This window comes from Rhipicephalus sanguineus, chromosome 10, assembly GCF_013339695.2.
Source record: "Rhipicephalus sanguineus isolate Rsan-2018 chromosome 10, BIME_Rsan_1.4, whole genome shotgun sequence".
In the NCBI taxonomy this organism is placed as follows: Eukaryota; Metazoa; Arthropoda; class Arachnida; order Ixodida; family Ixodidae; genus Rhipicephalus; species Rhipicephalus sanguineus.
Window position 1 is genome coordinate 83,373,751 of NC_051185.1, and position 72,089 is coordinate 83,445,839.

Below are 72,089 nucleotides of genomic sequence, written 5' to 3' on the forward strand. Positions count from 1 at the left end.
CCTTTCTCTAGAGAATAAACAGTTCCACTTCTGCTCTCGACTGGGCTGGTCCCGTATCCTTCGCGGCCCGACAACAACGCAACATAACAGGCGTCACTACCGTCATCGGCACTTTATGACTTGAACAGTCGAAGAGTTATGAACCTCGGCGCGTTATCAAGAGTTATGAACCTCGGCATCAAGTTTGAGGTGGACTATGAAGTGGCATGTACACTGATCAGCAAAGACACTTTTTGCACTACCTGGTGCGAGAATGTGCCACCTCTCCAGCAGGACAACCCGCAGTTGAGAACTTGGCCCAGACATTCTTTTCCACAACTGGGCTGTACCAACGTAGATGGTCAGACCCATGACGGACCTACAACGGTCAGACCCATGAGGTCCCCCTTGCTTGTTCACCCTTATTGGAGTGGTCATTAGCAGTGTTAACCATACACCCAGCTACCCAACAATCTGGCAGATACACAAAAAATACAAAGCAGTTTTCTCTGCAGAAATTGCAGGAAACAATGGACCTCCTGTTACCCTGATGCTGCAGAAGAATGCGACAACGAAATTTCTGGAGGCCTGGTTGGTACCTTTCGGCCTGTTGTGGACAGCTCATTTTGTCGCTTCGAGTTCTCGGAGGGGCCACGCACATAGCAGACAGCCCCCGTGCCTGTGTAACATGCAGAGCGCGCCTGACTGAAACCATGTTACTGTGAACCCCTCCGAAATGGGCCATAAAATGGGGGACACGTGCACCAGTGTAAGAGGTTGTTTTGTGTGTTTGTGCTTGTGGTGCAAGGAGACTAGCCTGGCGAGCTACAAGAAACATGTCGCCAGCGAACCTTTTGAGCTGCGTGGACGTTCCCTTTTCTTGGTGTGTCAGATAAATAAGCTCGCTTTGTTTTAATCACAGACTTTGTTTCACTGTTGGGTGTTTCATGACTATACAGCAATCTAGTCATACAGCCACCACACTCTTGGTGCCAAAAGCCGGGACTTCTCGCCGTGGATTTTATGTTGTTTAACGAAGCGTCAACCGCTCCACACCTTGAATGTCTCGGCAATGATGGAGGTGAATCTACTCCGGTGGGCACAACTATTTAATGAATCTGCTTGAGCGACGGAACGTCTCGTAAAAAAGAGAAAAGTTATACGTGCTCAAATTAGGCAACTCATTAATGACTACAAGAATTGGCCAGGACCACGCGATGAGGATGAAGCGGCAATCCTGCATGCCAGACTTACCGGTTGGCAGAACGAATTGAACATTGTCAACAACAAAATCGAACCCCTGGTAATGGACGAAGATGTGGAGAACGCGTTCCTACAGACGTGCAAGTATCAAGACAGCATCGTAGTTTGCCTCGCTAGGCCTCAGGGGCAAGTGACTGTTCCGAGTCGCCCAGCGAATGCTGAATCAGCGGGCAACGGCAGCGCTTCAAAGACGATGCTGGAGCTCAGGTCAAAGGATGAAGAACCAGAAATTCGAGCTTGCTGATTGGAGCTGATTACTTATGGGATCTGACCACTGGTCAAACAGTAAAACTGGGGAAACGGCTCTGAGCTGTGGAAATGGCTGCAGATGAACCATGCAAGTTATTATTGAGAGAAGCAATAATGACAATCACTACACTCAGGCCGTGATGCTGAGTACTTTGTTGATTGAAAGGACAAGCAAGGCGCTTAGCAAGTTCCAGACGCTAGAACCAACTAGCATTATCGAAGGGAACGAAACAAGAACAAGTCCCGCACTGGAATTCTTTGAAGACATTCGCCATGGTTAAGGGGCGCTATGAAGTCTCGCTGCCCTGGAAAACAGAATTATCTCTCGGCGATGACAGGGAGGTCGCCACGAAAAGGCTAAATCAGCTGATGGACCACCTCAAGAAGTCCTCGGACTTGCTATATGCATAGGACAAAACAATCGGGCAGTATCACATGATGGATATGGCGGAATGGGTCACAGACGAGGTTGACGACAACCACATTCTCTATTATGTGCCGAACTAGGCCGTCATTTGAGAATCCAGGAAACTCGGAGTTGTATTTGATGCCTCATTAAACACAGAAAATTTGAAGATTTGCAACGAAAACCCCGAGACTGGGCCCCATCTGACGGCAGATCTCGTCAGCCTGCTGCTAAACATCCGCAGCTGTCGTGTTGCCATGGTCGCACATATTGAGCAAGCTTTCCTACAAATTGGAGTATGAGAGGGACGCTTTAAGATTAAAGTGGTACTAAGATACCCCTTGGCCTGGGGAAACATTGCCTTACATTAAGACATGGCGCATGAAGCATGTCCTATTGCAAACCACGGTCAGCCCGTTCTTGCTTTTGGCAATGCTACATCATTTCAAGACATGCGACGTTCAGTTTCCTTCAACCGCAGACAATCTGAAATGAAGCCTCTACGTAAAAAAATCTTTCGACTGCTGCAAAGAGCGAAGAAGAGGCTCTCAGGCTGTACACAGAGGCCACCGCTATATTCAGCGCCTGTGGGGTTGCACACGCAATCCATTGTCTTCAACGCGGCGGCACCTCGGCTTCGCGCTACGTTTGTACGCGCAGTGGCGAAGGGGGTTGCGTGGGACAGGGCACGTGCCGACATCACGAAGAGGCGCTGTCCTGGCCCGCGCCGGAGCCCAGGCGCACGCTACAAGCGGCCGCGCCATGCCTATCCGATTCCTGCTGCCCACAAATTGCCCAACACCAGCAACCTGGGAGGTGGGGAGGCAGCACCAAGCCATTCGGACGCCCCCGGATCATCCGAGCCTGTCCTCCAGGGTCCATCACCAGCACCGGGCGCAAATCACAAAATGCGCTCGGTCGCCACCTGGACGTTTCAGGCCGGCACGGAGCCGCCCCCCTCCTACTTCTTGGCGGCACCGTGGAAGAAACAGGAGCGGGCGCAACGCTTGAACCCCGAGAACCGGCTGTTCGCGCCATTCCAGGGGCGAACGATCGCCGACATCGACCGACAAGCAAGGTGAGCCTGCCTCCCACCGACACCTGGGTTCACCTTTTGTGAGTGCGGCGGACTGCTGCTGCATGATGCCCACGGGCGTTCGCTCTTACATAAAAGGTGGGCGGCGGCACAAAAGGACGGCAGAGCGGGAAGCGCCGCCACTACGATGGACGACATTATCCGCCGCCTTCAATCGGAGCCACAATTCGCCAGGTGGGTGGCATCGCTGGCTTCGGGAGCGACGACGCCAGCCCCGGCGGATCCACCATCACCGCCGCCGACCATCCAGCAGCGGTCAAAACCGGCCAACGCCACACCTGAAACGGTGTCGACCGACGGACCAGCGACACCGGTAGTGGACGAGACCGACTGCACGCTCGTTGATCTGGACTTTGACGTGTTAATTTAATTGGCCCCCTCCTCTTAAGCCCCAGGTGATGGCGGTCCTCTTTTTTTTTTGTGGCTAAAGGGTTCAATTAAGGAGGGGGGGATGTGGGGTTGCACACGCAACCCATTGTCTTCAACGCGGCGGCACCTCGGCTTCACGCTACGTTTGAACGCGCAGTGGCGAGGAGGGTTGTTTGGGAGAGGGCACGTGCCGCTCCCGCAGCCCTTCGCGCCCTGCTCCCTGGCCGAAGTCGAGATGCCCCGTTTTCCCTCCTTGCCCTTTTCTGGAGAGACTCCTCTCCAGACCCCGGGAAAGCGCGCCGCTTTCTTGGGGGCCTCTGTGTCTTCGGTTTTGGGCGGTGTGATTGACCACGTCGGACCCAAGCCGTGAGCACCACTGCCGCCATCAACCCCTGCAGCGCTCCGGCCATGGAGTGCGAACCACCGCCCCGGACTGGAGTGCAAAAGCAGCCCCGCGAGGTGAGATGTGCCTTTATCATTCCCTCGACGCGTGCTTGCTATTTGTTAACGTTTGTTTACCCCCCAGTAGTGCGGAACACTCCGCCGCTGAGGTGGTAACTTGATGTGCTATACTCTATTGTTGCAATTGGCATCTGAGGTGAATAAACACCTTCAGTTGAAAGACTTGTCTCTGTCGCCACTGGCCTGAAACCCGCCGCGGTCGCAACTCAACGCGAACCGCGGGATAGGGGGTCACAGCTCTGACTGTTAGGGCTGCTGCGTAGCACTAGTAGCGAGTAACTACACTCCTCTAGTGCGCGGTGCGATCCAAACGAGGGACAGGTTCGCACGCGCGGCTTGTTGTGTTCATGCTTGTGGCCAGGGGCGTAGCCAGAAATTTTTTTCGGGGGGGGGGGGGGGGGGGGGTTCAACCATACTTTATGTATGTTCGTGCGTGCGTTTGTGTGTGTGAGTGTATCTACACACAAGCAAAACTGAAAAATTTCGGGGGGGGGGGGGGGGGGGGTTGAACCCCCCCAACCCCCCCCTTGGCTACGCCCCTGCTTGTGGCAAAAAGTGAACCCCTATACGCCGCATCAATGAAACTCCACAAATGGTCTTCAAAAAGTGAGCAATTACGGCTGCAATTTGAGGATGATGGCGTTGCACCCAAAAATCTTGGATTCTTACCCAGTGTGCTGAATGTTTTGGGCCTGGCCTGGGATTCCATGACAGATGAGCTGACTTTCACCCCGTGTTAGCGCGACTGCCTCAGAAGTAGTCACCAAACGCTCCATGCTCCAAACAACCGCTAGAATCTATGACCCATTGGGATGGCTGTCTCGCTTCCTCATGTGAGCTAAGACCTCATTCCAGGAGCTGGGACTGAGAAATATTCAGCGGGACGACATCCTGCCGGAAGACATCGAAGAGGAGTGGAGTGCATGGAGAGAAGAGTGGCAGAACATTCCTGAAATGCACGTACCACGTTATTACGCAGAAAACTTTAGCAGACAGCAGATGACAAGTTTACACATATCTGCGGGCACCAGCCCAGTAACCTACGGTGCAGTGGCCTACATGGTTATCAAGACAAGCGAGGGATTGACCCCAACAATTGTCATGAGCAAGTCCAGAGCTGCATCCCTCAAAAAATTGACCCTTGCAAGACGAGAGCTCTGATATGCCTACTTTTGTCTCAATTGAACCACTACCTGTTGACATTTCTTCGTAGGCCAATTCAGCTAATTAACAACTTCGAAACAACTTTGTCGATGCAGTGGGGAGTGTGTTGAGCACAGCGTTTTTTTATTGCTTCTGAGTTCTCGGAAGTGCCATGCATCTAGCATACGGTCCCCGTGCCCGTGTCCTTGGAACACTCAAAAGCGTGCCTGACTGAAGCCATATTACTGTGCTCCCCTCCAAACTGAGCCATAAAACGGAGGCATGCGCACCAGTGTCAGCGGTTGTTTATGTGTGTGTGAGTGACTGTGGTGCAAGAAGGATTGCCCGGAGGTCTACAAGAAACATCAGCCACTAGCAAAGCTTTTGAGCTGCACAGACGTTCCTTTTTCTTGGTGAGATGATCGAAGCGGTTTTTGTGCCATCAGTCCTCTAAACACAAAGTAAGCGTTGAGAGCACCGCAAGTTTACGAGCTGTCTCCTGATGGCTGTCGAGATAGCATGTGCGCCAGCACTCGTGACCATGCCCTTATGATCGAAGTTCGCAGTTGCTGCATGAGCGACACAGACACCCCCCCCCCCAACAGTGCCCCTCACCAGGCCACATAGAAAATTTTAGTTATGCACTGGCAGTTATGTGCCCAATGGAAAGCATTCTACTGCAAGAATTTTTCAAATTAGTACATTACAAGCAGAGATATAAAATATTTCGACGCATCACACAACCATGACATGAGTAGGCGAGCTTCGCAGCCTTGCCACTTGCCCTGTCTAGCCTTCGCAAGCCAAACTCCTTTCCTGCATTCTCCGTACCGGAGTCAGAGGATGACGTGACCAGCGCCTCCTCCTCTATTTTTTTAGATGCCCGTCAGATAGGCTGTCACTGCCCCACAAGCCCTCTCCAGTAGCTCTCTCCCATTTGCCTAATTTCGCGCTGGTGGCGCTGCCATCTGACACTGTGCAGTGCTTTATTAGCAGCCGCCGGCACCCGTTCCGGCTGTCTGTGGACGTGTAACGTGGTTTGCCAAGTCACAACTCCCTGTTTACGGTGGCCGCTGTGCACATGGAACACCTGCTTCTCTACCTTGGAGTTTTCAATGAACAGTTCTCATCATGTTGTACTGCTGTGTGCCTATGTGCACATCAAGTGCGAGGAAGATGGACCCCAGTGTTTCATTCCACGAAATCCCAGCTGATCTGAAGCTGCGCCAGCAGTGGATAAGGTGATTTTATGCAAGGATTGGGGGCCTAATTCTATGTCTAATTATTTGCTTGTGTGTAGTAAGTATTTTGTTGCCTCTGATTTCGAAGAAAGCTCAAAGATCCGTCAGCTATAAAAGGAGCTGTGCCCAGTGTGTTCGTGTGCTACCCATCGTACAAACAGCCTGCCCGTAGTAAGGTGTGCAGTGACTCAAGGAGCGACAAATGTGCACAGGAGTTCGACAATGACAACTGCAAGAAAAAACAAAAAATGGCAATTTCGTCTGAGGTGGGTGACCAAACAACAGCCGACAACGCCGTAGAGCCTGACGACACGACTACCGTTGTTGTGGAGCAAACCGTCGAACCACCCTGCAACAACACGTTCCCTGTTGACGATCGCTTGTCAGTGGCTTCTGCGCTGCTTGCACGTAGCACAATCTCTGAAGAACAGCTGGTGTTTAAATCCGTGGCTCGTGATGAACCACTAGCTTTTGCGAAATGAGCCTTTGGAACACAGATGGATGCAGCTCGAATGAGTGTGGGTAATTTTCTGCACCACAGAAAGTGCAGAGAGAAGAAGCGTGTGCTTTGGCTTCAGATCTTAAGACTGAAGCAGACAGTAGATAGATATAAAAAGGAACTGTGCAAACTGAAGGACGACCGCAATGTCAGCACCTTCCATGATGTTGCCAGGGATGCTCAGCAAAACAGTGTGAAGGCTTCAGTTATTATAGACGAGGTGAAGAAAAACACCAGAAAGAGGGCAACACGGGACAAAAAAATTGTCAGGTACTGCATAGTTTTAAGAAACCTTTCAACCAAAGCACATGAACACACTCGTACAGAAGGTCTTCTGCACTTTCCATGCAGAGACACTCTGCAGAAGTCTATTGGCACTTCAACTAGAGAAGTTGGCTTCAGTCTTCTAGTGCAATTGAGGCTGCAGACAGAACTCGAGAGCCTACCTGCAAATCAGTCTAAAGTGTGCAGCCTAATTGTCGATGAAATGCACATAAAGCAGAAGCTTGAATATACGGGGATCAATGCAGAAATCAGGTTCCCAAAGAGCTCCAGCCACACAGGAAAGTGCAAGGAGAAATCCGGCAACACCGTCGTGCATGGCTGTTCCCCCCCTGTCGATTCCGCCCGGCCGCGCTTCGCCGCGCCACTCAGTCTTGGCTCAGCAGCCGTCCGAGATGAAGGTGCCCATTGTTGCTCCCGCCATGTGGGAGACTCGTTCCGTAATTCGCTTTTTAGTCACCAAATAAACTTCACCCGTGCATATTCATTGTCAGTTGACAAGAGGTGTATGGCAACAAGTGCATGTCCGTTCAACACGTACGAAAGTGATGCAGGGAGTTTAGTGCAAGGCGGAAGGACGTCCACAGTGACGAACGGAGTGGAAGACCGTCCATTTCAGAGGCAAGTGTCGGGTTGGCGGCGGAGTTCTACGACATTGGAATACTGAAATTGGAGCACCGTCTACAAAGAATGCATAGAAAAAGATAGCTGTTGAAAACGGAATTCCGAGAAGAGGCAGAAGAGGGCAGAACGTTTGTATATCACATCGGCTACGTCAAAGAGATTGCGATGTAAACTCATCGGCAGCGAAAGGCTGACAGTTGGATTCTTCAGAGGTCATCAAAAAGAAAGGCTGTTCAACAGAGTGTCTGTCAAACTAAAAACGAGAGATCAACGGGAATTTGAGATAGATGTTCTGGAGACAGACATTATTTGTGACCAAATTCTCCCTTCACCACCGAAAATGTGGACCGACCGCCTTGCTGCACTCGGCTACGAAGTTGCCAACTTCAACAACGACGGTGACCCTCACTCTATCGAGCTGCTCATAGGGTCGGATCACTTTTGGCAGCTCACAACTGGCCGCACCACTAGGCTTGAAGGAAAACTGAGGGCTGTTGAAACGGTGGTCGGTTGGACTATTCAGGGGCCTGTGAAGGGGAGTAACAAATCGGCCCAGTGCACACAAACAGTGGCTCTTCGAAAATCTGTCATAGAAAGAACTGCGGCTGACGTACTGACCAAATTCTGGACACTGGAATCTATTGGAGTAAATGACATCGAGAAAACGAAAGAACCAAATCCTACCATGGAATTTTTCGAAGAAACCATCAAGCGAGTGGATGGTCGCTACGAGGTGGCCCTTCCTTGGAAGCCTGTAACATCGCTACACCACAATAAGGAGATCGCCATGAAGCGCCTGCATCACTTGACAAGGCGCCTTCAAAACTATCCAGACTTGTGTCAAGATTACGACTCAGTGATCAGACACTACGATCAACTGGGGATAGCGGAACTCGTCGAAGACAACATCAGTGAAGCCGACACACTCTATTATATGCCACACCAGGCGGTGATACGCGACTCCCACAAGCTTCGAGTGGTTTTCAATGCCTCTTTGCACGGTAACTCAGCAAAGTCGCTCAACGACAATTTGGAGAGTGGATCGAACTTGACAGCAGATTTAGTCTGTTTACTCCTGAACTTTCGCCGACACCGAGTGGCGCTGGTTGCTGGCATCGAACAAGCGTTTTTGCAGGTTGGTGTGAGACCTGCAGACCAAGATGCGTTGCGTTTTTTGTGGTTTCAGGCAACACCTAAACCTGGCGAACCACTCCCACTGATTGCAACTTGGCGCATGACTCGGGTTCCTTTCGAAACGACGGCTAGCCCATTTCTGCTCTCTGCTATGCTTCAACACCACTTGAGGAAATGCGAAGAGCAATACCCTCAAACCGCAAGTCAGCTCAAGAACAGTCTTTACGTAGACGACTTGCTAACGGGAGCTGAAAGCGAAGAAGCAGCATTGAGGCTGTACAACGAGGCAACCGAAATATTTGAAGCTGCGGAAATGAAACTGCACAAACGGTCATCTAACAGCGAAACGCCACGCCAGCAATTCCAGAGAGACTCCCGTGGCGACATACATCTCGGCTATTTGTCGGGAATGCTGAAGGTTTTAAGGCTGACGTGGGATCCATGTGCTGACCGCTTAGCGTTCTCTATATGCACGGATTGCATTCAGGCTGTCGAACACCCCACAAAAAGGTCCATGCTGCAAACAACGGCGCGGATATATGACCCACTGGGGTGGCTGTCTCCCTTTATCGTACGCGCCAAAGTCCTCTTTCAACAGCTGTGGTGCAGAAATATCGACTGGGACGACACTCTACCTGACGACATCGCGGCAGCCTGGAGAGAGTGGCTAGGCGGAATCCTACATCTGCACGATGTTCAAGTACCCCGGTATTACGGGTCACAAACGAACGGAGGGATGACGACCTGCCTTCACATTTTTGCCGATGCAAGTCCAGTGGCATACGGAGTGGTTGCCTACGTCACTCTGAAGGGTGACAACAGGACAAGTTCGACCGTTCTGATGAGCAAATCAAGGGTTGCGCCAGTCAAGGAAATTACTCTGGCGAGATTGGAACTAATGGCATGCCTGCTTGCGGCTCGATTATGTCGCTATATTTTGGATACCCTCGAAGAGCAGCCCCCAAGCATTTGCCTGTGGACGGATTCAACAATCGCGCTCCAATGGATCCTGGGAAATGCCGACCGCTGGCAGCAGTTCGTGCGAAACCGCGTCACTGAAATTCAGCATCTCACGGATGGGTTCACATGGAGACATTGCCCCGGAAAAGAAAACCCAGCGGATCTTCTGACACGCGGAGTACAAGCTGCGCAGTTGGCCGCGAACGAGCTCTGGTGGAACGGAGCGCCATGGATTTGCCAGGGAGAGATGGATTGGCCCCGATTGATTCCAGAGGCGGCATTCAACGAAGCCGAGCTAGAGCAACGAAAGGAAACAAGTGCATTGCCGGCTATGACATCACCACCCGCTGGTTCGGCTATAATCGACCTGAAACAATACGGTAAACTCTCAAAGCTGATCAGAGTAACAGCTTGGATTTTTCGGTTCATCGCAAGAACGAAACGCCAAAGCCGAGAATTGGGATCTCTCACATCGGACGAGCTGAATAGAGCGGAACAATATTGAATACTTCGGGAACAGAGAGAGGGATTTCCAAGAGAAGTTGGGTGTGTCGCCAAGGGAACGCGAATTCCACCTGACTCACCTTTGAGAAATGTTTCGCTGTTGATTGACAGTGATGGAATTTTAAGAGTTCACGGAAGGCTGCAGCGTAGCCAACTCGACTACAACGAGAAGCATCCCGCTGTATTACCTAAGAAGAGCAACCTGGCCGAGCTTCTCGTCTTGCGGTGTCACCGACAGGTGTTGCACGGAGGAATACGGGACACACTGACGCAGCTGAGGGAGCGGTTTTAGGTGATCGGGGCGAGGCAGCTGGTAAAGAGAGCCATAAAGGCGTGTGTAACGTGCCAGCATTTCCATTCAAGGCCAGCGAGCCAAGTGACCGCCCCTCTTCCAAGCGATCGCATCACCCAGGCTTCTCCTTTCGAAGTGACCGGTGTCGACTTTGCTGGACCTCTTTTCGTCAAGGGGGCAACGACGACGAAGTTGTACATTGCTCTCCTCACATGTGGTGTCACCCGGGCAATACACCTCGAGTTGGTGAGTGACATGTCGGCTGCTTCATTTTTGCTTGCTTTCCGCCGATTCATATCTCGACGAGGACTACCGAGCACTATTTATAGTGACAACGCGCTCACGTTCAAGAAGACAAGTAGGAATCTGGTCACACTCTGGACAGTTATCAGAAACGAAGAGGTTAAGAACTTCGTCGCCAACTCTCGCATACAATGGAAGTTCATTGTGGAGCGCGCGCGGTGGTGGGGCGGATTTTTACTAAACAGGCTCTGAGGAAAACGCTGGGAACGAGCAGTCTCGGATTTGAAGAGCTCAGCACAACACTAAGTGAAGTGGAGGCGACTGTTAATTCGCGCCCCCTAACACATGTCTATACCGAACCCAACGAGCCAGAACCGCTTTGTCCAGCCCTATTTTTGATGGGAAGACGGCTGACGTCGCTGCCTAATCTACAACGCCATGAGATCGCAACCATTTCCTCTTCCCACCTTCAAGAGATTTTGTCCAATCGAAGTAAACTGCTGAACCAGTTCTGGAAAAGATGGACAAATGAATACTTGAAAGAGCTACGGAGCTATCAGCTAAAAGGAGAAACGCCAAGGGAGCTGAAAGCTGGCAACTTGGTACTGCTGAGTGAATCAATGCTATCAAGGCAGATGTGGAAGATGGGAGCCGTTGAATCAACATTTCCTGGCAGCGACGGCAAGATTAGGTCGTGCTATGTACGAATGCCCGGAGGAACAGTGCTTCGACGACCCGTTCAACTACTGCACCCGGTTGAGCTATATAGCTAAAGCAAATGACGGCGTCATTTGGGGGGGGGGGAATGTGTTGAAAACGGAATTCCGAGAAGAGGCAGAAGAGGGCAGAATGTTTGTATACGGTCCCGAGCCCGGAGAAAAAGGTCCCTTTTGCAGCCTCTTGGGCGAGGTCAGAATGCGCCGCCCTGGCTGTAACCTGACCCCACAGGACAGCTGCGGTGAAGAGAACGAGGGCACCAGACAGCGCTGTGACCACCGGGGCAGAAGGGAGGACGAGGAACGACGCAGTGACGGGCCAGTCGCAAATCGCCCTCCGTGCCGACAAGAAGTATTGAACTCAATGTGTACTCGCGCCGCGTTTTTCTTGTTCTAATTGAACAGTTATTTTTGTTACCGAACGGACGCAGCAGTCTTTCATTTTAACGAATGTGAACGACAATAGCAATTATGTAGAAAATAAGAGCAATGTGTCGTCTTGCCAACGATACACAACGCTATGAGAATAAACAATGCTGTCTATCTGTAAAATTGATGGGAACCTTATTTCTGGATCAACCCTCGTAATAAGCAGTGAGAAGCTTTTATAGGTGATGTGAACATGAGCTTCGATTTGCAACAACTGGTGCCAAGTGACAGGAGTGACCAACTGGAGTGACCACAGCTGTTTCCGGCCTTAGTACTCGGAACATTGATAATCCAGAGAAGAGGTTTTCCCAGTGGCAGCCATGAACAGGCTGTGAGAATGCACCAGGCTCAAGCAAATGCTTCCCAATCCAGAGATAGCAACCTTAGCTTTAATTGGAGGCTACCTAGTCCGAGTCATGACAGAAAAACTGAACAGCAAGGGCTGCACTGAAGTTGTCAAGAACCCAAAAGGAAATGCTCCAGTGGATGGACTCATTGCATATCAGGACAAGGGAGGACTGAAGTATCCCACAAAGGAACTCATATCACTTTTTATAAGCCTCAGTAAGGTTGTGGACATTGTTCTCGACTACAGGAAACAAATGGAAAGGCCAGTGGAAACCAGTGTGGAACATGCTGTCATTGTGTTGACGGACATCCCTACCTTGATGTGCCAAAATGAAGACCGAGCCCACAGGAAAGAATTTCTGGAACTTCTGCGCAGGAAGTTTATTAGGCCACTGCCTAGCAATCATGCTATGAACATTACTGTAGTGTCCATACATAGCATATGTTGAAATGTGGTAAGGCAATTCTGTACAGTCGCGGGGCGAAGAGGATGGCTGCTACGTAGTGTAAAATAAAAATTCTGTGCTTGTTCGGCTCAATCGGCCCCATCTGTGGTGTTACTGAAAATTCAGTACATTACAATGTCAACGAAGATGCGTCGGAACTACGTCTGAACTACGTGAAGGCTGCCAAGCAAGGATTTTGAACGAAACGAAGCTGCTCGCACACAATGACCGAACCTCTACTTTGTGGTATGGAGCACAGCATGCTTCCCACGTTTTCTTTCTTCGACGTGCGTGCCATTGATGTCAATAATGTTGGCGCCGAGTGGTTGAAGTGAGTGAAACGGTTCGAAAACTTCATCGTAGCCTGCGGCATCACAGACGACGCTCGAAAGACGGCTCTACTACTGCACTATGTGGGGGAAGACGTTTACGACACATACAGTGTGCTACCTGATCTTCCCGCCCCGAAGCCGCGTCTGCCGTTTCAAGCACCGATGACGCAACCCCTATCTACACCGCAGTACGCAGGAAACTCGATGAATACTTCGAACCGCGAGTAAACACTACGTTCGAGGTCTACCACTTCCACCAAGCTGAGCAACTAGAAAACGAGTCACTCGATGCCTTCTACGCCAGACTACGCCAGCTCGTGAAGCACTGTGCCTTCGCCAATGCTGACACCGAAATCAAGAATCAAATATAGCTGTCTACGACGTCAACACGTCTACGCCGGTATGCCATGCAGCACGACCTCAACTTGCAAGGAATTCTCAAACAAGCCAGGTTGTTCGAAGAACTCGAAACACATCATCTCCGCTGATGAAGCAAGAGCATCGGTAGAGTAAAGAAAACGCTGCGTCTACACTTGCAGTGAATCTCAAGCCAATATTCACGACCTAATCAGTCAGCTGATGAGCTGACAACACCTTTGAAAACAGTTGAGTCATAAAATGAACGCTACCTTCAGACTGGAACCCTTGGATTAAAATTTGCACCTCTGCCATGTTACTGGCACTGGTGATAAAAGAAAGAAAATCTCAGTCGGTGCTAGCACAACCAACGGCACACACTCCTCAATAGAGTGTTGAAATACAGGCCCAACTATATGCATAGCTTAGCTAAGGCACAACGGTCATGGCACTTGGTTACTTTTTGGCACGGCCTTCCAGTGCATGCATTCTTAAAGAGACACTAAAGGCAAATATTAAGTCGACGTTGATTGTTGAAATAGCGGTCCAGAAACCTCGTAGTGCTACTTTTATGCCAAGGAAGTGCTTATTTTGAAATAAAATCACGTTTTAGTGGTCCGCATGGCGTTAGCGCACTTCAAATCACCCGCCTGAAATCAGACTTTTCATACGTCACTGCTGCCGTGCCCAACGTTGCCCGCCTTTACTGCGCGGCCGCCGACACTAGTAGCAGCACAGCGAAAGTAGCGGGACCCACAGCAGCAACAACGACCATCGAAGCTCTGACTTTCTGTCAGAGCGACTTTCACGAGCGCGCAAAACACACGTGGCAGTACGCGATCCCGAAACTACCACTGAGACGCGACTGCGTGAGTGAAGCAGGGCGCCGGGCGAAGCGCAGTTCGGCGAAAACGGAACCTTTGAACCACGCGCACCGTTCCCCATGGCAACGCCACATAAGTTTTTTTCCATGAATCAAACGGAAACAAACAAACAGCATTTTATTATGTCTTTTGATGCACGGAAGGTTCTTTTTTTATTGCTGCTAATTTGATTACTAGTGATTTATTGTAGGCAGACTCTCATACGTCATCGGGATCACTTCGAAAATGTCTCACTCGTGGCACTCATCATGTGATACATTTAGCTTAATTTCTCGGTAAGTAGGGCACTGCTGTCGATAATATTGCCGTTTTAGAAGTTGTCGTACATTGAGCTTTCACTCTGACATAAATTGTTATTTGCCTTTAGTGTCCCTTTAAGTTAACGCCACGGCACTACAGCACTGGACTCCCTTGGCCCGACAGTGTGGATAATAAAGAAACACGACAAGAGCCAGCCCTAATGAACCACAATGCATATTTCCTGCTTACTGCTTTTTATCGCAGTCTTCGTCTCCATATTTAATCGCTCTGATCATCACAGTACACGTACAGTGCTCAGAGATTCAAATGCAACAATTTAGGGCTATGTAATGTGCATACTTTCGTTTTCCCCGTCTTCAGTTCGTGTCACATTAGCGTAATTTCGACTCAAGCTCTTGCATTCACAGTAACATGACGCAGTTATCGACGCAGCGACATGACGCAGCGGCCAGATTCACAGCGACATGACGCAGTTATCTTGAGCAACTGCACATGCCTGTTGCTACACTAGAAGTATTATCTTGTGTTTCCATCTGTGAGCACTACACATAGTGCCGACAATAAATTTCGAGGCACCCAAAGATCTCTCCGGGAACATAGCTTAAAGGACCCCTGACACCGAATTTGGAAACTCGAGATGCTTATGTTGTTTGATAGTCCTGCATGCGGGGGCACTTCTGACCGATTATGAGTGACAAGCGTTGCCTTTAAGATATTTTAATTTGGTTTTAAAGTAAGCCTGAGTGCTCATCTGAATTTTGAACTCCTATCAACATAACCACTATTATGACGTAGACGTAGGCCCCTTGTGACGTTGCAGAGGTAAAGCAAGTGTTGTCGACGTCACAGACAGAAATATGCGCGGTGCATGCACTGTGGTATATTGCGAAGCACGTTTGCTCTCCCACCTTCTCCTTCTTCGGTACGTGTCGGCAGGCAGGGTGAGCTCTCCGTGTGTGTGTTCTCCAACTGCCAGTTCAACAAGCGCGTGGCTGACGTCACCCAATACTGAGCGCACGTCATCACGCGTGCCCCGAGGCGCGACCGCCGCGGCGCGGCGCTAGTTTCTTATCTTCTTTCGGCGCGCGTTTTGAAGCTACACTAAAATGACCACAATTAACGCTGCTAGGATTATTTAGACATCACGTTGGAGGATTTACGGTGTCACTCCGTGATTACAAGACATAGACCTACTTATTACAACATAAATGTCACAAACAAGAAATCGGCTGTCAGGGGCCCTTTAAGGATCTAGGAGGTTCTTGCACATCCTCTCGAAATGCAAAATGCATTGGCAAACATCAATTACCTCGGAAGTGAATTCTGCAGAAGTGAAGACCAAGGAACAAGCTGCATCCCTTTGCTTATGAGGTGCAGAGGTCACATGCACTACACCCGCACCATATGCAATAAAGAATAATGTTGCCACGTCGCACGGAGATTGGTGCAAGAAGCGCAGTGAACCATGTGCAAGTTGAACATGCGGGACAGCAGAATTGGACTTACAGTACTGTCAATGAATCGTGGTTCTGTAAGCACTGCAGATGTTCACCATGTTAACACCGGCGGCGCAGTAGACTGACCTCAGCCAGGTGCCATACGCTGCGTCAGCACTGAAAGCACACGTTCCAGGACATGGAGGAGCGAGGACGGTGGCCTCCGGCTATGACTTCCTCAAACAAACGAACCTCGCCACACAAGACTACATGGTTGCATGTCATTTTCACGGTGTTTTGGTACACAGGGCACTGACACACAGAACACACTCCACACCAATCCCCGTTCGAACACATCAGCAGCCACACACTGGTGCTTGCAGATGTCAGCCTTTTGAGCGCCCTTGCGAGAGACCCTCCACGAGCAGATATGGCAGTGCAATCTCTCGCCACACACTGTGCTACTTAAAGTCCCTGAAACTTCGTAAAGTAGCGACATACGTGCATGAAAGCGCGCCTCCTCTCTTTTCTCCCTCTCTGTCCCTCTCCGAGGCTGACGCCGCGTCGGCATTGGCCAACTGCAGTCACGTGGGACCGCTCGGAGCGTTCGTTTGTTTACAGTCGCTCGCGACTGCCATCTTCGCTCTCGAAGCGCGGGTTCGCTGGTTCTCAGCGCATGTGTTTTATGGATACGCGCTTTCCATTCCGCGTGCGCTGTGCTCCGAGATACCTTGCACACAAGACCGACGTCACGGTTGGTTGCCATGGGCTTCTGCTGCGCTTTCGGATGCCGAAACAAATCAAGTGAAGGCAAAAAGCTGTTATGATACCGTCCGGGAAGCGCAACGAGTTGCGAAGGAAGGCTTGGTTACACCGAATCGGAAGATAGAACTTTCGGCCGACGTTTTCGACGCGACTAGGCGATGTAAGTTGCTATCCTCTCACTATAAGTACTCGTCGAGGTTCGCGCAAATCGCTGCGTGCTATAACGCCGCAGACGCGTCTCAGTTATTTGGGCAGTACGTCGCTTTTCCTCACACGTTTTATTGCTGCTTCTGCGGGGTCTGTACTAAGTGTTTTTTTTTTTTTTTTTCGAAAATGTGATTGCGAAACTTCAGAGATTCGGCGCAGTTCTTTTGAAGAAACACAGCTACCGTGTGAAAGCTCACATTAGGTGTGGTACTCTCTGTTTTTGTTGCGTGCTCGTTTTTTTCAGTTTTTTTTCCCCCGAAGCAAATAGCTTTCTCTGGCTCTTTGACGCCGACAGATCCGCCGGTGGACTTGCGATAAAAGGCAGGTAGGCAAAGCGTGCGTGTCCAACCGAGTCGCAGGGTGCATACATCGTTTAGGAACCTCACGTACACGTGTTATTTAGCGCGAAGGTTTACGTGCGTTTCGCGTGGAGGTTTGTATCCGCGAGTGGCTTTCCGCCGCGGTGGAGCAGAGGTTGCGGTGCTCGGCTACTGACCCGAAGGTCGCGGTCGACCTCGGCGGTCACATTTCGACAGAGGCGAATAGCTTGAAGCCAGTGTGCCGTGCGATTTCAGTGTTCGTTAAAGAACATCAGATGGTCAAAATTTCCAGAGCCCTCCACTACGGCGTCTCTCATAATCATATCGTGGTAGTGGGACGTAAAACCCCAAATGATATTAATATCCGCAAGTGGAGCTCTCGCGAAGGAAACGTTTACGGTGGCAGGCTAGTTTATTCGTTCGCTTGCTCGTTCATTGAGCAGCGAGTATAGTTCGTATGTCAAGTACGTCTACGAGGCACACTTGCGCACTATGGTTGGTGCGTCTAATCTCTCAACGAATCAACCAACGCTGTCTAAATGTATCGACTGGAAATGATGTAAGCCTTCTGGCGCATTCTTCTTTCAATGAAGCTCCGAGCTGCTGCTTGCACTGACAGTCATTTTCTAAATAAATAATAGTCGCCACTCTTAATACAGCCAACACCCATTGCCCATGTGTTTCTTCCACTCTAAAAACTGTCCGCACTTTTTGTGGAGTCTTCTTGCCCCTCACCAATAACCGTCCTCTGGCTAGTTTGCGCTTCCTTTCTTGAAAACTCGGCGCTCGGCACTTTCCTATCAAGGATGCTTTTTATTAACACGCACGTCATTCGTGACCTGAAAGTAGGGCGCGCCCAGCGATAATGCAAGGAAAGGCGCGCGAGATTGATAGTTATTGTTTCGGGACAGAAATACGCCCCATAGCACACCCTTTTTGTGAGGTTGCTAAACAGTTAACAGAAAATAGCGAGCGCAGAGATTTGGTGAAAAAGAAACAACAAGTGAGCCAGATGCTGGATATTATTTTGTAGGAAAGAGACGCCTCAAATACGCCCTTTTTTATTGCAATGTACAGTGCTACATGATACAGGCACGTATAGCGGCGTTAACTATATTTACCCAACCGATACTTCGGAACGGCTACCTCTAGTGCGTACTGGCAGCCTCAGTGCGTCATTGGTATGCGCGGCGAATTCGCCTCGCGAGGACGACGTGTACAACGTATAGGTTTCAGAAGGCTTCATGTAGAGCGGGACATTAACGTTCAACATCACACATGTCCTTTACAAACGTGTCCTGACATCTCCTAAACGACATAAAATTAAAAAAAAAAGATACAAAGACCTAGACGGCTAGTGCGAATGCTTAAAGCGCGCCGCCTGGCAAGCGCGCGCTCCCTTTGCGAAGCGTCGTCTGCTACGCAAGAGCAAGGTAGGTGGCGCCATGCTCGAAAAGAGAGTGCGAAGGAGAGGAGAACGAGGAGGAACGCGAGCGGAGGAGGAAAGTGTCGCTACTTTACGAAGTTTCAGGGACTTTAGTGCTACTCACTTGACGCGGCACGTGAGGTTCTGCTCACTCGCACAGTGCTGGGGCACGGGAAGAAGTTGAAGATCTTGCAGTCGGCATGTTCCTGCTGGTGACACAGCAGGCCAGTAAGGGGATACCGCAGTTGCTCGTTCACCACTAACAGGACCACACGACCACACGCCGCATCACAATGCGTGCACTTCCAAGATTGGTGGAATGGTATCTAGACAGTGCAGAAAGACATACACACAGGAAGAAATGAAGACAAGTGTATTTCTTCTTGTGTCCAAGTCTTGTTGCGCTATCCACATACCATTCCAATGATGATTGGTCAACAAGCCCATTCCGCCACCGTAATCCACTTCAAGATGTTCCCACCATCATTCAGTGGCCAAAGCACCGTTCCTGCCTTTGGCTTGACTTACAGCAGCAGCACCTACACCAGCATATGCCCTGAAAAACAAAAAACAATGCGAAGGCCCAGTCAGCACATATCATTAAATGACCATATGCATTGAAAAGAAAAGAATGCGGGGCAAAGTCAGCCTGTGTCATTAAATGACCCTATGCACAGAAAAGAATGCGGAGGCAAAGTCAGTAATATTATTAGATGAGCATATGCACTGAAAAAAAAGAGGATGCTTACGATGTGTGACAGGAGTGGTTAGACAAAGGACACAGGATGGGCTGACAATGATGACAGAAGCCAAGGAAATGGTAACTATTTGTTTCGACAACCATATGGTGAATGCTTGCTCTAAGTACTTTCTATAATCTTACGTAGCATACATTTCTGAGCTCCTTTATATGGCTGTTTTCACGTAGTATGAGGAATTGAACTTGGCTTATCCTTATTTTTCTGGTGCCTCTTTGTAGTTCAGCATTGTCCATTGCACATATCAGTGAATACACTTTAGGAAAACTCAATCCAGAATGAGCAGAAAGCTCAAACTATATGTGTGGGATGAAACACACATCCCACACGTATAGAGCCACATGTGCTTCCAATGAAATGCGTTTTTTAATAGGCATGCATTCACTGTCGTTAGCCCTTGTCAAGCGAATAAAAACACTGAATGAAGCAGTGAAAAGGGCGGGAGGGCAGGAGGGGTGGGGGGGGGCTTGCTCGGTCATTGGCCGACATTTAAAATTCCAGAAAAAGGGAGGAGGGCGCTTGCTCAGGTAGGGGCACTACTTGCTCAGGTTTTTATGGTATGCCATTACAAGTGTAGCAAGGCTAAGAACTTCCTTGATTTTAATGTACACCATCAGTGATGGAAGCGACACTTTGCTTTTTGGAGCAGAAAAAATGCTAGTTTGGAGCAGCTATTCGTCTTTTCGGAGCATATGGCAAAATATTCAAAACGACTCCTGGAGTTTAAAACATCATTTAAACATCTCATAAATATTAATATTTATTATTATAAATGTTGCACATACAATAATCACTGCATGTTGCTAGAAACAAATACTTAGGCAGTTGGATGGTCACTGAACGCTAAGATGAGCTACACATATTTAAAATACCAGTACTAGTGCCAGAAATAATATAAAAGTGATAAAGCTGTGCACCAAATTATAAAAGTAGCCATAATCGGATGTAACTATAGCCAAAGCAGCAGTTTATAATTGGTACGAGATCATAAAATTATGTTATTTTCATATTTCACCAAAATAGCCAGCACTGAAAATCAAAAAGACAGCTAAATGAGCTATTCACTTAAAATGCCAGTTCTTGCGGCACAGATGATGTCAAAGCAGATAAAGTGGTACATGTAATCAGTCGCACATCAAAGTCGTCACAGCAGAAGTTAGTAATCAGTATAATGTCGAACTAATTTCCCATACATTTTACCAAAGTAGTCTGCTTGTCAGATATATATAGTGCCAGTACTTGTGGCATTGTCAATATGCTAGTACACAGCTAGTATTCAAGCTGCATACTAGCATATTAGGATGATAGTATACAGCTTGTTTTTGGTTTTGTTTAGGCTCGCTGGATGGTCGCACGACTCAAGTTCATTGTTTTCAGTTCCCAACGCCATTTCGGAGCAGTTACTAACAAATGTTACACTTTGGAGCAGCATTTCTCTTTTGGAGCAGTTTGGAGCAGCACTTCCATCACTGCACCATCATGAAGTGTGGTATGTATCCAAATGCAGAAGAAATTATGGGAACCAAGTGTTAGAATTTCAAGTGCCTACACATCTGAACCAAACAATAAAGAAACATAACATTAACATATGTGGTATATCACCAAACAAACTGTGTTTAGTGTATGTATAATGACGTGATACGGCCACTCCCTCTTTTTTTCTTTATGCCTGCTTCACAATCCCCTTTGTTGAAAGAGATGATTTGTAAGTCAAACATTTTACTCCTAGTAGGTCGTACTACCTTAGCCACACGTTTTTAAGCTACCCTGTGCACTTGGGAGTCAGAGCCGCTCAAGCTTTTCTTACAGATTTTACCTATCGTTCTCGTAACATTTTTTCTTGTTGAAGAATAAAATTTCTACTTCAGTATTCATATTTAGTCCTGCTTTATTACTTTCTTGGTTAAGGTCTTCAATAAATTATTTTGCAATTCGACACCATCATTGCGAATTAGCGCTTAATCTTTTACTTATTCTTCATTCTTTTTCTGTCAACGGTGACACAGGACAATTGTGCAGAAGCCATCAACCATGTTTGTTGATGTTCGTGTGGACATCCGTAACATCCATATACTTCGTGCAAGCTAATCACTGTGAGCATCGCACACTAATGGTGTGTGGCGATGCTCTTTATTCATTGCACTGAAGGTGCATAGGTAGCTTTTGTTGTTTTATAGCATTATTTCATAGAGAACAGAGCCACCAACCAGCAAATCTGTAGCAGAACGTGTATCTCGAACACCTCGGTTCACGTTTGGCAACAAACACACCCTCAAAACACAAGTCGGCTTCTGCAACTGCCAAATAAAAAAACATTTCAAACTGTCTTGGGATCAACGTACTTGCCATGACAATGGCTGTGGGATTGACCAGCTGACTACGGCAGGCCAATACTGGAGACAGTTCATGTGACACAACGATCTTCCCATTCTACGTTACGTCAACACCCTGTGCATGCTAGAAGTAACTAGCACCCGTGCTTTTTCAGCGTTCACAGACGTTGAATATCTTAGTCACTGCACACACACTGGCACTTTCACTCAATGTAGTCGAAATCACTGCACATTCCTGCAATTCTCCCTTCTTCCAGGACATACCTGGAAGAAATTTTTCCGCCCTTTTCAAGAGTATTTTCATCTATCGCAGCAATGTTTGTCACCTAAATCGGGATCCACACAGGCACGCCCCTATATTCAGCAATTCTTACATCATCTCGTCCTTGTTGCACACCTTCTTCTTACTCCTCTTCAACTTGCTGTTCTACCGGCCTCTTCTGCCCGACAACAAGAGGCTTCACCTTATGGTCCGTGAAGTGGCAACTACAGTACTTGACATTTTAACCGTGTCGCGACTATACATAGTTTTCACATGACGTCATATCCGGTGTGCGGGACTCTAGTTGGGCAGTCGCCGCCATCACCGGGCGCCTACGAGCACACGCCGTAGCCGCAAAGCCAGCGTGCGGTTGCATCAGCGCACGTTCCGGCGGCATTTTTCGCAGGCGACACTTGTGCACGAAATGGAATTTTTGTCCCGGTTACTTCGACGAGCTCGTAGGACCCACCAGAGTGCGTTATGAAGCGAAAATTGCCATGTGCAGCGGTGTGGACGCGACCACGGATGCCGAGGTACTGCGGTACTGCCACCAACGACGCACGTGGATATTATAAACTACCTGGTACTGTCAACCAGCTACATTTCTTTGCAGCAAATGAAGTCTCACAAGTCCTTAGATGCGCACAATTGTTTTACGAGTGGGAAGTTGCCGTCACAACGTGTCGTCGGCCAAGGTGAGTGTGTAAACAGCTTCTTGCCCAGGCCGCTTCTTGCGAGTGTGTGCGCTTCAGGCCCGTCGCAGTCTGTTGAAGGCTCTCCGTCCCCAGATACTTCACAGGATGTGACACTCGCTGCAGTGGCTGCCGCTTCTTTCGCGACACGTACCTTGCGTCGGGCGTACCGCGCAGACAATGTTGAAGCCGCACCTCATTCACTTAGGTATCCTAGGTGAAGTGTGGGCGCCCAGTCCGGATTCGTTTCGTCCATCAGTTGAGATGGTTTGCCTGCAAATTCGCGGACAGGCTAGTAGCTTATCAAGTGGCATTGCGCGTACGGAAAGATGTAAACTGCCCCATAATCTTAGGAGCTTGAGAAATCGGCGGCGCGCGACTCGCAGCCGTAAGTAGCGATAGCTTTATCAAAGTAATTGAAAAGAAAAAGAAGTCCGTTTAAACTACTGCAATTAAAGTTTTACCTGTAATAAAGTGGCGACCACAGATGCGAATGTTGTCCAAGTTCTTCAAGTCTTTCCGATTTATGCGGGCCAGACAAACGTTCCGGCGCCTTTCTGAGAGAGCCCGCGTTCTCTCGCACTGCTTGGTGATAACCTTCGGCAAACAAAACATGCCGGTGCCTGACTCTCTGTGGGTCGGTTTCGCAGAAGTCTTGCTTCTGCTACGACAGCCGAACATCGCACAAATCATCATGGCTGTGGCGCCAAGTACAACACTGGAAAATGTGCGCGCCAGCTGCCGCAACACGGTAGCCGGGTTAGCAGCGTCTCGAAAGGTTCCCAAACATGGCGGCTGAGCAAAGCGGAAGTGGCTGTGGTGACGTCGCATGACGTCCGTGAAAACTATGTATAGGGAGTTTTCGAATAGGGGCCCCAAAAGTTTGGGGCACCAAAGCCCTTTGCGGGTGCTCGCTTTGGGTCAAGCAGGAGCTAAGAGCTTTCGAATAGGGTCTGCGGCACCTTGCACACTCCCCCTATTCTAGGTCACTCTAGTCTTGGCCAAGAGCCGTCGCTTCAGTGGGTGCCGTCATGTTTGTTTGACCCAAGGCTTTTGGGGCAGGCTTTGGGGCTCCCGCTAAATTCGAGAAATAGCGTCCCCAACGCAAAACCCAAACGCTGTTTGGGTCTTGCGCATGCACACTGGCATCGACGCTACTTCTTTGGGGCCCCTATTCGAAAACTCCCTTATAATTGTTGGAGTTTAACGTCCCAAAACCACGATATGATTACGAGGGACGCCGCAGTGAAGGGCTCCGGAAATTTCGACCCCCTGAGGTTTTTTTTTTTTTAACGTGTACCTAAATCTAAGTACATGGGCCTCAAACATTTTCGCCTACATCGAAAATACGGCTGCCGCGGCCATCCCGCGACCTTTTCGGGTCAGCAGTGAAGCACCATAACCAGTACACAGCGGCGGATACTGCCGACGGTGAAGAGGCATTTCGGGAATCTGCACGATCATAGAAGATGAACCGTAAAATAATACTGCACAGTTTATGCTGGAAGCGTTCTTTACACCGTACGTCATACATACACGCTGTCACTGAACTTACGAAGCAAGCGGCACGCTCAGAACTTTTGCCGTGAGCGCAACGCTAGAAGCGCGCTAGGTCCGTTCAAACGCGCTCTGTAGCGTTACACTTTCTACCGCTGGCCTTGATAACGATTACGAGAGTCTTGTGGCCCAAAAACGCGTCGAGGGAAAAAGGAGAATGAGCCAAATGAAAATCAGGCAGCAAACAGGGCCGCTGGATACATCTCACCTTGGCATTTCCAGCGACGCTAGCTGAAAAGGTTGCCACATGCGCACTGCCAAAGTTCTTTCCTCTAGTAGTTCGCAGTGTAGCCATCGTAGCACGACACTTTAATTGACGAGATGCAACACCAACAGGACTGTAGTTCTTGCGAGAAATGTTCAAATACAGCCGCTCTGACTGGGAAAGATACAAACGCAACGCAAGTACAAAGCGCATGCAACCACCATTCACGAAAACAAACCGGGAGGCGGGCGAAAGCTCCCTTTTTCTCCCCCTTTCCCAGTACGCAGTGACCGCGCTACTCTCTTTCTTTGTCACGCTCTCCCTCAATTTTTTTATTCACAGCGTTGCCAACGTAAGATCAGCAAAATCCCCAAAACACGCGGCTCGAATCATTTTCCTTGTTCGCACACTCTTCAATGCCGTGTTGTGGACTTGTGTAGTGTTTACCGTTCGCAAGGGTATGTACGTACAGGGGTGGACAAAAGTTTCCAGGCCGCGCTGCAACTTCTGACCACCCCTATGCGCTCGTCACCCGTTTGAATAACTAGAACTGCAGTGGCTTCACGATCAATGCCCAGTTTCTCGGTGTCATGTCATGCTATGCGATTAATAAAAGCTAACACAGGAACGATAGATATATGTTTATTTTATTTCTATATGCCGAAAACGGGGCATTTTTCGCGTTTGTGCAATATGACGCGCAGGTGTCGCGCTCCGGACAGTAAGTCAGTGCAACGCGCTTCAGCTGTCCTAAGAAAAAGTTGACGAGACACGTTTCCTATATGACATATGAGCTGCGTAGCTGTTGGCAAAATGCCTGCATTATCAGCTATTGTTAAAACACCATATGAGACGCCTATGCAAGTGTTGGGGTTGGGCTTCTACCGCAGAACTTGCGTTTTAGAAATGTGCTTGGCTTTCAGTACATCATCATTTGTTCTGCGAGCTTCTCTAAGACGTAAGAGGAGTTTTCCTACAATATTTCGAATTCAAAATTGCGCTACGTGGGCAGAAATTAAACCGACCGCAAACTTCAAAAAGTTTCTCGGCGCCTTCATTCCACTGACCTCCTAGTGGAGATCAGTGCTTCATTCACTTCATTCACCATCGCTACCGACGACAGCGCCATTGCATGTTGATCACGTGACTCGCGTCAACGACGATGGTAGGCAGGAAGGTAAACAATCCGGCGTGGTCCGTGTGCGCGCAGTGAAAGGTTACGCAGAGGTCCGAACTTCGGTGTAGATGTTCTCTGCGTTTACCGTGCTGCCCGCATATATACCTTCACAAGCAGCACTGGAGTGAACTTACTAGCAAAATGGTGACTACATGTTGCGTGGTGGGATGTCGTAGTCGTGCATAGCCTGGAAACGGCATCCGTTTCTTTCGCTTCCCGAAGCATAACCCTCAACGACGCCGAGAGTGGATCCGCGCGGTGCGAAGACAAAACTGGGAACCGAACGACAACCACAGGGTTTGCAGCAAGCACTTCTTAGAGGGTATACATTACGACTTAATTCATAGAATGGATTATCGTGACCATGATAGCAGCATCTCGGGTAATGCATGCAGTAAATAAATGACGTTTTGTCGATGCCTCCGCGCAGCACGCATTAAAAAAAATGAAAAACTGCGCGTGCGCATGTGCTGTAGTTTTTCAGAAATCTGTTAAAAAAAAGCGATTGTCCATGATATTGTACGCTAACGCTTCCTTCCACTTGTGTTTTGAATGTATGTGCTTCTGCTATATTGGGCATAAGTATACCCGGAACATCGCGAGCATTCAGTGTAGAAAAAAATATGTAATAGGTGAACAGTGTGAAGTGATAGTCAAAGTACTAGGCAGTCATAAATCATTGATGGAGGCAAGTTACAAAGCGTATAATGACCTGAAGCAAGTAGCTCTCCCTGCGTGCTTAATGAAAACTTTCACACTAAAAAAAAAAAAAAGAAAAGAAAGGCAGACACACCTTTTCCAATACAGTTAAGCACATATCCTCCTCAGTGAGAATAACATGCACAACAGGGGACAAAAACAGGATGGGTTGTCTACTCGCATAAGTTTATTGCTAGAAAGGAAAAAAAAAATGAGTGTGTGCTATAAAGCTAGGGCAAGCATGTGCAGAAATCTTAGGCTCATTGCATCACATTAGATTGGAAGGCACCTTTGACGTAAGCATTGTTTCAATGGAGCTAGCCTTACATAAGCACTATGTTCTATTGCCTGAGCCTTAGACGAAACAAAAAAAAAATCAAGGCAAGTCTTGCAAAGCTTCTTTGAACTGGTAGCTTCTATTCACTTGAACCTGAGTACATCTCTCCTGTGCTCTTTTCCGTATTGACCAAGAGAAATAAGCAGTCTGCTTCGACAGTCGTTCTAATTTGTACCGGAAAGGATGACATAAAAACCTAACGTGGCGCTCGACTTCCACCAGACCGTGAGAGGTCATGTACAGTAACGGTGAGGGGAGAACTGCGATGGCAAGTACGGTCGTGAGCAATGTGAGATGGAACCCTGAAATGGCGGCTAAACACAGTCGGCATGTGCAGAAGTGTTCGTAACAGTAAATGCCCAAGTGGAAAGGTATCCCTTGTAATTCAGTACGCCACATTAATCTCTGTACGTTACAAGTAATCGTTGATTATTTACGAATTTGGCGTTCCATCTGATATTGCTCACGACTATACATGCGTAGATGAATATGGCTACATTTAAGGTATCCCTTGCGTTTTTGTCACAGTGGTATTACATGCCCACTCTTGAACGAAAGAGGGTGGGGGGGGGGGGGGGGGGCATTGATCGAAGGCTCGTTTCTTTTGAAAGGGACAACATAATGAAGCTAAAGAAGGTACCAAAATCAATTTGGCTGTTGAGTTTTGGGCATCACCCCAAAAAGACATCTGTGCTTTTTACCCAAAGCCAACATTATGTCCCCAAGGTTTCACACACGGATTCATTTTTGTGTTATTCAGAATGTGCAAATGGGCTTACTCGCGGTACTTTGGTGGTCAGCATATTCACCCGTCTGCTTGTACTTGCAATCGACTCGCATACAACACTCCTATTACACATCCACAAATGTGTCTTTAAGGAACTTCTTTCTTTATCAACTTGGACAACAAATTTGTATGCGCACTGGCCAACAGCACGTGCTGCAGCAATGTAGTGCAAATACCAGTGCAACACTTGCACTGCTTGAACGTGTCTCATTGTTCACTCTCACGCAGGAGAGCCTCGCAAGTTTCACAGAACCCATCCGGACTGGGCTCCTTGCTTGTTCACTTTCACCAGCGAGGAGCGAGAAGTCAAAATGCGTCGACTAAACAGGTTTGAGAGGAGCAAGAAACGTCTTCTTCGCTTCAGTGAGTTTCCTTTTTTTTTCCGCGACGGACATGTGTGTTATAAGGGATTCGTGACCCATGCAATACTGTCGTGAAGTATGGGTTGGCACATGACAAATACAGCCTCGTCCACTCTTATGGCGAACACAGCTCAGCGTAGCAGCTCTCCGCAGAGTGCCTGTCCATCTGGCGCTGCTGCGCATCAAAGTGAAGTGGTGCAAGCACACAAGGACCCATGGGAGGTACTTCGTGTCGTCTGCTACAGCACTGGAGAGTGTTACTGACACTTTGGTGTAGTACAGCAAGAGTGGCGCGCTCCTTGTGCCTGCGCAGCTTCGTTTCGCTGTGCAGCTGCACCGGATGAACCGGACTGCAGCGCTGCCACACTGTGCTGTGTTAACCCTAAGAGCGGACGAGCCTGTACACTGCATTAACTACGCCACGTCATACCCACTTAAGAGTCGTCCTTGCCACAAACATGTACTTAACGAGTGACCATTTTCTCGAGGGAATGGGCGAGTTGATTCCTGCTAAGCCGCTCTCTGCTCAAAGAGCAGGAATGACTCTGCAACTAATTCGCTCTTCCACTGAAGCTGTTGTACTAGCCACTGCTAACTGATCAAGCTGCATACTAACTGTTCATCAAGGTGACAAGCGGCCAAGTACATGCGCTTGGATGGGACACCGGTTCCTGGAACAATGCTTTTTATGAGCAGTGAACTCTGAACACACTGCAACATTTTAGAAGAATCATCATCATCATCACCCTTTATAATGTCCTCTGCAGGACAAACGACTCTCCCAATGATCTTCAATCCACCCCATTCTGCATGAGCAGATTCCATTTTATGCCTACACATTTCTTAATTTTGTTGCTTTACCTAACCCTTTGTTGTCCTTGGCTGCGCTTCCCAGTTCTTGGTATCTGTTCATTTGCTCTGACTGGCCGTCAGTCACCTGTCCTTCTCGTGATGTAACCTGCCCAAGTCCATTTCTTTCTCTTAACGTATTCTTTGATCCACTCTGCCGTCAGTTTCTGTCTCTTAATACTACGCCTATCATTTTTTTGTTCCATTGGAGGCTGTGTGATCCTTGACTGTTTCTCAAGTTTCCTTGTTATCCTCCGAATTTGTGTCCCATATGTTAGAACTGACAAAATGCAATGGTTGAGGACAGTATTTGTTTTCTAATAATTCTGTTTCATTTCAGAATCTTCTTCAACACCTTCATGCACACCTCGTAGTCAAGGCTGTAGTGTACAAGGTAAGTTATTTCATATTCAGTCATTGTCACTAATCCCGTTAATCGGGTTGGCAATCGCCGGGCGGATTCTAAGGGCTGGCGTCACGGCCCTCCGAAAACGCACCACGAAAGCGCGGACAATTTAGAGTTGGTCCTTTGGTGCACGAGCGAACGCCTGTTGTGGTCCAAAGACCAAGTCAGAGCCTAGAGTCGATAACACAAACGAAAACGAAATATATTCTCAGTTAAGGCAATACAAATAACACCAACACATGCAAACTCGGCTGGTACCAGTTACAACTTCACACTATAACTCAGATGGTGTTTACACAACGGGAGCTAAACAAACAGATCACAAGCTACAAATGCAATCACAAGCATTATAACTATTCAAGGACAGTCAAAGTCTTGAATATACAATGGCGTATCCAGTCCACAAATTTTGGACAGTAATCGAATGCTTCACTTCAAAGAAACACTCACGCCAGCTCCAGTGTTGATCGTCGTAGCTCAACCGTCATCGTGACTTGTCACGGCTCACACGGTGTCGTCATCGGATTCTTCCAGATCGACGATCGACTGACCGATCGACTGACTGCACACCATCATAAACACGTCTTCTTTGGCTAACAGAACCACACTCAGCTTACTTCACCATATCCGGGCCGACTGACTCACTCCTTCACTGACTTCTCGACTGACTCGTCGTCGTTTGCACGCTTTTATCCCTTCTCCCCCGGTTTCTAGAAGTGTCGGGAGGGTTCTTCGGCGTGCAGTACAGCCAAGGCTAAGGATAGTTTGAGAATTCTCTCGCCGGTTCTACTCGCGGCGGCGTTGCTCCGTAATGCGTCCCCCCTTCCTTCTAGAAACATCCAGGTTTTACCGGCATTTGATCGCGTTGTCTGCGTCTGGCTCCAGTGGGTGAGGAGGATGCGCCACGCCGGCGTCTTTTGATGCTTGTTTTTTCGTCTTTCGCGCTTCTTGGGCGCGCGTTTGAAAGCAGTCGCGTGCGCGCTTTATAACACGCTCGTTTGTGACAGTCATACATTAATGCTGCTGCTGCTAATAATAATAAGTCACGATCAAATGTATGGTAAAGTTTCAAATGGAATCTTCTTGTGAATATTTGCAGAATAAAATTTTTTAGAGCGCATTGCGTGAAAAAAATTTGTCAGAAAGGAATGCTATTGCTGTCATACACTTGCAGCCTTGCCCTACTTTTCACCTATATCCCCATTTGTGTCCGTGATGGCAAATTCCACACAAAACATTGCTTACCATGCTTCTTATGTCAATGAAACGACGGTTTGCTTTTGTACCAGCTAACCTTGACATTATGTGAAATAACATTTTGTTGTAGCACTCAATCTCATTGACTGCATTATCAATAGCCAGGACATTGACAGGGAATTGTCCGGCAGCCATCATGTTTGCTACTTACTAAGCACGAGGAAAGGAGGCTATGCAGGTTTCAGAAAGTTGAGGGAAAGGGAAATGGGGCATTTCAAGCAAAGTTGAATCGCAGCTGCATCCTACAGGAATTATATTTTTCCACACGTGCGCATCCCATGTTGGCTATAAAACGAGCAAGCTGACTTGCCGTGTTTGAAAGGTTTTTAATGTTCCCTTTATAAGCACCCAAGTAGCTCCACGTGGACACTGTATAGATGGCTTGCACGTGACGTCATGGACGCAGCTTATGAAAGGAACTGGGACTCCACGATGGCGGCTTTGATGACAAACAAGTTGCGTCTACGTGAAAACGACGCGGCAGGAACGTCTCTGTGTGTGAATAATCAAAGAACCTGCATGCAATGTTTTGATAACATGAATGTGACACCGAAAACGTCGCATCCCCACATGCTGGTGCTCCAACAGGGCGCTTTCTGTGACGTCAGTGCAAGCCATCTATAAATTTACGATATTATGAGTCACTATGCAAATCTTCAGCTGCCATTACTGCTGTCTTTTGTGTCCTTTCTGCCGTACTATACTAAGCTGCGATGGTTTGAACGACCTTCTAAAAACCAGAGGCGCAGTTTAATTGTCTAGCCTAACATACACTTTCTCTTTAATGTTGCTTCGCTGCAGCAACATGACCATCCGATAACATCTGAGATGTCAGCAATCTAAACGGACAGCTTTTAGCATCACAACTCACCTGATAATTTGGTCATGATGTTGTGATGGCAAAGAATACGTACGCTCAAACCACGGGGATAGGGCTCCAAGTAATTGATTGTTTTGTTTTTTATCCTGCACAGCTTTGTATTGTACCTTCAAATTGTAGCAGGGACAGTCGTCAGTCGTCGAAATCTGATTTGTGGGAAAATTTCAACCGCTAATGACTATAGGTAGATCTCAATAAATGAATGTATGTATGATGCATTGTGTATGTTCCAATGTAAGCACTGCTGTTCGCGCACATTCCAGAATGTGCTCCACTATTTCCATAGTGCATGCAATGGGATTAAAACGATCTAAAACAATCAAGAAAGGCACTGATATGTGGAAGCACTTGTTGGGCAGAGTGTTAACACTGTAACAATTCATAAAACAATGAGAAATGGGGAACGGGAACAAAGCTCACCCAATGGTAACCATACATTTAAAACTCTCACATTTTCAATGTGTGGTTAACACGTTTTCAAGGCTTGCAAAGTTGCTTATAATCCTTCTCTTGCATACATTTTCTTCATAATTCACCATGACTTTCACTTTTTTTTTCTCAGGAAACATTCCAGATTCTGCAATTCCTGGTAAGCCTGCTCCTGCGCTTGTTGCCAACAGCGATGGTGAGTGAACGTTGTACACTTCGTCTCAATAATTTCATGCAGTGCTGTGAATACTGGACGTCGCATTAGCCAGTCAGTAGTGTGAACCTAGGTTGTGTTTTGCAAAAGGGTGGCTTGCTTGTTGTGCATTGCTGATCCTTCCAGGCATTTATCTAAGCTCTGTTCCAATACTTACCCTGGGCAGCTATTCAGGGAGCTAAGCCGGCAGTGGCCATCATAAAAGGGTCCTCCACCATGCTTGGACATTGCAGACAAGCATGTATAACTTTGTGACGATTGTGTGGCATGCAAAGTATGAAATACTTGCATGGTGCAAAAAGATCTTCGAAATTAATATGGAAAGCAGCGCACCTTTTGTTTTAAAGGGAGTGGTGCTTTGAGCAACAGTGTGAGTCATGCATACATGCCCTACACAAGGGGCACTTCTCAGAACGTCCCTGATTTGCACCTTTGGAATCCAATGCAGTGCGTGCAACGCTGCTGCTGAAATTGCGCCATCTATCAAAATAAAAATACAAGAAAAAAATACGAGGTGGGGCTCGTTTTATAAACATGGCTCACTCCTTTGGCTCCTGCATTAGGGAGAATGCGGGGGATGTGCGCCACTTGCGGACTCCAGCAGAGGCAAAATGGGGAGGGTGTTTGTTTTAGCAGTGAAGCTTGCTTTCTGGGGCCATGATAGCGGTACAGTGCAGGTTATTCTTTAGCTGTCCAAGAATGAGCTGGCTTCAAGAATTAATTTAATAAAGCCCTCTCTAGACGATTCCTGAAGACTTCCAGTGTGTAACCACAATTTGCTCTGCGGCCTGGAGATGCGTCATTTCGATTCTGACAAAGCTGGCAGAAATGAGGGCTTTGTGAATGCAGTGGCGAATGAACCCTTTCGCTCCCGTTGACACGTATAGTCGTCATGAGATTTTGCACCAGAATGACCAATGATAGTCGTCATCAACAAAAATTGGTCCCACATAGAACCAATGGCAAATACACTCGTCACAGTTGTGTTTCTTGACACTAGATGGCCCCACTTGTCCATGTTGTGCCGTTTGTGTCTCGGCTTTCATTTTATAGCCATCTTTCATTGTACTACTATGCGGTGAAGCCATCTTCCAGTTATCTCTTTTTTTAATTTAATTAGTGAAATAAAGGAACCCCATTAAATTGAAAGACTAGTACTGTTTTCTTCAGAAAGAAGCTCTACAAATCGAGTGAAAAAATTCTTTCGGTAAATTTGCTACAATTTTCTTCTTTTTTTTTTTGACAGTAGCGAAAGGGTTAATACAGACGATAGGCAACATTTGAATATAGCACTTCATCAGAGTGCTTTTTTTTTAATTTGTTACAGGAAGTCCTGGAAGCACCAACACCAAGAATTTTCCGAAGTTCCTGCTATGCAATGGTGTCCGTGTTCCTAGTCTCGTGAATCGGAAGTGAGTGCTTTACTTGTTGTCGTGTATCGCCACTCGCAAGTTTGTGTTACAAGTAGAGCATCGTGATGCAGTGGACGATTTGTTGGAACGACACTTGAGCTTACAACTTCGCTTATCAGTCACATTATAGATAGCCTCATGAAGACAAGTTTTCTTGTCACAATGTCGACTTCATCTTCACATAAATTTTGGACCTTAGCATTTATTTTAAGCCCCATTTTTTTTGTGCATTCAGGAGCATTCATTCCGGAAACTTGCATTACTGGATTTTCAGTTACATGTTTGGCTGTTCAGTTGTTTCTTGTGCAGTATACCTTGTGTGTTTGAAGCAGGGGTGAATGTTAGAAGCATTGACAGATGCTGTGCAACACATTCTATATAGTGCTACACCTTATGCGAAGAACTCGCGTTATTTTTTTTGCTATCATCCCCACTAAAAATTGTTCTGCATAGCTACAAGGTAAAACTCTCATGCCGTTACATGCATGTCGTTCATTACAAAAGCACAGTGAGAAATGTGTTGAAGCCAACCATTGCTGATACGTGCGCTGTAAACGCATTTCAAAATGCCCACCACCGCTCAAGTAACCACAACTGCCTCTTAACTTCGAATCCGTTTTGCATCACTGTTTCATGCGTGAAGCCATTTTGAGTGCAATGCTAGTCTGAGCAAAGTTGGTCGCGATTGTGCTGTCATATCTGGGGTCATATTCTGAGCTGGAGGTATTGTGAAAATATCTTTCACTGCATGCTCATTGGCTGGTTGAAGAAAGGCATGCAAGTAGTCGCTTCAGTCATTAGGCACGCTAGATTCTACATCATACAGAACGTCACTGTTGCCATAAGCGATTGTCTCTGATTACGGCCCCTGATGTACGCTTATTCACCTAGCCGACTTTTGTTTTTGTGCTCTGTCTAGCTGGTTTTGGTCTAGCTGTTCTCTGCAATAATTTCAGTGTCTCTGATGCAGGCCTACGACGAACCAGGCCGTGATTCTCGTCACCTCAAAAATGCCAGCAGCACTCGTTGCACCCACGGCATGCATCGCACAGACCATAACCGTGACGTCCAGAAGTGCTCCCATCGTGCACCATGTCGTGAGCAGCACCCAGAAGGCGCCTTCAGCATTTCATAAGTAAGTAGCACTCAGTTGCTGCTACTGCAGCTGGTGGTGCTGATGAGGTTTTCTTACCACACACTCACAAGTTCTCTTTGGTGTACCTCGGGTACGTAGTATAAGTTGGTTATTACAATCAAAGTTGCCAGCTCCGCTTATAATAAGTGTATTTGGGCTTCGTTTTGCCAGAGTTACTCGCAGAATTTTCCACTCGCTTGTTGCAATTTTTGGGCTTATGCATGTTTTTTCTACAAATTTAGTTAACATAGTGTTCGTCACATTTGCTGATACCATGTCTGTCGATGACTTTGTGTACTTGAGCGATGAATTCCAACGTATGTTGAGGGAGTCAACAATTAACGTTGTTCACGCACCAGAAAAACCACAGTGAACAGAGTGGAGACTACCCTCGAGGCTGTTTTAGAAAACAAATATATGCCTTTGTTCGTAGTTGTGTATATTTTTACTGTACAAAATAAACAAAGTCACTCTTTTAGCTTCTCTTCATATTTGAGCAACATTTTTGTTATATAATTAAACACGTTTTCAATTGTACAAGAATGGGAAAATTGATTAAACTACACTTCTTTTGGGCTTCTTCGCATAAGCCGTGCTGCTTTTTGGGCTTCGTTTGGGATGGTTATTAGCTTGTTACCTCAGCAGCATCTGGCAACCCTGATTACAATTAGGTTTTTGTCATTGGACATGTCTCAACAAGCACTGACTATACACAAATGCATAGTACAAGCTAACGATGACAGTGTTTTCTGATTCAACATGATAGGTTGTGGCATTGTAGAATTCCATCATACGAGATTTGCCATTGGACATGCACGTTTGGTTGGGGCATGATGTTAAGAAGTTTACAGGAATAAAATGGAATCTCAGGCTGCAAGAGATAGGGTAAATTAAAAATCATTGGGAGTGGTTTTCGCTCGGCAGTGGATATAAAACAAGCTAATAAAGGTAATGATGATGTTCGTGGGTGTGTGTAGTGTGTGTCGATGCAGATAAGATTCTCTCACTGCGTATACTATTTCCTCTTACGTTATGGCATAAGCCTCCAAGGTAGCTTGGAGGCTTATTCTGCCAAGAACAAGGGTGCAGGCTTGATTCCCAATCATGACAGCCACAATCGATGTGGTACGATACATAAGAAGATTCGTATACTTAAATTTAGGTGCATTTAAAGAACCACAAGTGGTCAAAGTCAATCAGTCCCCACAACAGCATGCCTAACGATCGTATCATGGTTTTGGCTTACAAAACACCAGAATTTATTTTAAATGTTAAGGTTCCTTGCCAGAGCAATGCAGCCTTTCCCTTTTCCCCATTGGGATCACTGTCTTATAACATTAACACACAAATACAGAAATGGCACTAATTTGATGTCCTTCTGAGAACCAAACATTGTTACCGTATTTACACAATTGTAAGTCGACTCAAATGTTGGTCGACCTCTTAAAATTGCACGGCAGAAAGAAAAAAAAGTGCGAGTGCATTTCATAAGGCAAATTTATTTGCAATGTCACCGAAAAAAAAAAAAAAACACTAGTTCCGGTGTCCAAAGGTGGCTTCATGGCGGTACTTCAAAGCTGTGCAGGATAGCTAGCTTTGTGGCAATATGCGAAAATAATTTTCAGAAAATTATCTGCGAATTGTTGCCGAGGGTGCGGGTTGTACACAAGAAAATACAGTATATGTTGCAGGTAGAGCCGGAACGTATACGTAATGTCGTAACCATGCCACATCGCGCCTGATTTCTCGTTTGCTTTAGTTTCGGTTGCAAGTCGACCTCACAACCAAAACTAGTTTCAGTTTCGATTGTAAGTCTACCCCCAACTTCGGATTTGTAATTTAGATAAAATAGGTCGACCTACAATTGTGTAAATATGGTACCTTATGAATGAACTCTGGGTACAAATCCATCAGGCATTCTTCCTATGTGGGACGTGTGGGCATTTTTCATACAGCCCTAGGAGATTGTCTTGTCATCTGGGATGAGTGAATTAAACGGAGGCTTCTCACCTCCTATGCAGCATTACGCCAACACCAGAAGGCAGCGAGCAAAAAGAGGAAGCACCGGATATCTGTGTCACCAACGTCTGGAGCATGGCCTCAGACTCGACCTCGCCTGCAGCTGAAGCCGAGGACGGGTTGGGAGCAATTAGAGCAGGCGAAACAGAGGAGAAAACGTCGCCAATGACAGAAGGGTGAGCTGTCAGCATTATCCTCGGCATATCTCTTGTCTATCACAGGAAAAAGTGTTGGTGATGTCCGGTCACCTTTTCTTGTTTCAATATGATGGATAGGCATGCTAGTGGCAGTGCTTAAAATAACAGAGAGCTGAGCTAGTTGGCAAGTATTCATGTTAGAGACAGGACGTGCAAATGCGAACACAAGAGAGAAGTCAAAGCACCACAAACGGTGTTTGTGGTGTATTGACTTCTCTGTTGTGTCCGTGTTTTGCACGCCCTGTCTCTCTAACATGATTAGTGGTACTGCATTATTTGAAAACTTAGAGGAAGATTGCCACACGTGCAGTGTGGGTTTCTTTCTTCATCCTGCACTGTTCAGCTCTTAGTTATCCATTTGGTTCAGCCAACTCGGTCATCGGCCTGAAAATTTTCTTTCTACACTATGCCCTTCAAACGCTCAAACATCTTGTTTGTTTGTTTGTTTGCGGTGAGCCCGAAGTGAACTTGGACATAATTAGGACTTGGACTTCTCTCATCAGTTTAAGTAGTAATATGAAGTTGAATCAGATGTGACTGTTATAGTGAGGTTAGACTGTCTAACTTAGAACACTGGTGCTCAAGCTCTCTGGCCTTGGGAAACCTCAACGGCTTCTGCAGAGTGCTGTGGAGCCCCTAACTCGTGTAGTTTGCACTCATGTACCCTTAGCTTAACAAAAATCGGGAAGCTTCTAGATCTGTGCAACCGAACTATTAACGCTGCCACATTGACCTATTGGCCTGTTATCATTATTCTTGAAGGCCATTGCTGTTGATGTGGCATTTGTGATGATACAGTAAAAGCTCGTTAATTCGGATTTCTAGGGACCGGAAGAAATGTCCGAATTAACCGAATGTCCGAATTATCGAATGGTCGAAATAAACACAATAAATGCAGGGGTTTTTTCAACATACCTTTACTTAACAAAGTAATCGCGGATGCTTGTCTGTTTTCGAGCAGATATTCGCGCGGACACAATTTTTCTGAGCCCTTCAAGGTGGTCAGCAGCTCGCATGCTGTCTGCAGGGTCCGCAAAAGTTTCACCCGTCATCCACGCTTTTCGGTTGGCACGGTAATCCACGGGAAGATTGTTGATGTTCTTAAAGCAGCGTGTTGAGCCTTTCCAATAACGAGAAGCGGCAAGCGCTCTGTTCCCGTCACGTTGGCAGCTAAAAGTACGGTTACTCGTTCCTTGCTTTTTTTGCCGCCGATACAAGGATCCCCTTTCATCACTTGTCAGGAGAGCCCATTATTCAGAGCACGCAAAATTTCTACTTTTGTGGTGAAGTGCTTGGCCTCGTACTTGGGCTGCTTCGCCGGCGTTGCCATCGGCGGAAAGTGCGGTCACACGAGAAGTCAGCACAAAAGCACCAGCAACGATCAAGCTAAAGGAGCCGTACTGAATTGTTCCTCGATAAAACGGCGATCAACGATGCAGCACACCAACGGGAACAATGCAACAAAACGGCGGCGCCAAACCCACACTACAGTGTACTAGAAGGGGCAGTGAAGCGGGCGGCAGCCTTCGCGTGACTCCGGCGGCGTCGCCAGCAGCGGCGGCGCTGCGATCGACCAATCTTGAAGAGGAGCACGCGAAACGTAGCAACCACGGCGACGCTCGCATGTGCTATGCGCGCGCTGTGTCTGTGGTTCAGGTGTTTGCGCGTAAGCACTTCGCTTATTTAGTCTGTATTATCTGCTAAGGACCAGAAACTACAAGACAGATTGGTTTTCCCACAGATGAAAACGAATTCTGAGAAAGTACTCCCCGCTTGAATAGAGCCACGCTCTTGAAAACACGGACACTTTCCATCGCAGTTGAGCCCAATTGGAACATATTCAACCGTTTCAGCAATCAGGATTGAGTTTGTTTAGCTTACAGAACTTGAAAGCGCAGACGAATCTCTGATAGAGAGCGAGTACATTCGGATCTTGGGTAATCGCAATAGGGAAGCCGTGTGAGAAAAGAATTAAAAACGTAGCTAGTCGCCGCAACTATCAAAGTAAGTTTAAACTAAACAGTTACACACTGCGCTCGTTCTCTTTGCACAAGGCCTGAAAAAAAAAAATGAAAAAAAAGTGATCGCGCAAATGTACAACGTCACGCAGAATCAGCTGGTCTCGTTGCTGAGACAGCTATAATAAAACATTTGTGCACGAATTTGAACAGTCATATACGCCCACAGCAACAATTTATAGAAATCATGCCCGAAACACAAGGCAAGTAAGCTAAAAAATAGGTCTAGCACAGCACTGATGCATGCAGAAAGCCAAGTGGGAACTTCCTTAAACTGGCAATTAGCAGCCGATTTTATTGATAGGGACCGTGCAGGCTTCGGCGAGCAGTTAAACGAGCTACAGCATTTCACAAAGTGGACACAAGGTCATGGTCTCCGTAATCAGTGAATTAATATGACAATGCATCACAGACAATGCATCACAGAATATGAGTACACACATGAGGCAGTAGGGCACAGAGCATTGATATATGACATTGTTTTTCACATTAATGCAATGAGAGCATTACCATAGTAATGGGTAGAAAAACAACGGAATTACTGTACAAAAGGGAAGCCGCTTGCTTTGATTCAGCAAATCCTCACAGCTGGCAAGGTAAAGCTCAGAAAATCTCAGAAATAACAGCAGGTGAGGAAGGCAAAAGTATAATGCATGCTGAGAGAGTTGCCATGCAGCTAGTTTAGCCTGCTTAGTTTGAGGTGCTTGGCAAAATTGTTTCCTCAGCAGAATGGACTTATTCCCGCCTGTCACAAAAAAGTACAGTAGCATATAATAACGTAAAACCCAAAACTGCGTACTGTTATAGGCTCTTAGCGTGAATTTCTTAATCGACCTGCAATGGGGAAGCATGATGAATCATGTGCAACACATCCATAACACTCTCGCTATGAAGTTTGCGTCCACTGAATAACGTTCAATAGCAAATAACGTTCCCAATCGTTTCTTCGCTCTGGGTCTGCGGGCGCTTTAAACAACGAAAGCTTCGCCGTTTGTTTGCTTCGAGAGTACGCTGTGCTGCACCAGGAGCGAAGAAATGGTTCAAGCGTTGTTTTTTAGGAGCCATTCGCACGTTATAGCATCACACATTGAGAGAAAAGCGGGAGAATCACTTCCAAACAAGCGCGTTCCAGCCAAGGAGTCGGCGGTACGAGGCACCCGCCTTCAAGATTGAGCGACTGCAGCGCCGCCGCTTCGTTCGCCAGCGGCGGCGTCACCTGCCCCTATGGGTCGGTGCCTCCGCCCGCTTCACTGCCCTTTCTAGTACACTGTACCCACACGCGAAGAAAAGGCGTTCAACCAGTCTCAAGTCAAGCCAAGCCGATAATTGATGTCCATGGCGATGCTGCGTTTGAGCTTCACTTTTCTTCCGAATTGTTCTTTTTTCGTTTTCGAGCCTCGCCAGCGGCCCGAAAGTCGCCGAATTATCCGATTTCCGGTCAAATCTGTCCGAAATAATGAGCGCCCAGTCTCATAGAGTGACGCGTATATTTACAGGGACCAGATGACGTGTCCGAATTAACCGATTTTCCGAATTAACGTGAGTCGAATTAATGAGCTTTTACTGTACCAAGATAGACTTGCCATTCCTGCCATTTATTTATTTCCGTGTCATTTTCATGGTGTACCAATGATGAAGAATCACTAGTGGCAAGGTGAATAAATGATCGAACTTCTTTTTGGAAGGTAACAGCGAGCACACTCGGCAGCTGTCTAACTTCACTGGTCAAGTCCATCCGCTGTTTATACGTTTCTTTCCGTATATTGCAGTTCGCATAACGCTCGCATAAATCTTACGGTGTACGACACTCATGTTGTTCGTGGAGCCTTGCTAGACTGGTCTTTCTCACTTGAAGATCTGGTGACAAAATTTCAGAAATTTTAAATAGCGTAAACAGATCTTGAACTAAAGAGTTAAAAAAAAAACGTTATTCATGATAAGAAAGGGGCAATTCACAACCACCCATTTATAGCGCAAAGCCACAAAGAAATCTATACAAATGTCTCTATTTCTGAGAAATCCATACGGAGTTCTGTGTGGCTTTGTGCCACAAATGGGCAGTTGTCGATTATCCACTTCTTAACCCTTCCATCACCTTGCGGGATTCCGTGGAACTCATTTGCAACATTATTCATCATCATCCTCACACAACCGCCTGTGCAGGGAGGCAGGGTGCCGACCAGAGCTAGTAGAATCATGCCTGGAGGTGACCATGACCGAAGACACTGTGGAGATTGCTAACCCTAACGGGTATGCACGGACCTGCCGAGTAGAAGGTGCCACAGTTCCTGGGGACTTGTCAGAAGAAAGGTGAGACTTGTCACTTTACGTCACCTTACGTCACTTTACATGGCTAGGGTCCTCCATATTTCCCAAACCATAGCCTTGTACACGGTTATGTGTACTTCTGTACATTGTGTGGCATGGGTTCTGTACATTGTGTGGCACGTATGTTTTTGTTGACGTACAGTAGACTCTCGATAAACGGAACTTCAAGGGACAGAAAAAAATTTGTTCCATTAAATGGGAGTTCCGTTTAGTGAGAGAGATGTGCAAAAGTGCCAATTTATGTGCGCACACTCTCTTAATACCATTTTATGGAACTCTAAGCACTAGAAGGTAAATGTAGCTGATGGTTTTCCAGAACGCAACTGCAAGAAGCTTTTGCACAGCATTCACAAGTTTATTTGGCAACAATTAGTCACTGTGCACTGAAAAATGCATCAATTTTCTTTTGTTTGAGTCCTTGCACCCGCATCTTCAGGACCGATTTTTCCACTTAAGCTTTGGACAAACATTTCAGATCCTGATTCTTTCTGAAAGATTAGGCCTGTGTGATAGTAAATTTTAGGTTCGAAGCGAGTTTGAAACAAATAGTTATTTGGTCAAATAATTTTGAATTGAATTCGAATAGTATATATCACATATTATAAAGAAAAATTAGCATATTTGTCATGACCTAACTACCCTGCACAATATTTTTTTTAATTGAAACAAAGCATGTGCAAATATCATTCTTTTTTTTGGTTCAAAGGAAGTGGAAGCAACTTTGAATAGTAGTAGGATCTGACTTTCAGTAGAATGCAAGTGATAACCTGTAAAATATGTTATGTTTTTAAAATTTACTATAGTTAGAGCGTATAAGCCAGTATAACATGCTTTTAAACTTAAAAAATGATGAATCGATGCGAGGGTATTATGTTCATTTAACCTTGAAGCGGGGCTTCGCGGCAGTGCGGATCTCCCCTGGATAGGTGTATTCACAGCATAGTACCCCTCCACTGCAGTGAAACCACCTTTACAGGGAGGGTTATATGCAAACTACACCTATTCGTTCGTTTCGACTACTTCGAAATTTCCAATAATTTATATTTGAACTCGAAGTGAATTCGAATACTGTAATGTTTGTTCAAATATTCGAAGTGCTCGAATATTCGCACAAGCCTATGAAAAATATTTCCGAGGTATTGCACAGCTGACTTTGTTCCTTGAAGTGTGGTAGCTTTTGCGGCAGTTACCTCTTCAGATTCCTCTTTCGGCTCATCCTCCTCTACATCACATACCTCTTCAACGATGCTTCTTCAATGTGTTATTGGGGCAAGTCACAACATCACTGTCAATGTGCACATACTGATCAAAGTCCACGTGGGACTTCTCTTAAAGCACACTGCTCTATCATCTCTCACCTTTCAAGGGCATCTTTGCTGTTACATCCAGGCAAATCCTCCAAGTCTGATGTCTGGTCACTCGAAAAAAAATCCTGCATGTGTCAAGCAATTTGCTATAGAGTAAAACCTCGTTAATTCGGATCTCAAGGGAGTGAAAAAAATGTCTGAATTATCCGAATGTCGAATTAACGAATGCGTAACAAAAACGCACATTTTCAATTCCTTTATTGCATACCTTTATTTTGAGAAGTAGTCCGTGATGCTCGTTTGTTTTTTTGTGGACAGCTGGGCGGACAAGCACTAGATTGCGGGCATGTGACAAACCCTCTAGAACGACGAGAGCGTCTGCGGCTTCTTTCGCGGTACGACGCACTGGACGTAGTTCATCGCACAGGTCTTCGTCGGAATCTATGTTCATTCATAATAGAGCGTACCTCTCTGCTTGCGCGCATATAAGTGGTCCACTCAACGGCAGCTTCGACTCGCGTGCAGTAACGATCCACTGCAACAGCGCTTCCTCCAGTTGTGGGTGGGCTGCGGTGCGCAATCGCTTTCGTCTGGCGTGAAATTTGTCGCCCTCAAACGCTTCCATTATTTGAGCCTCGTTTTTCACGTATATGTCGATAGCGTGCTTCGTTTTACGTCGAACTGACGCATCACCTCTTCTCTGGAAGCGCCGTCTTTGAGTGCCTTTAGTATCTTCACTTTAGTTGCCAAGTCCTTCGCCGCGTACTTCGCGCGTTTCGCCGGTTCCGACATCGCAGCAGGGTGATGTATCACACCACCACTATGGCTTGACCACCACCTCGCGCACCGACACTTCCGATACGCCGAACAACGCACCGAAGAGGGGGAAAAAAGCACCGAAGAGGGGGAAAAAAGCACAACGCACGTCTGCAAGTCCACACGCTATCCGTCCGAGATCTTGTTTCTTTGTTATCCGTTCTCCGCCGATGATGATGATGATAAAACTGTGGCTTTCCCTTTGCATCGGGCTGTCGCAAAAAAATTTTGCATCCTATTAGCCTTCAATTACAAATGAAAAGAAATGCGTGCTCCAAAACGCCACCTTGCGTCCCCTTTCATAAGTTTTCGAAAAAAAATGCGGTTTTCCTTGGCCTCCGCGATTGGCATCGACAGCGCACCGTTGCTGCCGGAGCCCATCTCGGAGACCATAAGTTTGCACATGTGTGGCAAAGAAAATGCAATGCGATAAATATTACGGCCTCTGAGACGCAGGTTCAGTTTCAGTTTCGCCGTCTTTGGCTTGCCTCCAGTCCGAATTAACCAGTGCGCGTGCAGTTTTGCGTCGAATTAGCGAATGTTTGTTGCCATAGGGCTATGAACATATTTGAAGGGAGGGTGTGGGAATGATGAATTATCTGAATTTCCGAATTAACGGGGGCCGAATTAACGAGATTCTACTGTACTATTAGCAGTCAGCTGTCTCTAGGCATCGACAACAAGGTGAATGGCGCCAAGAATGTCCACCTTATTCCTCCTTATTCTGGCACTCCTTATTCTGGCTCATGCACACCAGGACCTTCTGCAGGAGACCCTTGCGAAAGTGGGCTTTGACGGCTTGAATAACTTCCTGATCCATGGGCTGCAACAGTGCTGTGGTTCATTATGTAACAGCGCGAAAAGGACGGGAAAACTTTTGAAGGCACACATACGACAGGACACAGTGATGTGGTGTTGGCCGGGAGGAACTGCAACTGAATCGACTTCAGTCCTGTTACAGTCCCATGTCCAGAGCAGTTATCTTCAAGGAAAAGTACTTTCCTCTTCGGCCGCAAAAATCTCACATCCTCGGGGTGTAGCCATTTGCTGCAGAGGGCTTGAGCTCCACGCTTTTGAGTTCGACTCGTAAGTGACGGGCACAGTACTTATGCTTTTAAAACAGCAAGGATTTTTCCCTATCACAAGCAGCTTCAACTTGTCGCTGCTCAACATGCTCGCTCCTACAAGAACAGTTAGTCTATCTTTGCCAAGTTTGTCGCCTGTGCATTGCTTGCCTTTGAAAGTGGTCCATTTTGATGGCAAGAGCTTAAAGGGCTCCTAAACCCCCTCCGACATTTTCCCAAACATTTCAAGTAAACAAGCGCATCGCGTGCAGAATGCCGTCGCGATCAACGATGCCACACGCCGCAGCGCTACAGGTCGCGGGCGCGCCACAATTTCGTAAAAACAATAGCTTCTCCTTTCCGGTCCCCGCCATTCCCGCCACTGACATGTGTGACATCACCAGTGAAACTATGACATTATCAGTTTCGATGCTTGCGATTGGCCGAACGACAACCGACGACTTCCGGTTACTCTGCAAACAGCTGTTCGTGCGCACCTTGCTGTTCTTGGTCGTGTTGCCGCTTAGGGCCCGCCCACGCTAGCGGCAAGCCTGCCGCAACGGCGCGGTGCCGCAGAACGTCGGCCGTCGCCGCACGCGCGACAGCAGTCCAACTTGCACGGCAAGCTACGCCGGCAAGCCTCCGAAAAACATGGCCGCAGTGCCAAAAGCGGTTGTCGTCCACCTCGAGTCTATCAAGTGGCCGCCGTGTGCTCTGTAGCGTGTAAGCTCCGAACTGATGCTTCCATTTGCTTTAGATTCATGTCCTTAAGCTTCGACAGCAAAGTATTCGTACCGATTCAGCCCCGTTTTGGAGAGCCATACTCAAATAATCGATGCTGTAGGCTTAGCGAGTCGAGAAGGGCGCTTCCGAATGCTCGGAGGACATAGATTACGCGTTTGTTAGTTGTTTCTAATCCTCCATAGCTGGCGCCACTTGACCTGGCGCCAGCTTGGGGACATTTTATTTGGTTTTACGCGACGCTTTCTTTAATGCCGGACAGACTAAAACGCAACCGCCAAGTCGCTAGCGTAATTACACATCCACGCCTTGCGGTTTGATGAGCTCCGTGAACTCATCTCGAGCCGAGGTGGTCTGGCACGGCGTGTCCCCGTACGGGTCCCATCACGTTGGCGATCCTTTGAAGGCGTGCGCGCAACACAGGGTCCATACCGGCACGATTCGTAGGGGCACGGGCCGGCACGGCAGCAACAGCGGTTAGTCAACGAACAGTGCACCCAGATACCACACAGAGTTGACGGCGAGCTGGAGCGCCGGAGTCGCGGCAACCGGAAGTAGACGCTGTCTCGAACAGCGCGTCAGCGGTGACGTATGCCACGCGAGATGAGGAGGGGCATTCAGCGAGGAGGGCAAAGCGGTTTTGGAAGAAGGTAACGTGGGAAAGAGGGAAAGAAGCGATCGTCGCGTTTCGATCATCAAACGCGTGTAACTCCGCTATTACGGCACCGTTTCGAAAAATTCTCACGGCTACGTGTTCGTTGTAAACTCGAGCACAACTTCCTCACCTCAACTAAATTTCGACCGCTGGGTGGTTTAGGGGCCCTTTAAAAAAAAATGCCGTTTCATGTACGTTGTAGGTGTTATCGTCCTTGGAACTGACACATGATCTCCAGCAGCCATCCTGACCGCCAATCGCGACACGCAGTCGCATAAGCTGCTGCAGCTTTTCCCGCAATGGTGTGAAAAACGAGGCCATTTCTTTCTTTAAAGGGACACTAAAGAGCAAAACGTTTTTTCTCACATTAGTAAAGTAGTCTTCCACGATACCAAAAACACCACGCTTTCTGCGTGAAGACGCTTAATAAGCGAGAAAACACGCAAAAAGAAAATACAGGTGGCGATGCCACCTTGGAATTTCCGCACCATTTGCCGTGACATCACATATTTTTGACGGTGCCTGCTTGGGCCTACGTAGTTCCTAATTGGTTAAATCGAAGTACATTGCCCTCTGAGGGGGCCAGAGACTTGACATAACGAGTTTGTGGAAATTTCGTCGAGCCAGTGGCGCCAAAATACGTTAAATGCTCTTTGAAGTCTTTTACGTCACGAATTACAAAGTTCGGCGCGAAATTTAAAAATGAAACTTTGAACTTGGTTTTCTCCTCTAATAATAAACCTATGGTGGTGAAATAAACTACACAAGAGTTCTCCGAGCACACTTTATCAATCTAAACCAATTCATTGTTTCTCTTTAGTGTCCCTTTAAACCTTGTCACCCAGCTCTCACTGCACAAGGAGTCTGTTATCACGAGCTCAAGAACAAACTTTTCTGCTTTGGAACAAATTAGAGGCCCGTTGATGGGAATGTTCTGGCGCATGAAGAGACGAGGCTGATGAAGCTAACGAGGCTGGAAAAAAAAACATCAAAACGAAACAGCCGGAACCGAAAGACTGATGTTCATGGCAATGAGTCTGACATGACGTTCCATTTTCGTTTTCGTTTACACGGTGACGCGGAAATTTTAATTCTGATTACCGAAATTTTTTTACGTTATCTGAATACAAAACCAACCAACTTACCGGCTACTGTTCCGTTTAAGGAGCAATTCAGTGTAAGCGATGTCTGTTTATTGAGATTCTACTGTACGTCAACAGAAATGCATGTGCCACGCAAATTGGTTAGACCCGACCACTCACCCACTGGCCCACTGGAAATGGAGAAGAGAGCACATGGGCGTTAAATACCAATTAAGATCGTGCATAGAACGCCAAGCGTGTGCGGCAAGCTAGACAAGGCGACACATGTCGCGGCAAAATGACGTGTGCTGCTTAAATGGAAAACTTTAAAGGAGCATACATTAAATTCAAAAGAGATTGTCTGGACAGACATTTTCAGTTAAGTTGCAGGGTGTGTGATCGGCTACAGTTCAAAATTCTGTGTCACATATCTGTATCGTGTGCTAAACAGCTTCGCTCGTCATCCACCTTTGCAGAGTGGAATGGCTCGCAACTTTTTTTGCTACGTACTGTTGCGAATATGAGCTAGTGTAGTTGCATGCAATTGTCTGTATATTGTATTGGACATCCAAAACTAAATGTGTTCAAGTGTGTCCTAGCAACCTGAGCAATGTCAAGCAGCAATGGCTGTTATGCGAATGTGCAGGACGCTTTGTAAATCCTGCCTCCCACAGGAGATGGCCACCAGTGGATTGTTGCAATTTTACTGACAACAAACGTTTGCAAGTGACTCTTTAGCATGCGTGCACAAGCGTTAATTGCTATCCTTTGCTGTGGAAAGCAGTGATTGTGTTTACATTCTCTGTCTTTTTACCTCTATCAACATCCCCTCCCCATGCACACCAATGTATGATAGGAAATAGGAATTATGGCCTGGTTTTCTTCTTTCATCTGTCTTTATTTTTTATAGTAAATTATAAATAGAAAGAAAGGCAACACTTTCACATAATATTGTTGGGTGGTGTGTGAAATCATTCCGATAGGCAAGAACTAGAAAAACATTGTCCTTTTGTTTAGTTACGTTCATGAAATGTGAGGCTATGTTGCAGTGGTGTGTATGTATTAACGTTAAGAAGTGGATGTTCACATTGACGTGGTACAATCAAGTATGCATTTGGTTATCCAGCAAGAAAATGTCATTGTTCTGACCCAGAAGCACATTTTCAACCTGCATCAAGTTTCAATTCTTGTAATTGCCTCATCTTTCTTTGATGAAGCCCTGCAAAGCTTTCTGAACATGTCAAGTTAAGCCTGCTTAGTTGGATCAATTAGAGATTGCGCTTTGTGCAGCAGATGGAAACGTTTGGGTTCCTGTCTCCTAAACACAAAGTGGCCCTGTTGAGGTCTCTTGTGACTTATCGAAGTATCGGCTTCTAGGTCCCAGCCAGTCGCGGAGCAGCTCGAGACTGCAGACACGTCGGATGAGATGTCATCACAGCTTCAGATTGTGGATGTCTGGAGCACTGCCTCTAACTCGACCATGACTGCGAGTGAAGGGGAAGACAAGCCTGCTAGTCCCACATTGGATATGTAAGCTCTTCCTGGCCGCCATCTTGTTGAGTACCAGCCTCAGTTTAAGTCCTGCTTTGTGTCCTGTGTGACCATAGTGCCCACTCTCTTTCTATTCCCGATTCTTTTACCTATGAGGCACAGTTATTCAGGAGGTGAAACTAAAGAAATAGCTGGTCAGTAGTGGTGAAGTTTTTAGATAGAACTCAACTTTTCACTTCAGTTTCCACAACACTGCTTATCTGCAAAATCCGCTTCTCTCAAAATTTTTTCAGCGCTTTTACTACTTTGAGTTAACGAGGTATTACTGCACTGTGTTCGGGGCCACAAAAGTGCACGCAATTCATTAATCATGCATCATTTCACATAATATCTACAACGCGCAGCTGTCGCTTCAGCCGCCCTGGAACAATATGACGGCAAGTCGGACGGTCGCGATACTTTTCCCGTTCCAGCAGCTTTAAATCTGTTGAGCTGCAACGAAAACCACGTTTCCAGCCAATCATGCCACCCGCACATGCTTTTGCTGCCTGAACAATTCCTCTGCTCAAGTACATTAGGCTCTTGATAATTCAAGCTCGAGGGGACCCCAGCACTTTGTTCGAATTATCAGAAGTCATCGTAAATATGACTCGGGGCAACGTACCAACTTGTGCTGTAATGATCGTTGTTTCTCAGGGCCGCAGCAACGTCGTAGACAGCTGCGCATGATTGCCAGTAAACTATTAGATGTCAGCAATCGCAGTGGTACTCGTTATTATACAGCGCACGCACGACACATGTATAATTAAGACACAAGATGTGCTGCATCCCATGACATCTGGTAGCCCCTTCCCAATCCAAATGCGCTTTTTCGCATGACACCATTGTACTGTGGCAAAAGTAACTTAAGGGTCAAGCGTCTGTTTTTTTCTTTCTTGCTTGCTTTCTTTCTTTCTCAGTCAACATGCAATTGTTGGTGTGCACAGTCTTGGCTAGTTTGGGCGCTTTGCAAGCAGGCAGTCGGCTATATTTGCGACTGCTAGTGCATGAGTACAGGATAACTGTATTCTCACCCACGTACTAATTACGGTTTTTGAACTCTAAACTATACCTTGCCTTCTCTGCTTAACAAGTTCGGCTTATCTCACACCTCTATCCATGAACTTTCTTATAATTACCTTCGTAACTTATTCCGTTGATGTGTGCATTGCCCTGCCACTACATTTCTTTTTTTTGTGTGTGTGAGTAACTTGCATTGAATGTATCCTGAGATATGTTGTAATTGTAGCATTGCCCATTTTATGGTGCATCGCGTGTTTTTCTAGTTTTTTTTCTGGGTTTTTCGTGCAACATCATTAGCCTGAGCTGCTTCTGTTCTGTGGATACCGCAGTACCGATCTATACATAGGGGAAGGAAGCATCGTCAAGCCATGTATTTGTGTATGTACGTTTGGAATAAAGACTCAGACTCAGGCTTATGGGTGCCAAGTATGAAATCGTGCAATATATGACATCTTCGGTATGCACTTTTAAAACGCGCTAATCTTTTCTCAGGAGTAATTTCGAACCTTTCGTTACGATGTTTCTAATAGCTATGTCTTTCTTCTCGCACATTAGGGAAATCACTGAATGTCTCAGATTGTAAAAGTATAGAAAACTGGGCTAGCTGGTAGGAATTCGTTATGGAAGGTTTGCAGTACGCACACAAAAAAACGAAGACATAAGGGAAGGAGACAAACACAGCGCTGTGTTTGTCTTTCTTCCCTTACGTCTTTGTTTGTTGTGTGTGCACTGAAAAACTTTTTTCAGACTGCCTGGGCTTTGGATATAGGCTTGAAAATTTTACTTTTGTATAGTTTCCTCATTTCGAAAACTTGTGCGGCTCTGTAACACAATTGCAATTGTGTGTTGTGTTTTGTTGTAGTAGTTGGAACAGACTTTACATACATTAAACGAACTTTACAGATCGTTTTGTCAAATTTGAAGTGTGGCTTCTGAAGGAGTTTCGGTGGCGCGTTGCCTTGGTTTAACTTTCCGGTAGCCTATAGGCAGCATTTTTTGCTTTAGCTGACTGTACTTAGTAAATGGGGGAAGTCTGCATCCTTTTACCATCAATGGCCTTGTCAACTCTTCTAAAGATGAAACACCTCTACACACTTAATTATGCTTGTTAAGCTCAATTTGCAGCATGTAACGGTGTGTGTTGTGAATTGTATATGACTGTCCCATATTTTACAGTGGTGATGCCACAAGCCAGTGCTAACAGTGGAGGACAGCGGGTCCTGCACATCCTGCCAACCGCTTCATGAAGAGAACAAATTACTCCAAGAAGTGGCCATGCTCAGGGGAAAATGCAGCGCGTCGCAGCCAACACAAGAGCAGCACTTGATTGGCTGATGGACATTAATCGTGCCAGGAGCACAGATCTTTTTTTATTGTACATTATGTATAATTTTCAGTATTTTAAGCAGTGTTCATCCTCAGGCAAGAAAATGTAGGGCATTGCAGCCATTACAAGAGCAGCACTTTTAATTGGCTGATGTAGCTGATCAACCTTAATTGCACCAGGTGCACAGATCTGTTTATGTTGTACATCATGTATAGTTTTCAGCATTTTAATAAAAGGTACTTTCTACTTAGATCATTTTAGCAATTAACGGTCACTTGTTCGGAGCATCAAAAAGTAGTTGCTGTCCTCTGGATTCTTAATCGAAGCCTGTCACAATGATTGTGCACAAACATAGAGGCATTGAGCACAAGGAGACCTTGGGAAGCATGTTGCAGTTGTAAATACACAAAACAAGAACTTTACAGGATGTGCACTGGATGTAAAGTGGCTTTTGTGATGTCATCCTCATACACCTTGTGCACGCCTGTATCACAGACATACACGGAGATTAGCACTATTTTTGTTTCCCTTATGCTATTCTGACAGAATTCATGTGACCGTTCTTGCTGTGTATAGTATCTCACGACTGAACATTAAAAGTCTCTTCACTGGTCATGATGCGACCAAGAAGAAGACAGTCTGTCTGACACCTTTATTGGCATGTAGTGGGTTTGGAATACTAGTAGCAAACTTGGCAAATTTGAGCAACAATAACACATAGATTATAAGTAGGCACACGTCCAGTTTGCTGGTCTAGACAAGGGAAAGGGCATTATGGGATAAGAAAAATTCAGGGAATGCTTAGAACTTTCTAAGAATGTGAAGGTGTAAGCCTACCTGGACCTCCCGTTGATCTGCTGTTAAACTTTCTGCTGAACTGTTTAACTTTATGATCAACACACTGCTGATGTGCTGTTGAAGTTTATGCTAGTAGCTTTTCTGTAGCAGGATAGTAGCTTTTCTTATTACAGAAATTCTGGCAGAACTAACTGCTATCAATGCTTGCAATTTTCTGTTTGTCTACATGAGAAGAAATTACAAAAATATATGGAAGTGTACAAGAAATATACAAACATATATCAAAGGAATATGGAAGCAAAAAACAAATCTAAAGATCTACATCAGTCTAAAACTAATGAAGGATTGCATTCAGCGGATATTGCAAACGTGAAAACCACGGAACTAACAACTTGTGGATGGATATTTTATCGACGCTTTGTCACAACTAACCTTTTTTTCAATTGTTGCCCGCATTCGATGGCTAGGATCAAATCTAAATGTTGCTGTCTTATGCCAATACAGTATAATCTCGTTACAACAGACCTTCATAGTGAAGAGGATTTTGGTCTGTTGTAAAGGGAGTGTGTAAAATCCAAGTACTCTTACAACAGACTTTTATGTAAGCGCTGAATGGGTCTGTTATAGCCAGAGAGAATTACACGAGTCACAAACGTGGTCGTATTTTTAACGGGGGACCAAAAAAAATGCGATTTTTGGAAAATCGCATTTTCAGTTTCTGTAGCCTATTTTCTATCTGATTCCAAAATATCTTCACTGAAAACTACGTCGAAGTGCTATAATTTTTTTTGCGTCTGCCGAGTTGGGAAAATTGCGGAAATAGCAAAACAAAAAAACAAGCGTTTTTCAAAAATTATAGCTCAGCAACGGCGCAACCGAGCGCCACCATTTTGGGCTCGTCATAAAGAGCATTTCTCCGTGTTCAAGTTCTCCATTTCAGCTAGCTCCTATTCAGTAATAAGCGTACAAAAAGCACATGTTTCAAGTTCAATTCAAGGCCTCCGATTGGCTGCTTCTGCCGTGATGCTCGCTTCGGGATCGGCGTCTTGCTTGTGCGTCGCGAGGTCGTGGCTGTCGAAAATTGCGCTACTTAGTGACGCGCGTTCGCACTCGTTTGTGTTCACGGGTCGACGATAATTTAGAACGCTTCAGTTTGGCAGCTGCAAGGAAGCTCAATCATCAGATTACGATAGCGCGCCGCACTCGTCGCGAACCGCAGACGTGCGTAGAACATCGCCAACGTGCGACTGTAATAGCGTTGACTCGTTGGACCCGCTGTTAGAGGCTCTTCTTATCAGTACTTCGGAGCTTACGACGAAGACCACCGCGGTACAACTCTTTGTACTCGCAGTCGAGCATGACGTACTTTGAAACATCGGGCAACGCACATCGCAACCGAGCTTTCTACTCGATGTCGAGGCTAGGCCTAACTCCGCTCACGGTGCCGATGTACGAGACAAATCCGAACTTTGCGGGCAAGAACATCGCGCTAGCAGACATGCGAAAGCGAAGAAGCCGCAAGGTCCTTCGTCGCAAGCAACGAATCGCATCGCCCGCTGGCTCCTCAGAACCGCAGATGGGCATTTTGCGCATCGGCACGGCCAAGCTCGCTGCGCAGCGACCGCTCGGAGAAGCGGTGGCAGCGGCTAGTAATTTCGCGCGTCAGCGTCCCAAAACGCAACACCAAGCATGCTGCGCGCCGATTTTTCGTCGCTACAGCTAGGCATAGCTGATCACTGACAGACCGGAGATCGGCGGCCTTCGTTCTTAAGTCGGTACGTCGATATCCACGGCGCGCTGTTCCCGTCCTGAAAGTATGCTGATGATTGAAGTGTGAAGTTACTGAATTTGGTATGTCCGTGGTAGAAAAATCCGCTCTAAAGGAGTCCTGACCACCTTGCTGGCCTGACATTTTAGTCAATTATATCCGAATGTCCGTTGTACCAGAATCCGTTATAAACGAAGCTCAATCAATGGAACAAATACGGAGGTCGGCATAACGCCGCAAATTGGTATGTAATATCCGAATGTCTGTTGTAAACAGATCCGTTGTAACGAGGTTATACTGTATATTGCATTGGAGCAGCTTCTTACCAGTTGCGTACTGAGAATAACTGCACCGAAATTCGTCACAGGAATACATCAAATTATAGGCTTGTAGCGGGATGCAATTGAAATGCCAAGAAGTGAGAAGAATGTGCCTTGATGAAGGCAAGAAAGTGCCACTGGCAACAAAGTATGCATGTGTACACAGTTTCTGTCAACAAGATCCTTAAATTGGGAAGCTGCAGGTAACATACATATCCAAGCAACAATCACTGCACGTAATAAGTAAAACCAGGCAAAAAAAGCATAACATTGAGCGAGCACATGAGGTTAACTTCACACATAGAAGGGCACTGAACCCAGGCAAAGAGAAAACTATTATTGCTCCAGCAAATATATGTACACTCCAAGTGCTAACTTGCCGTCTCCATCGCCGTGATGTTCCGTGTAAAGTCCAAAAGGGTGATCGCGCGTCATATGTGTGTTCTATGTGCGAGGGCAGCCGACGATCACGGCCGTGATCGTAGAGGCCCGAGCCCGGGCCTCTAGCCCCCCCCCCCCCCCGGCTACAGGCCTGACATTCACAAACAACGAACCCAGGTAGAGCAGAAGGAAGCGGTGGCATCACCGTAATGGCAGCGATGCCACAAGCTATGGCAGGTAGACGTCCTTTCCTGTGTGTGTAGGTTATCGTGAGTTCCAGCCTACTCGTCGAAAATATTCCTTCTCAGGTGTCCGGCTAGTAACTTTTTATTCCTGGCAACTGCCATTGCAAAGAAGTCTGTTGTTCAGGAAAACGTCGATTCCGGGCTTCTTCTTCTTGGTTTATGAGCTCCTGAAATTTTAGTTTCCGAGGTTAAACGAAAATTGGGCTGTGGTATCAGGCTGACCGGGGGCCGCCAATATGACTTTTGTCACGTGAGTATGTGGTCCTGAATTACATGCAAGTTAATTCCACGCAGTTGACTATTGCGATAGCAGTAATTTTATATGGGTACTTTATGTGCAATTTTGCCATAGCCGTCCGTCGTCATGTTCCGTATAAAGTCCAAATCAATAGCATCGCCCCGCGGGCCGCGCGTCGTATGTTCCCTGTGCGAGTGAAAGCGTATGACGGCTGCGCAGCGATGGCTCCTCGACCAAGCGGAGAGGAAACGCGCCGGCCGTCTCCCTCGCGCGAAAGGCGCGTGGATTGGGTTTCGGAGGGGCGGCTGCGTGCCTCCGTCAGCAAGGGCGTACGACCTGCCGGGCGTAGTCGCCAGTGTTCGCGCGCGCTGTGTCTTGTATACAGGTTACGGCAGACGGCTAATGCCTTTGTACATGTGTTCTCGCCGCTCGATTTGCGATCAAATGACAGACAGCATGAATTAGTAAAAAAGGCTAGCAGCTCACTCAACAAAACGATGGCGTAAGGAAACCAGGCTACTGCAACGGGCGACGCGACCTTTTTTTACTACGTTTAACATCCCAATTTCAGTGCTTTGACAATCGCTGAACATTCATATAGACAGCTTCTTCATTTTTAGTGGAGAGTAGTGGGGCTTGCCGAATTTCTGTAGCACATATCCGCTAGTCAGGGGCGTAGCCAAGGAGGGGGTTGGGGGGTTCAAACCCTCCTCCCCCCGAAATTTTCACTTTTGCTTGCGTACATATACACGCACACATACAAACGCACGCACGGACATACATACAGTATGGTTGAACTCCACCCTCCCCCCCGAAAAAAATTTCTGACTACGCCTCTGCCGCTAGGCACTGCGAACGACGTTCCCTAGGGATTAACGTCGACTTTAAACAGATGTCATAACTAGAGACTCTAACACAGCTGTCCGGAACTGAACTTCAGTGGTGGTTATATTACCAAATTATATATACACTTTCCTTACTCGTCGCTCAGCCACCACAAAACAACGTCGCTCTCGTCTGAACTCCAGCACATCGAGGACTCGAAAGAAACGAAATGGCTTATGCAGCTGCCCGAGGATTCACGGACCGAGTGGCCGCAAGGGTGCGTCAACATCTAGGGCCCATTGACTCACACCCATAAAGACACGCTGATGACATTCCATGAAATTTGCACAAATTACAGACACCACATATCCACCTCTTTCTCTGCCTAGAAGGCGCCAGAGAGAAATATTGTGGTGGCAACTACAAACTCGCACATTTCTTACCCCGCGAACTCTGCACTTATTTTTCCCTGCCACATGTCCGTCACCCAAGTGTCGCTTCTGCCCTGTCCAGATAGCTGAGCTATCGCATATCATGTGGCAGTGTCCCATTAAACCTCTCACCCGCACCCTCAAACCATTAATTAGTAGTGAGGAGCTGTGGGAGACTGCCCTATGCAGCTCCAGGACCGAGTCCTGAGGTGGGCTGAGGAGCTAGCGGACGCCTACTGGGGCTGGATCCAGGCCCGTACAGGAATATTTTTCGGGGGGGAGGGGGGGGGGCACTTGCTGAAAACCTTGACTGTTTCAGAAAAACACCTATTTTCATTATTTAATTTTGGTAAAAACACCTACTTCACCAAAATTTCGGGGGGCCGGGGGGCCATAGCCCCCCCCACCCCCTGGCTACGGGCCTGGCTGGATCCCAGACCTCCTTCTCTCCCCTCCGGCCCCTCTCCTTTCTTAAAAAAGGAAATAAAGTTTATTCGCTCACTCACATCTCCGCTGTTCAAGTGTTTTGGTATCCTTTTCTGCGACATTGTAGCGCCGGATCCCGACCATTCGCTAGGCGGCGTTGAAGGGCAGACAGACGATCTCCGAAGGATATAGGAGGGGGCCATATATTAAGCTGGTTTACTTACTGTTTAAGTTTATCGAGATTAAACTGTCACCTGAAAGAAGACAACATAAAACTCTGAGAAAGCTGGCGTGGTCCCTGCTTGGTCCGGCCCTTGCTCGCGCTGAACCAGGTGAAGTCATATCTTTTATTCTGTTACCTTAGCAAGCGTCTTTGATTCTTCTGTTGTCTGTAGCAACTGAAGTGTTGTTCTGCTAAGCACGTGGATGACAGTACAATTCCCGACGTGGGGGAAGGAAACAGTTAGGAGGGAGCATTACGAAACGCGGTAGAAAGAAAGAAGGAAAGAAAGGAAGAAAAGTAGTGCGTCAGACACGCACACGCCAACCTTCGCTTGCCCTCATTTTCCTGACAGGGCAAGGGCTGCTGAATTTTTCAGTGAACGGCGCTGTGAGCCGTTGACAGCTTAGGGGTGGCACATCGGGTAAGTGATACCCCCTCCCAGGCCCGTAGCTGGGGGTGGGGGGGGGGCGGTCTAGGAGCCCGGGCCCCGGCCCAAAATTTTGGTGAAGTAGGTGTTTTTACCAAAAATGAATAATAGAAATATTTGTTTTTCTCAAAATGTCAAGGTTTTCAGCAAGACCCCCCCCCCCCCCCCGAAAAAAATGCCTGGCTACGGGCCTGCCCCCTCCTCTTCTTTCTTAAAATTTCTGCGTGCAGGGCCAGTGCCAGAGGCGGCGCCAGGATTCTTTTTGTGGGATGGGTGGCCGAGAGGATGTTCAAGGAGATGATGGGGAAGGGTGTGGGGACACCCTGGTCTGACGCTCCAGGCAGGCAGCGGGGAGGGGTGCGCGTTAAAAATTCAGGGGGCAGCTGTACACGCCCCCCCCCCCCCTCTTCCTGTGGACACCACCAGCCTGTCCAGTAGAGCCTTCAGGAGACGGTATAATAACCGTACGGCACGAAAAATGAACGATCGATGAAGGCTTGAGACCACTTGGAATTCATACAGTATCTAAGATATGAGGAAGTACGCGGTTACACCTATACTGACAGCTGTCGCGCGTGTGTACAGCTTTAGCATGGGTGGAAAAGAAACAACTAAAGAAGTAGTGACGTGACATTTGAGACCTGACGTTGTGACGCGTACCTAGTACTGTAAGTGTCGAAAACCGGCCTCACTTATATGGCGGACGCTTACTATTGACACTATTGCTTCTAGCAGTACTACTATAATAGTCTATTCGCGTCCTAGTGAGTCTCACCACAACACAGTAACAGGCAAGAGCGCAGTTTGTCATGTGCCGTACGCAACCAGGCTTATCGCGCCCTGCTTATATTTCTTGAAAAACCTCACTTGGCAATGTGCTTGATTGGGCTGGTTGCTGCGGCATGGTAGACGAAGAATAAAAACAGCGCGTCTTTGTGCCTGTATGCCTTAACCCTTTCGGCCCTGGCGGTGTCAATTGACACCATGACACAACAATTCCCCTAGCACCTCAGAAATGAAACCAAAACTCGTCATTCTTGAGGGAATACTTCTTCAATGATCCCCACTGCGTTTGACACCAAAATGGTGACATGCTTGCGGAGCTGGGAGCCGTAGTGAAGAAGAAGCTTGACCGAAGTGGCGCCGTGGCGGGTCAGCTGAGGCGGCTAAGCGCAATTTTCGGGTCGACGTACCGAAGCGGTTTCAATGAGTATCAAATTGAAAAATGAGACGTGGTTCACATTTTGTGCACTCTAGTGAATAGCGGGAAAAAAGATGCCATTTTTCTCATTTCACAACCGCTGAGCCCTGATGACCTAATTTGATGTCAGTCTGTAAATCCATTAATACTTGCACCACTCGCTCAATTTTTCCTTTGTGGTCTTCTGAGGTCATAACTATTAGGAAAACAAACACAAAAAGTGTCCCCGACCAAAATAAAAAATCCAGGGCTGAAAGGGTTAATTAAAGGGGCCCTGCAACACTTTTTCTGTATGGTCAGAAAACGCTGTCCATCGGTAGTCGAGGCCCCCGAGCACACGCGAGCCAAACAATATGGCGCCGCACTCGGCCTGGAATTTACAATTAATTCTCAAAGTCAGCTAGAAATCGTTCCCTCTTCTCTCGACGAATGATGCAATAAACCCAAATGACCGCGTCTTAAACACGGAGTCCGCGGCCATTAGCTGATTTGAGCATCGTGAGCTGCGTAGTTACTGCGGCCGCCGCGTAGGGCGAGACAGACGGTACAATTTACCATGCGATGCGACGTCCGACGCGGCAGTGGGGAACCGGAACGGTGACCTTTCATAGCATCGGACAGCCGCCATTCCCTCTCCCCCACCGCCGCGTCGGCCGGCCGGCACATCGCATGGAAAATCGTACCGTCTGTCTCGCGCTTAACGTCGCGTCTTGCCCGCGCGTGCGCTCGCGATAACGCTGAAAGTAAGCCGTGCGATAAACAACATAATGAAAAAAAAAAAGTGCTCAAGGTCATGACGCGCGCTGACCTACGGACGCTTCTTGCCCCCTAGTCGTCCCTACTCCCCTGCGTAACTTCCAGCGCGCTCGCTGGCACGAAAGGAGAGAGAAAGCGCTTAAGAGCCTGAGACAAATGCCTGTGACTCCGCTCGTACTCGACAGATTCTAAATAAAATGGCGGCAGTCGATTCGTGAGACAGTAAACTCCTTTAATGAAGCCATTTAATGATTACTTGGAGAAGCGCTGCAGGGCCCCTTTAACGTTCAGGCGTGTCTATTCTGTTCTTACTGCGCTTTTCACAGACGGCTCCTGGGCGCCGCCATAATCCTCTCTGGGCTGCGCTAAACAGGCGTGACCCCCCAAAAATGCACTGCCGAGGCTGTGACGCCAGCCTTTGTACTCCCGTACGCAGCCCAGCATGGCGGCGTTTTTTCTCTCCCGTGAAAAGGTCTATATGCGTACATTGAGGCGTCTCATAATCTGGTTCATGTGCACCCACCAGGAAAGGTCTGAGGGACGCGAAATCTTCGACAAAAGCTATGTTCTCGCTACGTCTGAGAACATAACCTCGAAATGATTGTTCCAGCCTGTAGATGGCATTGCAGCCTATACATTCACTAGTCAGATAAGAAGCAATACACGTCAATAGAGCAGAAATTCGCGTTTCTTGTGGAGCCAACGTCCAATCAACTTTCGCTGTTGGGTGTATACTCAACTTTTTTTTTCCGAACCTTCATCTCTTATTTCTGTCCCCTCCCACCGAAAGAGTAGGCAGGCATTGTGCTATTCTCGGACGCACATGTTAGGCCTTCTTCCTCTATATATCCTTTCTTTTTCTTAGTACGCGTGTGTTGTATACTTACCAAACGTATAAATAATCAGTGAATCCTGCCAGGGGCGTAGCGAAAAATTTTTTTCAGGGGGGAAAGGGGTCTGACCATACTTCATCTATGTTCGTGCGTGTGTTTGTATGTGGGCGTGCATGTATACACATGCAAAATTCGGTGGGGCCGGGGGGGGGGGGGGGTGATCAAGCACGAAAAGTGTGGGATAAGATTTGGTTTGAATCAGTTGTGGACACAGTCCGCGTCTATGTTCTGGCTGTGCGCCAACCAAAGGTCCTCGGATCTCAACAGTGAGGAGGTCTGAAGTCAACGCATATCCAGCGAAGATCAACTGCTGGCCGGCCGGAGAGCTCACGATATCGGGAAAGCCGTTGCCTACGTGGGCGCAGCCGCCGACGTAGCCGGCTACTACGTCGGTGGCTAGCGCTTGAGGGCGAAGGCCGGAACCTTGCCCAGAATGACCAACAACGTGTCGGGTCTCATTTTTCTTATGACTTTTCACGCTTTCACGCCATTGAACTGCCTTCAACGTCTCACTCTTTGCTTTCCATGAGCCTCGAGCTTGAGGGGCTTTAACCGTAGCGGCAATGACACCATTTTGGGCCAGCTGGGCTGTATAATTGAACACGTTTTGCTTTTGCGGCCGGCAACGCACTACCTCCGATCATCCTTCAGTGTGGGTTCGAAAGTATCGTGTACCGCTACTTAAAGCGCGGTATATCTTAATTACTGGGTGCGAATAATGTACGAACAAAACCAGTGAGCGAGGGAGAGAGCGAAATACAAAAATACTCGCGACGCCTGCCACAGTGATAACCGAAAACGTTTGTTCAACTCGGGTCATATCACGGCTTTAACACACAGCCGGCTGGGTCAGCTTCGCAGAATCACGCTGCACGCAGCAGCAGCCACATGTACGCAACGGGGAAATTAAAAGCGACGAAAAAAAAAGAAATCTTTGGATTTGACAGGGACCCGTCAAGCCTCACCATCTGCGCGTGTGACGGAGCTGGCCGCGCGTTTGCGCAGTTGTATTCGCGATGATGCCAGGCTGCTTTGCGTCACAGGTAGCACCCCTCTGGGTCTGGGTAAACGAATAGCGTGCGTTGAAAGCGCTAACGAACTGTTATTAAGAGTCGTGTAAGATGAAGCTGCTGGAGCGTATCGCTTGTGCTGGAGGGATACCCCGGAATGGATATGGACGCGAGATGGTGATGCCGTGTCCACGAGGGTGACCGCGTGCCTACCTGCGGATCTAGATCGCTGCAATCATCCGAGTGTTGATCGCCGACGTAGAGAAGCCGAGACCGAAGAAGAATGGACTTTCCAGGGGAAGCCGTAAGTCAACCGAGTCTATCGGGACCATGAAAGTGCACGACGATGTGGGAACCAATTTACCATATTCAATATATCGATCCTCGGACACCAGTTCCGCGGAAATATTCACTTTGGTGGCAGCTTTGTTAAATCTAAGTTGTACGCGAATGCGCACCATTTCCACTGCTCAGAAAGAGCAGAAAACATGGTTTGTCCTGAGCAGAAAAAATGTCCTGAAATTTTCCTGATATGTACAATGCTCCATGTCGGCTTTACATGTCCTCGAAAGGGCCTTTATTTCGCCATCACGAAGTTTTTTAACAAAGCGTTCATAGAAAATATTTTTTGCACTTTCTTTTGTATCGCCGAAACAACGCATTCACAAGGCTCAGATATATTCTCATTCTGCAAGCGTGGGTGTAGCAGGGGCGTCGCCAGAAATTCTTTTCGGGCGGTTCAACCACCCATGTATGTTCTTGCGTGTGTTCGTATGTTCGTATGCGTGCATGTATACATGCACATGAAAAATTTTTAAATTTCTGGAAGGGACTGAACCCCCCCCTCTCCCCCTGACATGGCCAATGGGGTGTAGCACAGTCGGTAAGACACTCGCCTCCATCTTCTCTAGAACACAGAGGGGGCACTCAGGTTTCTCGTTGAATCGACATAGAGATGCTTACGCATTAACTTATTCGCTATCTGCGTCCACGTTCGTAGACATGACTTCTTAAGCAAGCTACACAACAAACTTAAGCAACTTTTTAAGCAAACTTCTTAAGCAAGCCACAGCAAACTGCTCGGTGCCATTGAACTGGTCACTGTCGCCCAGAGTGTCCTGTACCCATACTCCAACGGTGAGGTGCCGAAGTATATAAACTTTATCGGTTGGTGTGCAATAAAAAAATGTTGGCCGCGTATCTGCGTGCTTCGCTGCAAATGTCGTCGAAAGACGATAGTCGTCCGCTGGCCGTACTACATGAGTCCTCCTCCTCTATGATGAATCACCGCCGTCTGGCGTCGCATTTGCAGCGCAGCCCAAAAAACACTAGCATTTTCCACGAAGCCTAAGAAACACTAGGGTTTTTAGAATTACGTATCTATGTATTTTCTAGTAAGGGAACACACACCTAATACTTATGTATTGATGTTGCGCCTCAGATATGCGTAACATTTGCTTTTTGATCGACAATGTTCACAAGTATGAACGGTGGTACCCATAGGCGTGCGCAGGGGGGGGCAAAGGGGGCGAGAAGGGGGGGCGCAAAGTCAGCCCTATACATTGTAGGGGGGGCGATAGGGGGGGCGCAAAGGCAGCCGCATACATTGACATAATAGGGAGGGGGGCGCTGCGACGAACCTTCGCCCCCCCTGAAGGGCAACCCTGCGCACGCTTATGGTGGTACCACTTCAAGATGGCCGGGCGTTCCGCAAGTGGTTAAACTTTGGCCCGGTGGCTAAATCGGGTGACAGACAGACAGACAGACAGACAGACAGACAGACAGACAGACAGACAGACAGACAGACAGACAGACAGACAGACAGACAGACAGACAGACAGACAGACCAAAATTTCTGCGTTTACGTTCCGCAAGAAAGACTATCGTCTTTAAAAAAAGTGCGGTGATCAGCTTGCGCAGCGCGAGGCTGCTTAGGCCAAACTACTTAAAGTTTCGGAATTAATGACGACGTGAAGGGTTGCAGCACGTTACGACACGATCACAAGAAGAGAGACGCACAGTGACAAAGCCTGGACTTTAAACTGAAGTTTATTAAGAGAAGGTATTCCCTAGATCACCGCCACGCATGCGTAAAGCAGTAACCAACAGCAGTAATCACGCTAACATACAATCTAACACGCTCCACCCCCCTTTTTATCATTCTTAACCGGGCGTTAACCCGTACATTACATGGTGAAATTATAGTTTCGTCAGATATTGAAATCCCTTATCATACAAATATTTTTTTTCTTCATTCAAAGTAGTGTGAACGAAAAAGTCATACTAATTGTCTTTGGAAATCGTCTAAAAGTATTTAAAGCTCTAAAAGGCAGAATGCGCATTTATCAGGGGTGATTTTACTATGTTCGCAACTAATGTCCCCGTCTGTGGACACCTATTTTGACTCTTTGAAAAGGAAATTTCTGTGGCAATGTTTTTTTTTGCACTTGCTCTACCATTTTAAATAAGACTTTGCAAACTGCATCTATTTTCTTGCTTACATTACATTCGCTAGTGAAGAGGTAAAGAAAAAAGAATGAAAAAAGTGTTTTTCAGCCTTAATGACACAGAATATTTCCTCTGCCAATGTCACTCACTTTCACATTGAACGGAACATGCCTTTCTCGACTTGAATGACGTTATATCTGGACTGTTGCTTTGAAAAGGGCTGTTATTTCACAACACTCATTTTAGGCGCTTCGAGTGCGTTGCATGTGTGTTTAGCATTTAGTTTGGTATGCGGTTACCCCTTTTTAACAGCATATTTTGTGGCAGTATATCTGCTGATTCTGAACGTTACTTATTTTAATAGTCTGTGGGGCTTTACATACCAAAACCACAATACGATTATGAGGCACGTTGAAGTGGAGGGTTCCGAAAATTAGACCAACTGGTGTTCTTTAGCGTGCACTGACATCGCTGAGTGCGCGGACCTCTAGGATTTCGCCTTCATCGAAATGCGACAACTGCGGCCGGAATCGAAACCGCGACTTCCGGGTCAGCAGCCGAGCACCGTAAGCACCGTACCACCGCGGCGGAACGAACATTACTTATTTCGTCGTCACAAAGGGTAATTTCTAAATAAATCTGATCTGTCTTCTCTGAGTAGGGTGCACCACTTCTCCTCCCCTTCTTTTTGTCTTCCCCGCACACTAATCTCGATCCTCCGACGTTAACGAGCCCGATGTGTATGTGATGTAAGAGACAGGGCAACTGATAATCGCTGGAAGAAGCCATCGTCGTGCAGTAAACATAAGTAGACCGATGTACGGTGCGTGCAAAGTGTCAACCATTCACGCACAAGTATGACCTCGAGTTTGTTCTTTCTTTCTTTCTTTCTTTCTTTCTTTCTTTCTTTCTTTCTTTCTTTCTTTCTTTCTTTCTTTCTTTCTTTCTTTCTTTCTTTCTTTCTTTCTTTCTTTCTTTCTTTCTTTCTTCTTTCTTTCTTTCTTTCTTTCTTTCTTTCTTTCTTCTTTCTTTCTGTCTGTCTGTCTGTCTGTCTGTCTGTCTGTCTGTCTGTCTGTCTGTCTGTCTGTCTGTCTGTCTGTCTGTCTGTCTGTCTGTCTGTCTGTCTGTCTGTCTGTCTGTCTGTCTGTCTCAATAAGACATCAGGCAAAAAGCTATCAAAAACATCCTCATGGGACCTGGGAGCCGTACAGACAGTAGCAGTAAGACTTACATCACTCGATATTTTAAAATAATGGAAATATTATACCAAGCAAGATATTTGGCAAAACGCAATACAAGTTGGGAGCATCTTTTCACGTATACACAAAAATGCAACAATGTGAAATAAAATTGTGTAGTCACATAAATGCGCATCACGTTATAACGGTTCTTCATTCGTTCAATAGGAAAAAAAAGTATTTGTGATTTGAATTTATAGAGTGGGATCTTGAAGTTTATTTGCGACGCTACACGATTTGTTAGTGCGATAAAACATGGGGGCACGAAACTTCCCTTTCCCATCGAATGAAAGGATATGCACCAATCGTGGTGCGCCATTACAACCTTAGTTAGTTAACGATAGATAGTGCGTAGATGTGCTCTTAATTTTATAATAGCGGATTAACTATGAGAGCTGCCTTCAGTGAAGCACATCGATAGGAGAGACAGAGAGTTAAGTGTACATGCAGAGACGCAAACAGGTCGGGCTGAGCTACAGCTGCTGCTCTGGACTGGATAAGGAGGAAGAAAAGCGATGAATGGCGAAGGTAAGATAGAGGTGTGTATGTACTATCGGTGTCAAATGAAAAGCATTAGCAAACGTCGAGTGAGCGCCGTCCACTCGTCACCACTGACAGGCGCACACATCCGGTTTGGCAGCACTGCGGTATCCCCCTATGGTGCAATATTTTTCCTTCTGTTCTAGTTCTGATATGGTGATAATGGCGGCCGGCGTGAGTGTGCCGAACGGTTTTGGTCGTTACTTTTTTTTTTCGTTTCGAATATCGGAACTAGAACGGAGGCGGGATTACCGGACTGTAGGGGAATCGCTCGGTGTTGCCAAGCCGGATGTACGCGCATGTCAGTGGTGATGACGAGGCTGCGCACACTAACCTTTGCTAATGCTTGGGCCACGCTCTCCGCTGTTCCTATTTCATTTGGCGACAATAGTACATTACGGCAGGGTAGCTTTAAAGCCATATGCGTTCAGTCCAGTGGCGTGCAGATAAGCTGCGTCCACTCCTGTAACGGCGGCTATGCTGTCGGCGTCAGGCCATGAACCTAACGCAAACTCATCTGATAATGGCATTTTATCAATCTGTGCGATGTGAGAAATCAGATTTTGTCGTTCTCACGTGTACGCTGGACGCGTGAAAACGTATGCAATTCCGATCGCCCGTCCCGTAGCAGCAGACCTAGCTCCCTTGTCTCCATTCACGATGCCCACATTTCTTGTCTCTAATCAAGTGCCCTTAAAGAGGCATTGAACCTTGGTCATGCAGTTCCCGCTCTTTCTTGTTCACTTGTATTTACTTTTTATAGGAACACGGTGCAGATGTCTGCGCTAGCAAAAAAAAAAAAAGGAAGAAAAATTCGCGAAGCTTGCAGCAAGCCGCGCAAGGCTTGAAACAGCGAAACCGGACAATTCTGAAGACTAATCTGGTTGCTTCAGGTTGTTTCTAGGCCTTAGCTGGGTGATGCAGGTGTCTGGGTTGTTTCAAGGTGGCTGCTAGGCTTTTGTTAGGTGATGCCTGGTTATTTCTACGTTGATTCTCAGCGCAGAGAGGTTCTAGTTAAACCACAAACAGTTACGGACGACAGCGATGTCCAAACTCCAGAGACAGAAACTCCCGCTATATCTACGGGCACGCCATCGTTGGTGTAGGCCTTCCATCGCTTAATTCGGGGTCTTCCTGCAGCCGCCGCTACCTTTCCCGTTACCTAGTATTCTCTCCTTGTACGTACTCAGGATCTTCGGCTCGCCGCCGTCGCTGCGCAGCCATTTGTTGTTGGGCTAACTGTTGCCTTTTTCATTTTTAGTGGACCAGTGGTGAGTAGTGGGATATGCCCAATTTCTGTGGCACATACCCGTTCATGATGATGATAGTTTTTTGGTTCGTCGGACAGGGAACGATTTGCTAAAAAGCCTCGCTGTTAAAATACTGAAGGCGACCCTAAACCTTGACTGAGGTGTCCGGTAGTGGCCCCCGCAGGTCGGCGTTCGTGCGCCCTGGTGTATTCATTGGTTTAACTTTGCGTTTCGCGCGCTGCCGAAGCCGAGCTGAGATTCCACGTAGAAAGAACGGCATGGTTAAGATCTGCTCCACCAGATGCCGCAACAAACCCAGCTAGGCTAGAACACACCATATGTGTCCACCCGCTACAAAGGGCAAAGCCACAAATCATCATCATCATCATCATCTGTAGGCATTTAGGCTCCCTAAGCTGCTCGCAACCTTTCGATGAAATCAATCAATTTATATTAATTATCCTGACAGTTAACCGGCTCTTACGCTATGCTCCGATGTCATATGTATCCAATATAACTTAACCTGAACCAGAACAGTCGATTTCTATGTCTTAGAATACTTTTTATGAATATTCAGAAAACCGGATGTAAGTGCTCGGCCGGAAGTGCATGGAAGAGAAACAAAAGTGCCACTCGGTGTTCGTGCCACTAAAGAAAGGATAAGTCTGAATGCTTTAAAAAAAAATTTTTTTCTGATCTCATTCCGCAGGCTCACTTCAGCTCACCGAGGGTTGTTATCTCTGTGGTGCTAAAATGGATTTCGCTTGCGTCGCTGCTGCTGGGCTGGCCAGAACTCCACCAGAGGACTCTGACCTCCCCAAGGGTCAAGTGCTACACGCTGCTGGACGCCACGTACTTGGTAATACCGTATTGCGACTAAGCTGGGTCGTACTTCTAGTCGTGGTTTGAGCATAGGAAATGCGCTTGTTTCTGCAACCCAAGCAAGGCGCAGTGCCTCTGGGGGGGGGGGGGGGGGGGGTGAGGAGAGCGGAAAGGGGAGGCCACCTTCTCGGCGTTTGAGTACCCATAGCACAGAACGCCAAGTGGGGCACCTCTCTTCCTATTCAAAAAAGGAAACCGGTGGCACTGGGAAGCGAACCCAGTGCATCCCGAATTCGGGGCGGTTTGCGGTGTTGCTTCATCATACACTGCTGCGTCGACTACAATCCTTTCAACGCGAAGCTATAGGCGTTAAATGGGGTTCTAGCTACCGTAGCGAAGCTGTTCTTAGTCGGCCCTTTGCCAGCGCCGGCGGTGTAACGCTGGACACGTGGCCTTGCGGTGTGGCGAAAGCGAGGCTCGGCAGGAAGGGGGGAGGGCTGCGCTGTGCCGAGAGAGGCCTGGCGGAAAGGGGCGATGACAGCGCCTTGCAGAGAGGGGCGAGAGTAAAGCTTGGTGGAAAGGGGGTAACCAATGGGAGGCGCGCCAAGAGGGGCGAGGATGAGGCTCGCTTGACAAGGCGACCCAATTAGAGCAACACCCTCTATTAGAGGCGCGCCAAGAGAGGCGAGGGTAAGACTCGGCGGAAAGCGCGTCAGAACCGAGCTGTTTGCGAGAAGTAAATCAGTGAGGGGTTCGGTGGAGTATAAAGGAGGAAGGAGTTCGACCTCCGTCCTAAAGAAAACGCACCCACACTTGTTAGGCGAAAGTTCCACCTAAGCAGATTGATAGGCTCCGAGAGGTCCACTATCCTGTTAGTAATCGGGGTCGCTTTTGTGAAAGGATTCTTGGCTGCCTGAAATCTGACCTGAAAAGCTCGGCTCAAAATGCGCGAGAAGAAGCTGCTTGCCAGTATTCCTTTCATGAACGGTGTTTCACATCGTCTCTTGAAGGTTAGCGTGAGATATGACGTCGACGTTGTGTTTTCGGCGAAGGATAAGCTGGGCAGAACATGCGCCGCTGCTGAAAGAAAGGTGGAAGGGACCGCACAGAAGTGGCATGAGTGCAAGGTCAAGTAGAGGGACACGCTATCAGAGTGTGATGAAGGAGTTGTTTGTCGAGTGTCTGTCGCGTGCGGTAAATGTTGTATAGGACAGACAGGCCGCTGTCTGAACAACCGCCTGAGAGTCCATAGCTTACCTTTGAAGAGTCAGCCATTTTAGAATTTGTCCCTGAACTGCCGTGATTGTCGTTGCACTCCACTCCTGTGCAACTCCAAAGTACTCGCTTGTCGTATGGACCAGGCGGCAGGAGGGCTCGTTGAAGCTTTCCTAATTTTGAAAGCTGGTGATAACTGTGTGGGAAAGCCTTCTCTCGCGTTAAACAAGGCTGGGATAAAGTACGCACCTGGATGCGCACATCTGATATTTTTTGGTTCTTTTCGAGCTGAATACGTGTTGTTCCTCTCTCTATATATATTCGTTTCCTTCAATAAATGTTCCCTTGTTAGTATGCGCATGTCCTGCAGCTTTTAAATGCGAAGCATTTCTTAGCGAACTTCTGCGAGTTTGAGCGTATCTATCTATCTATCTATCTATCTATCTATCTATCTATCTATCTATCTATCTATCTATCTATCTATCTATCTATCTATCTATCTATCTATCTATCTATCTATCTATCTATCTATCTATCTATCTATCTATCTATCTATCTATCTATCTATCTATCTATCTATCTATCTATCTATCTATCTATCTATCTATCTATCTATCTATCTATCTATCTATCTATCTATCTATCTATCTATCTATCCGCCTACGACTTTGTGCTGTCCTGGCCGTTTCGTTAATCGGATGTATACCAAAATTGGTATGGAATAACATGACCGTATTACGAACATAAATGACAGGTCATAACATGAAAATCATGACATGCATGTCATGAACAGCATGATTTATATTCCACGGCCTTGGGGCTCTTGCGGCCATTCCGTTAATTCATATATACCAAAACTGGTATGACGTGACAAGAGTTCATGGCGAACATATTGACAGGTCCTAACGTGCAAATCATGACAGGCATGCCATGTGCGGCATGATTTATATGACATGGTCTCGGGGCGCTCGCGGCCGTTTAAATGAATGGATATATACGAAAACTGGTGTGACGAGACATTTCGACATGACGAACATAACTGACACGTGGTAACATGAAAATCACGACACGCGTGTCATGCACGTCATGATTTACATGCCACGCTCATGACGCACTCGCGGCCGTTTCGATAGGTTGATATGCACCAAAATTGGTATTGCGCGATGTGACTGTATCAAGAACATGAATAACAGGTGGTAACATGAAAACAATGACATGCATGTCATGATTTACATGCCACGCTCATGGTGCATTCGTGGACGTTTCGCAGGCTTGATATACACCAAAATTGGTATTGCACGACGCGACTGTATGACGAACGTAAATTAGATGTAGTAACATGAAAACCATGACATGCATGTCATGTATGTCATGATTTACATGCAACGCTCATGGTGCACTCGCGGCCGTTTCGCTGGCTTGATATACACCACAACTGGTATTGCGCGACGCGACTGTATGACAAACGTAAATTAGAGGTGGTAACATGAAAATCATGACACGCGTGTCATGCACATCATGATTTACATGCCACGCTCATGACGCACTCGCGGCCGTTTCGCTAGGTTGATATACACCAAAATTGGTATTTCGCGATGTGACTGTATGAAGAACATGAATAACAGGTGGTAACATGAAAACCATGACATGCATGTCATGTATGTCATGATTTACATGCCACGCTCATGGTGCATTCGCTGCCGTTTCGCTGGCTTGATATACACCAAAATTGGTATTGCGCGACAGCGACTGTATGACGAACGTAAATTAGAGGTGGTAACATGAAAATCATGTCATGCGTGTCATGTACGACATGATTTACATGCAACGCTCATGGTGCGCTCGCGGCCGTTTCGCTAGATTGATATGCGCCAAAATTGGTATTACGCGATGTGACTGTATCAATAACATGAATAACAGGTGGTAACATGAAAACCATGACATGCATGTCATGATTTACATGCCACGCTCATGGTGCATTCGCGGACGTTTCACTAGCTTGATATACGCCAAAATTGGTATTGCGCGACGCGCCTGTATGACGAGCGTAAATGAGAGGTGGTACCATGAAAATCTTGACAGGCAAGTCATGTGCGACATGATTTACATGCAACGCTCATGATGCGCTCGCGGCCGTTTCGCTCGCTTGATATACACCAAAATTGGTATTGCGCAACGTGGCTGTATGACAAACGTATATGACAGGTGGTAACTTGAAAATTATGATATGCATATCATTTACGGCATGATTTACATGCCACGCTCATTGTCCGATCGCGGCCGTTTCGCTAGCTTGATATACATCAAAATTGGCATTGCGTGACACGAATGTATGACGAACATAAATGACAGGTGGTAACATGAAAACTATGATATGCATGTCATGTATGGCATGATTTACATGCCACGCTCATGGTGGACTCGCGGCCATTTCGCTCGTTTGATATACACCAAAATTTGTATTGTGCGATGGGACTGTATGACGAACCTAAATGACAGGTCCTAACATGCGAACTATGTTATGCATGTCATGTACGGTATTATTTACATGACACTGTTATGGTGCGCTTCCGGCCGTTTAGATAACTGGATATATACCAAAATTGGTATGGCACGACAGGAGTGCGTGATGAACATAAATGATCGGTCATGCAGTGTATATACCAGAATATACGTTTCATTGGCATGGTATATACCACATTGTGCATGCATGCATACATGGCAAACATGCGATATATGGTGAACTAGATGCCATGGCATGAAAGATTTCATTTGGCTCAAAAATAAACAAAGCGATGTATGCAGCTCTTTGCTGGCTTCTTCGCATTACATCGATTCCCACAGTGCGTGGGGTCTGCCGGATTTTTTTTTTGTCTTGTCCCACGTTATTTCACGGTGTTTTCAATCATCGTATAAATGAGGGAGTCGGTTCTTTCGCGAGTTCGTTCTTTCAGAATTGCCGAAACGTGTTCATACCCCGCGGAACAAGCCGCCCGACGTAGGCAGTAGAAAGCCCTGACGAAGGGGGGCATCAGCTTCGCTTTCTCGACGGCTTCGCACGCATTGGATCTGGCTGGACGTTTTTTTGCTTTTCGGGCTTATCTGGGCTGTCAGCACGATTTACCGTGCCTGCTTGCGCTTGGCATTGGCAAGTAGAAACGATGAAATTGCTGTTCGTCGGCGACTAAGGGCATGGTGGTGGTGTTCTTTCCATATTCGAAGGGCCGTACTCCGAAAATGTCAAGGAAAAGAAGCAACGATATCTCGGGAGCGATACGGAAGTGCATCCGGCCGTTGTGTATGCTTGTGGCGTACCTAATCGGAATCTGATTCTGGGGTTTACGGCCGCTTGGTGAACGAAAGAAGGGAATTTTTTTCCGAGGGGTCAGTTTACATGCTAAACACAAGCAAATGAATCGAACTGACAGTTAGGTTTGGGAAAGCAGGACATTAATTGTTTTTAAGTGTAGTCTAGTAGTTATGATGTAAATTTTATTGAACTAAAGTGGACGAAAAATCACCCTTCCCGTCGGTGGGATCCGAACCCACCACGTTCGAATTACGCGTCCGATGATCTACCATTCGATATATATGGCGGAAGGCGCTTCCCCGTCCATTTTGTTGGGCACCTGGGGTTCTTCAACGTCCGCCCAAATCTGGGTACACCGGTATATTTGCATTTCAACCCCTCCAAAATGCGGTGGCCGCGGCTGGTAATCGAACGTGCCTCCTAGAGCATAGCAGCGCCACAACTTAAGTGCCAAGTTACCACGGCGGGTGCTTTAGCGACATTCACCTTAATTCGCGACAAAGCCTCACCTGCGGGGGATGATAGTCGAAGACTTGTGAACGTGTGCCTGTGGTCAACGTTTTTTTGCAACACATCTTGTATCCTCTTTTTCCAGGCGCTCCTCTGCCTCTCCACGGTGGCTGCCCTGACGCGGAGCGGTCAAGTGGCATTCGTCGACGATGGAACTGAACGCTCCGCTATGCACTCAACGCACGATGTCCTGTCGGGCATAGCGGCCGCTGCTGCTCTGGTACGTGCCTGACACAGTGATAAGGTCACAGTGACATTTCTTCGAATCTAAGCTGACCTCGAT

At 47.1% G+C, this 72,089-nt stretch overlaps 1 protein-coding gene and 1 long non-coding RNA gene across 2 annotated transcripts; one reads left to right on the top strand and one right to left on the bottom strand.

The window, feature by feature from the left end:
• Positions 1 to 18,890: 18,890 nt before the first annotated feature.
• On the bottom strand, positions 18,891 to 24,751 carry LOC119372179 (uncharacterized). Its single transcript, XR_005179454.1, has 3 exons — positions 24,484 to 24,751; positions 19,090 to 19,229; positions 18,891 to 18,999 (listed from the first exon to the last, which is right to left on the bottom strand). It is a non-coding gene; the product is annotated as an uncharacterized LOC119372179 (long non-coding RNA).
• Positions 24,752 to 25,658: 907 nt separating this feature from the next.
• Positions 25,659 to 50,776, top strand: LOC119372178 (uncharacterized). Its single transcript, XM_037642637.2, has 10 exons — positions 25,659 to 25,979; positions 27,709 to 27,843; positions 29,032 to 29,085; positions 31,797 to 31,859; positions 33,205 to 33,289; positions 34,260 to 34,424; positions 36,446 to 36,619; positions 40,822 to 40,968; positions 48,029 to 48,181; positions 50,381 to 50,776. Exons 2-10 carry the CDS (start codon positions 27,792 to 27,794, stop codon positions 50,403 to 50,405), a joined length of 918 nt encoding a protein of 305 aa, XP_037498565.1. The 5' UTR covers positions 25,659 to 25,979; positions 27,709 to 27,791; the 3' UTR covers positions 50,406 to 50,776.
• The last annotated feature ends 21,313 nt before the right edge of the window (positions 50,777 to 72,089 follow it).

Excerpts from the sequence above, each read along its gene's own strand:
- LOC119372178 (XM_037642637.2), top strand. The coding sequence starts at position 27,792 with ATGCGTCGACTAAACAGGTTTGAGAGGAGCAAGAAACGTCTTCTTCGC. Across the intron at positions 36,620-40,821 it reads ACGTCGCCAATGACAGAAGG|GGAGGCAGGGTGCCGACCAG; the intron begins GTGAGCTGTCAG and ends CCGCCTGTGCAG. Across the intron at positions 48,182-50,380 it reads GCTAGTCCCACATTGGATAT|TGGTGATGCCACAAGCCAGT; the intron begins GTAAGCTCTTCC and ends CATATTTTACAG.